We start from the raw sequence: 72,089 nt of genomic DNA on the forward strand, positions 1-72,089 counted from the left end.
TTCATTTTATTCACAGTTATCCTCTAGTGTAAGAAATCCATTTGTCATTTTAAAAGTGCATTCCTGTTTCCATTCTTGCGCCTATCTCGAAAAATGACCTCCACTAAAACGTCCATAACTTCCTCAGTTTTTGTGCTAGAAACAAAATTTCAACTTCTGCTTGTAGCTAACATCCACAGCCTTAAATCCCATTCCAAATCCTTACGGTCACTGCAGTGAAAAGTTTGCCGCAACTTTTCGTTTAGGGAAATTCTCACACGTGTAAAACAGCTTTTGAGTGCTTCCGACTTGAATTTTAAGATTTCAAATAGTTTCTTGGTATTAAATCATTACTTTTGTTTGTGTGCAACTATAGTAATTTCAGCAATTTGACCACATTTATTGGCTGATTCATGGAACAAACGTGCGCCGAAAATCATGGCACAAACAGGCGCAAGCGTGAAAAAACAGGCGCACGCACACCCGTGCGGTTCATGGAAGTCCCTGCGCGTGTTTACCTCAGGATGTGCGCCAAACCCGTGCGTGGCGTACACGGGTGCAAACGTCATTGCAACAGCCCAAACGCGCTCAACGTCCGCACACACACCAAAAAGGGGGCGGGACACGGGGCATAACACGCGGAATGGGGAACAACGTGGAAAAAAGAAGGCGTAACAGGGGAAGTACTGCAGGGAAATACACGGAACGCCCACACGCACGCGAACATCCCTTATTCATGGATTCGAATACAGTAAACCTGCGCATGGCAAAAGACGCGCACAGGCGTTAACACATCCGCCACACGAAGGCAGGAGGAAGCGTCCCCCCACACAGCATAAAAGTGCACGCAAACAACAAACACAAATATACCACTACGATGAATGCCCCATTTGTCGCAGCACTGATCGTGGGACACCACAGGAGGAGGAGAATAGCCAGGGCCCGCATTTTTTTGCCACGGACCAGCCTTTTTGGGATGCCTGACGACCACGTCTATGGCAGGTAAAGGTTTCCACCTCATATCATCCTAGACCTCGTCAGGGAGTGGGAAGATGACCTTACATCACCCACCCTGTGCTCCCAAGCATTGAGCCCCTTGGAGAGGTGCTCAATGTCCTACATTTTCTGGCCACTGGGTCATTTCAGCGGACAACTGCCATAGTGGGGGGGTCTCACAGGCCGCACAGTCACGCTGCCTACACCAGGTGTTGGCAATCATCACTGCACGCCCCTCAGTCTGCAGGCACATATACATGCTCAGAACACCCGCAGAAAGGCAGGCCGTGGTCCAGGACTTTTACAGGGTGACACACTTCCCCAAAGTGCTCGGTGCCATAGATTGCACCCATGTGGCCCTACGTCCACCTAGGGCAACTGAGCACATCTATCGGAAACCGCAAGCACTGGCATTCCATCAACGTGCAGGTTCTATGCGATGCTAAAGGAATCATCACCTCTGTCTATGCAAACTACCCTGACTCCAGCCATGACAGTCTCATATACAGAATGTCCACCTTGAGCCGGGCCCTGGAAGCTGGGCAGCATGGTGACACATGGCTCCAAGGTGAGTACAAATGCCTGTGCACATGCATGCATGTCACACACAGACAAATACCAAAACCCCAATAATCACAACTATTATCTCCTCCCCAGGAGACAGCGCCTACCCTCTGAGCAACCACATGATGATGCCAATCCGGAACCCCACCACACCACCCCAGGTAAGATACAACAATGCCCATATTGCAACCAGGGGCATAGTGGAGCGTACATTCGGAGTGCTCAAGTCATGGTTCCGCTCCCTTGACCGCTCTGGTGGGCAGCTACTATATGCACCCCCAGTAGTGTGCAGGATCATTGTGGCAGCATGTGTCCTGCACAATGTTGCAACACGGCGGGAGGTACCGGTGGACATGGTGGTGCCCCCACATCCCCAACCACAGGCACAGGTGCTGCCCATGGGAGGGGACAGGGCACGTGGCGAGGCAGCCCGGACCCAGCTTGTGGCCACATTCTTCACCTAAACTCCCACCCATGCGGAGTGCACACAGGCCTGGCACATACCAGGTGACAATTGATGATGACAAAGAGACACTCAACTGTCACAACCTTACCACCCTGAGAATGTTGCCATGGAAGTGCTACAATGTGTGCATCCCTAGCTACTTAAACATAACCAATCCTGTGTGACCAAAAAAGGAACACGTGCCCCCCCCACCCAAACAGGCCATAACAATCCCTGGTATGTCACCCAAATCCTCCCAACCCGCATCACCCTTGTCTGCCACACCATGACATGGCATGCAATAGCAAAAGCCCAACACATGACCAATAAGATACGAAGTGACATGTGATAAAAGGGAAGTGTCCCGAGACAATGATGCATGACATGGAATCAGATGAAATGACTAACCAACAGCCTCCCACACATACCAAGCCATACACAAATGCTATCCACCAGTCCTACCATGCACACAACACTGAATGCCTGTTCACATGCACATTGGGCAAGCCAAAATCCATACTCCTGAACCCGTGTGCTGTGTGTGTCCCCTGCAACACACTGCTCAGCACACAGCACTTTGAGCAGCCATTGTGTTGCAGATACACCTTGAGCATCACATGAAAAAGACTAATCACATCCACAACCAAATGACACATGTACAGGATACACAAATGGTAATAGATCATGTGCTGCATGGACACAGCGGGCCTGAGAATGCAATCTGTGTGCACCTGTGGCCATGGAAGGGTGGTTGTACATGTGGTGGATCATTGAGCAACTGTGTGTGTCATTAGGGGCACGCACTCAATATATGCATGTGAAATCAAGTGACCCTCAGTGTCCTGTACACATCACATGTGAACATTGGCCATGTGAACCCCCCAGCATGTCAAACCACACCAATCCCCTGACACCTGAAAAGTAAACACAACACACGGACAGGCATTGACCATCACAACACATCATGTACATAGTACCCCACAATTACAATGTCAGAGTACCCAAAACACTGTAGCCCAAGCCAACTGTCCAACAACAAAAGACCCTCCCTTACACATCACCTTGACCTTCAGAACATCTGTCTCTGGGGCATGTAGCCTTCTTCCCTCAAGTCTACCTGGCTACAGGATCACCCTACCCCTTGCTCTCCATGTTCCAGCTTGTGTGTAAATAGGGTCCAGCCCCCGCATAGGCCACCTTGACTGGTAAAAAAACCAAATCGCAGAGAACTCCAAGGAGCCAAACCCCCAAACCAGGGAAAAAGCCTGTAGGCACCAAATAACCCAGGAAGAGTCTCCAGTAGATGACTAGAAGTAGCAGGAAATGTCAAAGCACAGAACAACCAAGGTAGCACAGTTGAACAATGTTCCAAAAGGATGGGTACCATTTACCGTACATAACATAAAATGATGATGCAACAACTGATGGGTAGTGTCACAGCTCTGGTGTCCAGGCGCTGGAGTTGCACAAACCAAACACCCCCTCCGTGGTCTGTGCGCCTGCAAGGTCAAACTTACACAGGCCTCTGAGACCCCGGCGGGGAAGGAGGGTCAGGGATATGTAGCATGGACAGGCATTGGTAATCATGAGAACCGGAAAGAGGGTCAGGAGAGTGGATGTGGATTTGTAAGGGAAAATAGGCAAAATACAACTATTCACAAAAACACATACTCAATTAGAGAAAGCATGTTCATCATGCACATTGTTATGTTATATTATGTTATTAACATTTGGAAAGCGCAGGTTCGCCCAAAGGCATCATGGCACTGGAAAGGAAGCTACCCAATCGAAGAAGACCAATGGAGTGGTCGGGCTTAGAACAGATTAGTTTTCAACGCTCTTCTGAATCCAAGATGGTTAACAGTGGCCCTAACAGATACAGGGAGGCTGTTCCAAAGTTTGGCCATGGTGACAGAAAAGGCTCTACCTCCGAGCCTTGCCCGGTTAAACCTAGGGACAGTAAGCAGGTTAGAAGTAGCAGAGCGGAGGTCCCTGTCCGGACGGTATCGGGTAAATTTAAGCTGCAAAAATTCAGCTCCCTGACCATGAATTGCCCGATGAACAATGCACAGAGATTTTAAATGAATTCGCTGGTTCACCGGGAGCCAATGCAGTTGGCGAAGCACTGGCGTGATGTGGGCACCATAAGGGGAGCCAGTGGCCAGCCTAGCAGCAAGGTTCTGCATACGCTGAAGGCGGTGTACAAGGCCGATAGGTTGAGACAGATAGAGCGAATTGCAATAGTCCAGTCGTGTGAGTACTAACGCGCCCACCACAGGGGGGTGGAGGGCTTCCGGGATCAAGGGCATGACCCTCTTGAGGATTTGAATCTGGTGGTGGGTGGACTGGCACACGGCCGTGACCTGGTTAGACATCGACAAAGAAGCGGAAAGGATAACTCCTAAATTCTTTACTTTACTAACTGGCTTGGGTACCGGGCCCAAGGCAGAGGGCCAAAAAGCAGGGGTCCACAAGGAGGGGTTAGGGGGGCAGCCTACCAACAGTACCTCCATTTTATCACCATTTAACTTTAGCCAATTCTGATCCATCCAAATCCCGACTGCCTTAAGGCAATCGTGGAGGCAAACAGAGGCCTCGGACTGAGTATCATCCGCATATGAGTAACAATTAAGCCCATAAGAGCGGATGAGACAGATCAGGGCACAGATGTAAATGTTAAACAGAATTGGCGATAAAGAGGATCCCTGAGGGACACCACAAGTGAGAAAACAGGAAGGGGAAAGAAACGGTGGCATAGCGAGGATCTGTGTGCGATCCGAAAGAAACGAAGTAAACCAAGCAAGAACAGCACCAGATATCCCGATCTGTGAGAGGCGAGAGAGAAGGATGGAGTGGTCCACCGTGTCGAATGCGGTGGAGAGATCTAACAGGATGAGGGCCCCAACTCCGCCCGCATCGACAAGTCTGGACATGTCATCTTGTACCGAGACAAGGACACTTTCCCTACCTCTCCCAGGCCTAAAACCCGCCTCGGCATGATAGAACATTTTGGAAGATTCCAAAAAAGAGGACAGGAGGGGTGTGACCAGTGATTCCAGAAGTTTAGACAAAAACGGAAGCAAAGAAATAGGGCGGAAATTAGCAGGGATAGTGCGGTCCAGAGAAGGCTTCTTATGGAGGGCAATAACCCTTGCGGATTTCAGTTCTGGGGGAACAAACCCAGACTGACACGAGTTATTTATTGCCAATGTGATTTCAGTCAGAATGTTAGGTGCAATCACCATTATAATAGAGGCAGGGATGGAGTCCTTAGGAGATGACGATTTGATCTTTAAGATGGCTGCCAGGACTTCTACTTCGGTAAATGGAGGGGAAGAGGACCAACTAGCCAAGGTGTCAGTAGAAGAGGCAGGCACAAATCTGGGGGTTTCAGGAGGCAATATCGCCAGAGATTTAGCAATGTTGGCTCGTATAGCATCAATTTTAGTAGTAAAGAAGGAGGCCAGGTCATTGCACAATTCCTGAGAGGGCTTAACCATAGAGGTAAGAGTCTCCGAAGAGGCTAACGAATGCACAATAGAAAAGAGAGTTTTTGGTTTGCACATAGCATGTTCAATTTTCTGGGCAAAAATGGTGGATGTTGCCAGTTTAACACTCGCCAGATAAGTGAACAAATTGTGTTTATATACATCTCTAAGCTCCGGATTGTAGCCAGTTCGCCATTTCCGTTCTGCTTGTCTGAGTTGGAGACGAGCCATTTTTAGCTGGTCAGTAAACCAGGGTTGGGAGGGAAGTCTACGGCCTTGAGTCAGTTTCAGTGGGGCGAGGAGGTCGGCAACAGTAGTTAAAGAGTGGGAGAGTGAGGATAAAGATAATTGCTTCAAGGGGACACAATTAGAAACAATATGATCAGTGAGTGCCTTTAGGTCAACTGAGTGCCAGGAGCGCAGAGGCATTTTAGGAGGGTGGGATTTACAGGAGGAAATGGTAGGTAAAAAAGAGCATGAGACTAGGTAATGGTCCGACCATGTCACTGGCTCAATCGGACCAGAACATAACAGAAAGTCTTTAGCAAACACTAAATCCAAAGTATTACCATGTACATGAGTAGGTGCTTGGACCAATTGATGCAATTGTAAATCTGAAAGACTGTCGGAGAAAGATGTAATTTCAGCTGAATTAGACATATTAGAGTGCAGATTGAAGTCACCTAGGATTACAAGATTAGAAAAACGCAAATTCAAATTTGCTATAAGGTCAGCCAGCCCTTTGCCAAAGGATCCTAATGGACCCGGGGGGCGATAAAGAAGCAGGAGATGGATAATCCTGGATAGTGGGATGGAGCAGCCGATAAAGAGCACTTCCATACTAAGGGCCTCATTACACGGTAGGCGGTAAAAAACGGGATTTACCGGCATGGCGCTATTAGCGTGTCCGCCCTCACAGGAGACCGCCAATAGCGTACCATTACGAGTAAGCGGACACGCGCATAGGGCCATGCCGGTAAATTACCCTACCGCCATGCCGCAAAAGCACCTTACCGGGGCCGACCAACGTGCTGATAGCACCTCCGCCCTCACTCTACATGCTAATAGCGGCTATTAGCATCGACCGTTAAATTGCGGAACCGGAAATAGCGTCATCGCACCGGAACGGGAAAGAGCACGGCGGCCATCTTTAAAAACACAATCCATTGCCATCCTCTGCCCCCTGGACCATTCTGGAGTTGGGAGCTGTGTTAAATCATCCGTGACACCAGCATCATGCCCAAGGCCTTGAAGAAAACCTGTGATAGGCAGCGGAAGGAAAAATATACTAATGAGGAACTGGTCATGTTGACACAGACCCTTGCAGAGCATGCAGAGGTAGTCTTTGCCAATGACATGCGCCGCGCTACCTTGCTGAAGAAGAAAGCCATCTGGGAGGAGGTGGCCGTCAAAGTCAGTGCCGTAGGCACCAGCACGCGCACACTGTGCACGAATGCAGGAAGAGGTGGGACGACCTCAGGCTGCGGGTGAGGGGCATCCTGGCGGAGAACCACCTCATTGCCAGTGGCGGTGGAGATGGCTCCCCAATACGCCTGCAGGAATGGGAGGAGACATGCGCCAACATGATTGCCACCAAAAGCATCGAGGGAGTGGGCAGCATGGAGGTCGGCGTGGCTACCACTTCCGATGGAGGTGAGTGTACACAAGACAGGATGCGGTGTGAATGTGCAGTCACCCCCATATGTGAGCACAGACCCCACTCATGCATGGACACACATCCACACATGCATCCATCCATCACCATGTCAGTGTCAGACCCAAACACACACACATGCACACATCACCAGAGACAAGTCCCAAACTCAACCATGAATGGATGAGGCACTGAACTGGCACATCACCTGCATCCACAACTGCTAAGTCCCAATGGCCACAACTGCATCATTCCTGTAATTTACATTGAGTATATTGAAACGCAACCAATGCCATCCCCCTTCTCGTCCCTGACAGGCTCACATACAGATGGGGAGGATGCCGCTGATGCATCAAAGGCACCACCTACATCCAAGAGGCCAAGGGCACAGGAGCCGGAGGATACCCCAGCAACATCCAGGGGCAAGGGGGGAAGGCCACACCTGAAGAGTGGTAGCCTACGTCATAGTGCCACTGCCAGGGCAGCAGTAGCTGCACCACCAACTGTGGCCCCACCACCGGAGGCAAACCCACCGGCAACAATGCCAGACACCCAGGGCCCACCATCAGCTGCGGCAAGCTCCGCTGGTGAGGCAGCCGCCACTGGCCCCCTATCCGATCCAGAGGACACCCTAGTCCAGCACATGGAGATGCACACCCCAAGCCCCCCAGGAAGCCCAGAGGCAGTTGCATCCCAGACCCCTGGTTCTGATGGGACTTTCGAGGACACCAAACCTGCAATCATGTCACCCATGCTACCATCACCTGTTGCATTGGAGCCATCTGAGGGCACGGCATCCAGTGCACGGTCACCCGGCACTGACCTCCAAATTTCCACCATCCTGCAGCGCCAACAGGAGCTGACCGTGCTGGTTGGCCAGCATGTCGCTGAGGCTGCCAATCTCAGTGAGAACATTGTCCAGACGGTGAGGCACTCCACTGAGCGCATGGACGCCAACACGGACAGGATATGCAATGAAATTGCAAGTCTTAGGGAGTTGCTTGTCCGCATGGCAGACACAATGGACCGCCACTTTCACCAACAAGGCCAGTCTGCACCATCCTCGTCTTCCGGGTGAACACAAACAAGCCCCCTCAGGCGCTCAATGCGAACCACCATGCGTACGTCTGGCAACCCTCAAGATCCTTCCAAGGACAATGGAAATTAGGGGGTTGATGGGGATACCTCGGTGTGCATTGGCCATGGCAAAAATGGCAGACACATGAGGGACTGTTGGGGGGGGTGGTGGGAAGGGTGTTATGGGTCTGTTGTGGGGGGTGGTGGGAAGGGTGTTATGGGTCTGTTGTGGGGGGTGGTGGGAAGGGTGTTATGGGTCTGTTGGGGGGGTGGGAAGGGTGGTGGGATGTTGTGGGGCTTGCACTTCTTCACCTTTATGTTAGTCAATACACTGGTTTCTGATGAAAACACAGCCTTGGACATCTTCATTGTGTGTGTGTGTACTTCATTGGCGACAGGGTCCATTGCGTGCTCTAAGACATACACCAGTGCATTCCTCCCCATATCCATGTGACAGTACGAAAACATGTTCCGCAGATTGATTGGCTGATCAGATGCTGTCTCACAGCACGTGCCTCCTGGCCATCCCCTCTTGCAACACCTGCATCCCCTTCACCTCCGTCCTCATCAACATCATCATCCTCATCAGGTGCTTTATTCCAACGTCAGGGGGGAGTGGGCCATTCCGTCTGTCACACATATTGTGCAGCATGACACATGCCATGGTGATCTTGGCCACCTTTTCATGTCCATACAGGAGAGCAGCACCAGGCCTGGTAATGCACATTCAACGTGACTTCAAAAGTCCAAAGGCCTGCTCGATCACGATGCGGGTACGGGTATGTGCACGATTGAATACCTCCTCGTGCCTGTTCTGTGGTCTCCGTACAGGTGTGAGGAGCCAGGTTTTCAGGGGATAGGCCGCATCACCTGTATGGGGGGATGAATGGGGTCCTGTTACTGTTCACCTCAAGGGCGGCCTGTTCACATCACACAAATTGACATTGCATTGTGATGCAAGTGCTAAACTGAGAGCATACATGCAGATGGTCTGTGTGACAGCAACGTGCAAGTGTGTGGCCGACCCTGCAAGTAGAAATGCCACAATAATGCCTACAACAGTAATTTTGACATGTCCTGGGTGAGGCCAGTTCTTAGGTGTCCCTGGCCCAGGCAAATTGTGTAGCACACTGCTTGTGTACTGACATTCTGACACCGATGTTGCCATGCTGTGAAGCATCACTTCAGTGGTGTGTGGTTCAGTGCTATGTCTAGGGGTGTTCCCTTTGCATGCATTCAAGGGTACATTGCTGGATTGATGCTGTGATGCGCTGATTCTGTATTACCATCTTGACGCCATGTTGCTGATTTGTGTAATATGTGGCGTGGCATGATGTGCAATGGGGATGGATGTGTAATATTTTGCAGCCTGCATTGTTCTCATAGTCGTGCACCTTCAAATTGCATGTGGGTTCTTCTCAGGTACATCGTGGCCTTCCCTGAAGGACATTGGCGTACATCTGTATGTCCATTTTCTCTACGGACGCCAGTCAACACCCAGTTGGAGTATGTATCTCTCCCCCCCATCCACACCCAGTTGGAGTATGTATCTCTCCCCCCCAAATCACGCTGCCATGTGCTTGCCCTGCTACTCACCAAGTAGCCACGAACGTTGTCCGGTGTGTCCGGTGTGCCGCTCCATGTAGCGTGGGAACCATGGAATCATGTGTTGATCCTGGGAATCTGGCACAGCAATGTGTGATTATCTTGTTGGCGTCACATACCATTTAGACATTGATAGAGTGGAATTACTTCCTGTTTCGGTACACTACTTCATTGTGATGTGGGACCACCAATTCCACATGGGTACAGTCGATGGCCCCGATGCAACTTGGAATGCCTGCCAGTGAATAGAAGCCAACTTTTGTGTTTGCAATCTCCTGGGCAGTCTGTGGCATGGATATGTGTTCAGGTGCATGCTTCAGGAGTGCATCGAGTACCTGGTTCAGCATGCATGAGAATATTGGTTGTGAGATGCCATGCATCTGTCCCACTGTATGCTGATAGGTGCCTGTGGCCAGGAAGTGGAGCACACTCACCACCTTCAGTAGCGGGGGGATGGCAGTTCTGATGTCTATGAGGCTCACAATGTCGTCGTGGATCATGTCCACGATGCTGGTGATGGTAGCCCTGTCCAGACGGTACAGGGTGTTTATCTGCTCAGGGGTCAGGTTGAATGGACTGGCTCTGATCCTGGGTATTGGTGGGTGCCTCTGTGGTATGATTAGGTGCCGTTGTGGTGCCTGCTGTGCCTGTCTTGCCCTCCTCCTCCTCCTCCTCCTCCTGCGTCTCCTTTTCTCCTTTGTGCTGCCTGTTGTTGTAGCAGCTGCGCTGCAATGAGGTCCTCCAGGCCATGTAATGCTGCCAGTATTGGAACCATCTTGGTGTGGGGAGGGGTGTGGGAAGGGGTGTGGTGTGCTCCTTTTCAGCTGCCACAGTCTCCATTGCCTCACCTGTGCTGATTTGGTCGACCTGTGGCAGGTGTGAACACTGCTCATTTCCCTTAACGGGTGGTCCGCGATGCCAGTATTTGCACCATGGCGGTAAGGGGTTTGGGGGGATTTACCATGCCGCTATTAGCATGTTCACTGGCCTTGTGATGCTGTGCTAATAGCGGCATGGCGTAATTAACGGGATGGAGGGTCGCGCGCACGCGGCCTGCCCGCTATTAGTGGCACCATAGCGGTGCTGCTAAGAGCGGTGTGCCGAGTTGTGATCCACATGGGGATTTAACGTTACCGGTAATACATTACCGGTAACGGTAAATCCCTACCGCCATCCATGTAATGAGGCCCTAAGTGTGTGGGGGCAGGGTAGTTCCACCATGGTATATTTCTCATTAAAAATAACAGCGACCCCTCCGCCCCGTTTAGGTGGCGGACAGTCGCGGTGAATAATGAGGTGGGTAGGGGGGATCGCTTGTACTATGGCCGGTGCTGAACACGGCGTGAGCCATGTTTCTGTAAGGCACAGCAGATCCGGTTTCCTGCTAGTAAGCAGGAACCAGATCTCGCCAGTATGAGCTGGGAGGGATCTAGTATTTAGTAGGCATAAAGAAGGGGCATCTATTGTAGGCTCCCCATGAGCAGAATCGATAATAGGGGAATGATCTAAAGTAGGAGTAGAGTGGTTCCAGCCAGCTGGCCAGACTATATCAACAGGTGCCAAGGAGAGCAAGAAACACCTATCAAGGCCATCCTTCCAACCCTTCCCGGCACGGACGGGAACAGACGGGCACAGACGGGCACAGACGGTCTTGCCTTAAGCGCGCCTTCGGCACGCTGGCGGTGCGCCCGCTGTGCCCGCCCGCTGCGCGGGCGAGTGATCCTGCACATAAGTGCACGGATGTGAATGGGAACGAGGTAGGGAGGCTGGGCTCACGGGCGTAGAAAGAGGACTGCTGAGTAGTCCTAGCCCAGTCAGCCCACCTTCAAACTGCCAGAGTAAATTGAAGCGATACCATCACACACTAAAAAGCAAGCATTCGAGTCTCTTCATTCACACATGATACAAATGTAAATTCGAAATAAGAAAAATGTTTCTTCTAATGAAAGTTAAAAATGCAGAGGCAATCAGGTATAAGAGCAGTAAAATTAGCTGTTCACAATAAACAATTCGTCGGCTGTCCTCAGAGGGAGCAGCTTACCTTCACGGCGTGGGCGAGCGGTCCTGCACATAAGTGCACGGATCTGAGTGGGAACGAGGCAGGGAGGCTGGGCTCACGGGCGTAGAAACTTCCACCAGCCAACCTGCCAGACACATGCAGTGGGGTACATCCTCTGCCCTTCATGCAGGGTGTCTCACTTGGACTGTGCAGATGGCAGATGCTCCGCAGGGACATGAGTGCCCATTCATGCTCCATGTGCATGACATGCATGCCCCTATGTGTCCTTGCCTGGATGATCATTGTAGTACGTGTCTTGTATGAGCAACATTTCATGGGATTTCTTCAGCCATCCCATGCCCACTCTGGCCCTGTCCTGCATCCCACACATGTTTAGGGTGTTGCAGTCCACCGGGTATGCCTCCACCGGGCAGCGACACAAGGCCTAGCCACCCTCCCAGGAATTGCCATCATCCAGGAGAGAGGGGACTGGTGCCACGTCTGCCACTACGGCTGTAGCGGAAGGGCCGGGTGTGCCCCCACAGGGGCTTGCAATGGCGGAAGATGGTACAGAGACATCCAGGTTGGTGGACTCCACAGAGGAGGAGCCCACTACTGAGCCGCACTTGGGGCCTGGTGGGGGTAGTACCACTGGTGCAAGTGGTGCAGTCCAGGGCCAGTGGCAGGAGTCAGCACAGGTCACCGCGGAGGGGCCTGTGCATGTCACTGTCCCTGACCCTGTGACTGCACCACCATGCACCAGCAGGGATACCCTGTCCCAGGCCCGTCCGCAGGTAGGGGGGAAGCCCACGTCATCTGCCTCTCCACTACCTGCGGACGAGGGGACCCCTGACCATATGGGGTCCGTCCTGATTGGTGTTGCGGTGTGCACGCGTGACATTCGTGATGACGTGCGTGCTTCCTGGGGGGAGGACGCACGCCATCACGAAGAGCTGCGTGGCAACGTGACACTGTTGGGAGGGGCCATGGTCGGTGGGTTCATACATGTGTTGCGCGCTCTGGCGGACCTCTCCTCCTCTTTGGAGACAATGCGCCAGTCATTCTCCCTGCCATCTTCCGGCCCGGATTCCACCGGGGCCCCCTGTGGACCTGGTCTGACCAACACAGCCAGCTTGGAGATCCCATCCCTGCCACAGTCGGGAGTCGGCGGTCCAGCAGGGGTGGACACCCCAACAACTGGAGACCAGCAGATGGAGGATGTGCAGGCATCATCAGACAAGGCACATGGACAGCAGCAGCAGCAGGCTCTAGGTGGGAGCGATGATGGTTCAGGGCCATCAACATCAGAGGGGCAGGCATCGGCCAGAGGGCAGGAGGATCCTGGAATGGGTGTGTCTTCTGTGTGGCTGCAGTTGGGCCAGCGTATAGTTGCGGAGCGGTGGCGGGCAGAAGAGGCGCGGCTCACCATGGTCAGGGCGGAGTTCTCCATGCGTCGGGCGTTGAGGCGGGCTGAGTGCCTCGAGTCAACTCGCAGGGAGTTGGAGGTGGACATGGCCTTATCCCTGTGAGACCTCGGGGCCAGGACAGAGTCCCACCTCCAGGACATCGACATGGAGTTCGATGATGCCCTGGCCCGCAACATTACAGAGTGAGCTGCAGGACTTGCCCGTCGCCATTGTATATAGTTCATTAGTGTTAAGTTTCCTTTCTGTTTTCATTTGTTTTGGGGCGCTGGGACAATGCCCCACCTTTTTGTATATAGTTCTTCATTAGCTAGGGTTTTTAGTAGGTTTCATTTATATAGTTGGGCTCATGGACCCTGGATTTCTTATTTTTACATAGTTGAACAGTGGATTTGTCATCATTTTTTTTCTTTATTTTTTTCACCATGGAGCAATGGATTTTTCTTATTTCATTCCCTTTGGATTTGCTTTGTTGGACATAGACTTTGCACACATTTTCATTTGGATTCATTTGGATTCTGTATTCATATTTTTTTTTCATTTTGGGACATGCTGCATTGTTTTTCTTATTTCCGTTATTGTGTGTTTTCATTTGATTCACTTAATTTTGTGTTTAATACATTTTTGATTCTTACTTCAATGTGTGGTATTCTCTCATTGGTTCCAGGCATGTCACAATGTGGGTTTTCACATTCACTGGCACCAATTGTATGTGTGTTACGGACATGTGTTGATGTACATACTTGCCATTTTGGTTGTATCATGTGATGGCCATTTCAATGTGGGGTGGATGTAATACTCGGTTGGTATTTTGGGCAGGGGTGGGGTGCTGTGGAATTTGGGTGGCCATAGGGCCGGGATAGTGGATCATGATGACGTGTTGTGGGGGGACATGTGTCGGGGCCTGCTGGCAGGTGCCTGTCAGTGCTGGGGGGTGAGTGGGTGGGGGACATGTGTCGGGGCCTGCTGACAGGTGCCTTTCAGTGCTGGGGGGGTGAGTGGGTGGGGGACATGTGTTGGTGCCTGCTGGCAAGTGCCCCTCACTGCTGGGTGGATGTGGGTGCTGGGGGAGATGAGTCAGTGCTCACTTGTGCGTGGTGACATGTGGGTTGGCTGGGGGGCTTCGCCAGGGTGGATGGGCTGCCTGTGGGACATGGCCAGGGGTGCAGTGTGTACCCCTGTGTTGGGGTCTGCCTGCAGGCCCTGGGGAGGGGGGAGAGGGCACACCTGGGAGGACACACTGCCAATTCGTTGGGGCACACCCGTAATACACGTACTACCCGCTCGCACAGGGCCAATCACGTGTGAAACTTCCCGCGCACCCCCGAAATACATGTACCCCGTTCGCACAGGGCCAATCGCGTGTGAAACTTCCCGTGCACCCCCGAAATACACGTACCTCGCTCACACAGGGCCAATAGCGTGTGAAACTTCCCGCGCACCCCTGAAATACACGTACCCCGCTCGCACAGGGCCAATCGCGTGTGAAACTTCCTGCGCACTCCCGAAAAACACATGCCCCCGCTCGCACAGGGCCAATCGCATTTGTGGAACTTCCTGCGCACCGCCGAAATACACATACCCCACTCGCACAGGGCCAATCACGTGTGAAACTTCCCGCGCACCCCCGAAATACACGTTCGCTGCTCGCACAGGGCCAATCACGTATCAAACTTCCCACGCACCCCCAAAATACACGTACCCCGCTCGCACAGGGCCAATTGCGTGTGAAACTTCCCACACACCCCCGAAAAACACGTACCCCGCTTGCACAGGACCTATTGCGTGTGAGAATTCCCGCGCACCCCCGAAAAACACGTACCCCGCTCACACAGGGCCAATCGCGTGTGGCACTTCCCGCGCACCCCTGAAATACATGTACCCCACTTGCACAGGGCCAATCGCGTGTGAAACTTCCCGCGCACCCCCGAAACACACGTACCCCGCTTGCACAGGGCCAATCGCGTGTGAAACTTCCCATGCACCCCCCAAAAAAACATGTACCCCGCTCGCACAGGGCCAATCGCGTGTGGAACTTCTCGCGCACCCCCGAAATACACGTACCCCGCTTGCACAGAGCCAATCGCGTGTGAAACTTCCCACGCACCCCAGAAATACACGTACCCCACTCGCACAGGGCCAATTGCGTGTGAAACTTCCCGCGCACCCCCAAAAACACGTACCCCGCTTGCACAGGGCCAATCGCGTGTGGAACTTCCCGTGCACCCCCAAAATACACATACCCCACTCGCACAGGGCCAATCGCGTGTGAAACTTCCAGCGCAGTGGGGTACGTGTATTCGGAGGGGTGCACAGGGAGTTTTACAGACGTTTTCATGGTTGGGGGGCTGTATGCTGGTCCACTGGCCTTTGCGCCATATACGGGATTTGTGCGCTGTTCATGCCGCACAGGGAGGGATTGGGGCGTAACTGGCGCTACTGCAGGGTCGCTGCGCTACTCTGCGCCACAGCTGTTTATGGATGTTGAATTCCATGAATACGCTGTGTGCGGAAATGGATTTTGGCGCACGCGGCTGGCGCAGACTGCCGCACGCGCACACTGTGTGCCAGCCGCGTGCACCACTTGTGCACTGAATTCTATGAATTGGCCCCTTAGTGTTTTTACCCAGTCCATTCTAAGATAACTTTAAAAGCCATTCTAACAGCTTGACATTCTATTCCGTTTTCTCTTGTGTTTGCTGGGGGAAAGTAGGATTGATATTCTGTTTGAATTCTGCCATTCCTGAATACCTGCTCTCTCCTATCTCTTTACCTTGCCTATTGGGGGTTGAGGGGCGTGCAAGGGGAACCTATAACCACAGTGCTATCTGATCTGAACACACACACAAAAGTATCATTTCTGTGCTGAATTGTTTTGCTCACTACTACTTCTTGTGTGTTAAAGAGATTATTCAGGGTTACATCACCCCATTGGTGAGTATTGTGCACCCATTAAAACATAGTGTGATTAAATTGTAATACATAAATAAATATTTTAACTTTGCAAACCAGCCTGATTCCTTGTTCAGTGTGACCGGGGGATTCCAGGAGAGGGGCGTGATATGAGTGGTATATCGTTCAGAATAAAGAACTTTTAGACAAAATAAATAAGGATTTCAGTTGTGCACTACACGCTAGGCGTTGACTTGAGTGTGTGCCGGATTGAAATCACTTACAGCTTGGGGGCTCGTCGTGAGATCCTGAATAAACACACCACTTGTGACAGTCTAACACAGCGTGCTAACTGACAGGGTACATACACCCTGTTGGGCTACCATACTGTGCTACACTGTAAAAACACCCTTCAATAGAAATACTCAAAAGAATTGGGCCTGTTTTGCAAAAGTAAAAATAACCCTGAGATAAGTCAGAAAGAAATTAATATTTCCGAAATGGCGACCCCCAATTTGTTTGTCAGGGGTGAATGGGTAGAGCAGGATGAGAATGTCTGGCTGCAGGAAATCAAACAACAAATCACTGCCATAGAATTAGGTACATGGCAGGACCAGGGTCCATTACACCAGGCACTTAGTGAATTGTATATGGCCCCAAAAGTAAAAGAATAGCAATGTAAAACTGCCAAAATAGCGGCTTACCTATACCTCCACCTTGGAGTAATACAGGAAAAATATGCCGAAAACCTAGATCTGGCAAAGAGGCAAGTATAATCCCTAGAAAAAAAAAACAAACTAATTTGGACACTGTAGAGCAAAGGCTACAAAAGTGCCAAGAATCAGTGAAAGAAACCAGACAGTACCTGACAAAATTAAAGGAGGATATGGATCTCCTGCAGCAAGAGAAGGTAGTGCAAGATACCAAATTACTGACACTGCAAAAAGAGTGTCAAGAAAGTTTGGATTTTCTACTACAGAGCCAACAAAAGCTGGAGCAGCAATTAAGTTATAATAGAGTCTGCGCAGGGCGGATAGTTGCACTAGAAAATCAAATTGATTAAATGAAGGAGGAAAATAATAAATTAATTATGAAGGATCTCCACACTCAAAATGTTTTTGATGAGGAGTGCCAGAAATTATGTGCCATTAGAAAACAAAGGGAAGGAAGTCAGCCATTTAAAAACCAAGGTGGAAGAAAATCACCTGGCACTTCAGAGACTGGCTGGGTGAACTCAAAATGGACTTTGAAAAGCTGTTAGAGCATGCCACACTCAGGAAGTGAGTCTCCTGCAGCAAAAATTGGCCCAATACTCCCAAAGCAGGCAGGAGGCACAGAGAGACAATGAGGCTCTCTGTGAAAAAATGACAGGCTCCATAGACAGATAGCCATGCAGGAACAACTAATAGGGACCAGTAAGGTCTTAATAGAAGAATAAAAAGGGTCAGATTCTTGCATGCCATCAGGGAGTAGGGGCTGAGAGAGATGAGGTCAGATGGGAGAGGGAAACCCCCAGCATAACCTCAGGAACCCTGGCACCAGAGACTTTAATCCCTTCAATTCCATGGACTCTGCCACCCCCATGTCCACTGGCTCACATGAACCAAGGGCCACGGGGATGGTAGACTTCAACCCAATGGGAAATATGGGGCTAATAGGTCAGCGTCTTCCAGAAATGGATGGGTGGGCATCTATGTACAGGTTCCCAAGTGCTAGGGCCATCTTCTCTGATCAGGGAGACTCCAGTGAGGGGAGAATCAGAGAAATGGATCCTCAGAAATATAACCTACCAAGAGATCAGGCGGTAAAATTTGGTGGGGAATTCCACGAGATTAGGCCCACTAAGTTCATACTAAAAACCTCTTCTCAGCTAGGACAGTGGGGGGTGTACTCAACAAATCTTGGGAGCAAGGAAGAGTCAGAAGCCACTGGCTTTTCAACCAATAACTGGCAACTCTCGCCCACTGCCTTGCCACTTTCTGCTCACATTTCCAGTGCTACGCTGATGACACCCAACTCATTTTCAGGCTGCCCTCTGCCACCTCTTCTCCCTCTCTCATCTCTGATTGCCTAACTGCCATTCAAGATTGGTGTGCCACCAATGATCTTAGTCTGAATTCCAGCAAGACGGAGATCCTCCTCATCGGCACACCTTCACCATCCTTTCCCCACACTCTCTGGCCAGCCTCCCTTGGCCCTCCTCCTACCCCCACCTGTGAGGCTAAGAACCTCAGGGTCATCTTTGACTCCACCCTTTCCTTCTCCTCCCACATCTCTGAGGTCTCTAAAAAGTTAAATTTCCAACTGCACCTCCTCAGAGGTACTCTGCCTTTCCTCTCCTTCCCCCAGAGGCTCATGGTATCCCAAGCTCTGGTTCTCTCTAGCTTGAACTATTGTAACAGCCTCTTTCTAAATCTACCTGCCTCTACTCTCCGCCCTCTGCAACTAATCCAGAACAGGACTGTGAGACTTGTCCTTGGCCTCAAGCTCTGGGATCGTATCTCTCCAGCTCTGAAATCTCTCCACTGGCTCCCAGTGGATGCAAGGATTAAATTCAAAACCCTCTGCATTGTCCACAAGGCTTTCTGGGGCCTGGGTCCAAGATACCTTCAGCTATCCCTCCGCAAATACCTCCCCTCTCGAGCTGTTCGCTCCTCTACCTCCAACTCCCTCAGGGTCAGTTGTTTTTCAAAGAAACGAGCTGCGGGTAGATCTCTGTCTTCGGCTAGGGCCTCCCTCTGGAACAGCCTCCCTGCCACTCTAAAACTTGAGGAGACCCAACATCCGGTTCTGGAAGCACCTCAAGACCTTCCTCTTTTCTTCTGCCTTCGCTCCCCCCTCTCCCCTACTGATCTGTTCTCTCTTGGCACCGTGCACCTGGCCACCCTCTGTCCTTCGGGCCCAGGTACCTGCTCACCCTGCCACCCTCCCGCACTGTCTCCGGGCCACCCCTTGCACTGGGGTCTGTATATGTACCCATACAGCCCCCCCCTTTTTCTTCCTGCACTTATCAGACCTACCTTGTCTGCTGCCTTAAACCTAGCACTTGCAAATTGCTGGCTGCATTACCACTGTTTGTTGCCTTTATTATTTATTTATTGTTATTTATATGTTTTTCCTCTGCTTTGCACTTTCCACTTCTCCCCCCTTCCATGCACTTTTCCCCTCCCCTCGCTCCCATGCACTTGGCATTCTCAATGTCACTGGGCCTAGTAAGATCGCTGTTTTGTTCTCCCCTGTTCCCATCCCTTGCCTTGTCACGCTCTGAAACCCTTGTGTACAAGCACGATAGAAATAAAATATCAATCAATCAATCAATCAATCAATCACAGGTCCCAAGAGACTAGGCCCCCACATTCTGCCAGCCATTCTCAAGCTAGCAGAATCCGGGAGAGTCTAGAAGACCAGACAGCCATCTCTGGTAGCAGTGCCTCTGAGTCAGAGGATGAGTGGACCAGGGTGACAAGAAGTAAAAAGGCTACCAAAGTTAAGAGAGCTTTACTCAATGATCCCCTGAAGAAAATAAAAGCTATTAGGAGCATAATCATGCCCTACCACAAAAATGTCAAATATTCGGTTTGGGAGCACCTTGAATTATTTGAGCAGATGATGGAGACGTTCCATCTGAAGGACAGCCAAAGCTGTATTCTTTATGTAAAGTGGACGTTTTCTCCTGAGTACTCCAGCTTCTTTGCGGGGCTGGAGGTTCAGAACCATTCCAGATGGTCCACCTATAGGGCGGCCATCCTGAAACATTTATCCATTCATAGGAACCCTCAAGAGGCTCGCAAGGCAACCTACAATTTACAATGTGGGGAAGACCAGGCCCCACAAGAATTTGTTCAGGAATTGAAATGCGCCTTTGTGCAGACCACTAGAAGGGAGCGCACTGACAGTAAGGAATTTGTGAACACCTTCTTTCATGCTCTCCCGAAATACATTATGACCCAGCTAGTGAGGGACCTTCATGAGAAAAGATCACTAGACTGGGTCATTGAAAAAGCAACGTGCATCTATGAAGTACAGAAGCTGTTGGAAAGTAATAATATTAGCAAAAGCCCCAAACCAACCAACACCCCTGCTGCTGCTAAGGTGGCAGAGGTGTAGGTTGCCCCCATTTTAGATCTGGGGATGGGGGGGCTAAAAACCTTCCCATGCAGAATCCGACCAACCCCAAACCCAGAAGGCCCTCGGGCCAATCCCAAATGGGGAGCCAGGGAGGTAACCCCACAAATGGGACCCCTAACTCCCCTGACTACATCAGCCCACGCTACAAGGGGAATATCCCCCATCCTAGGCTATGTGTGGACTCCTCCAGCCAATGGGGGGAGGGGATCCAACCAGACAGCAGGAAACCCAGGAAACATCCCTCCTAACTTTCCCTAGGAGGGCAGTAATCCCCCAAATGCCGGACCAAATTTCTTTCCCCAGTACCCGCCAAACTTCAACCCCCAAAACAACCCTTCTTTCTTTCCCCACTTTCCTGAGCTCATCCAGCCCAATCCGGGAGAGGGGAGGCCAGGGGTGGAGGGGTACCCAAACTTTCCTAACCAGGGGTATTATGCGAGAAGAGACAGTTACCCTTCCCGGGATCAACCCAGGGTAGACCTAAGGACCCCGTACCAGCCTGAGAGGGTTTCCCAACTAGAGCGCCAGGTCCAGAACATGACACAGGATCTGGGTCGCATGCTGAGGGCTCAACAGAACCCTCAGATGAGCATGGCGGCTCACAACTCCTCGAATCCAGGGTCTGGTGCTTCAGAACAATGATGGGGGAAGAACCCCGACATCCCACCGGTTCCCAGGGAAGAGGCACAAAGGGAAGGGGGTGTAAAGCCTTGGAGAAAGCTCCCTTCCCCACTTGTGGAAAGCCCCTGGAAACCCAGGAACCGGAACCAAAATCTCCTGCCCCAGAAAGTCTGCAACCAAAGGAGCAGGGGGTGGGGAGGAGAAATAAAGAGCCTAAAAAGCCCCATTTTGAGGACGAGGTGCAAATGTTCCAGTTTTAAGGAGAAGGGTCCTCAGAGGATTCTGGGAAAAGGATCTTCTACTTCAGGGATGGGGGAAGTCCTCCCAAAGAATAATGGGTCCCAAAGGATCCCAATCCAGACTGGGTAGATGTGGGGACCGAGTTAAAACCCCCCATCATCAAACCCCAGAATGTTCAGCACTAGAATCCCTTTGTTCAAACCCATTTGGGTGACTGCCTCCAAAAAGGGGGTGTGGGGGGCAGCCCAGAATCAGAACCAGGGGAACTCAAAAATCCCCCCCCATATCTAGCTGTCACCTTTTTCTTACAGGTACCCAAGATCCCAAACAGAATCCTGCCCAAATTGCCTCTCTGTCAGTATCCAAAGCAAGGAAATGTACCCACCAGTTGGCCAAAAATGTGCATTTTCTTTTCCCCCTTGAGGAAAAGGAGGGAAGATTTTTATGCTCTGGTCCAAATACAGGGGCAATGTACAATTTTGACACTGGTGGACACTGGATCCCAAGCTACCCTTCTGTCAAAAAGGGCCTTTGATCAACTGAATTCGGGAAGGGGGAGAAATACCAAATCCCTCTCACCCTTCTTCCTTGACAACTTCAGAACTTCGATGGGAAGGAAATTCCTGTCGAGGGGACTACGGATTTAGACATTAAAATTGGGCGACACAAGGTGAAGCACCCTATCATAGTTGTGACTCCAGAGGGCACTCCTTGTTTACTAGGGAATGACATCCTGTGTAGATTGTCACCCCTCATAGATTGTGTAAACAAGGTCCTCTGGACCCAGACTAACTGACCAATAAAATTAAAACAGAGTGTCAACCATGTTAGTTTAAACGGCGCTTGCCACATTGTTGAACAAAAACCTGACCAAATAGAATTTCACTTCCAGAATAATCAAATCCCAGACGTGACAGTAATTGCAGTAGGACAACAAACTGGTGATGGGGAGTCCCCTCTATTTCTATTTGTATTTCTGAAAATCAACCTTCCTTCCAGCCTAAGGTGGCATTCCACACTGGAAGGAAACAACACTCTGAAAATTCTATACAAATTCACAATCAGAAAATCCCATTCCTATAGTCTAAAAAGATGAGAAATCAGCTCAAAGCTTGGCTGATATTCAGAAAATTGGAGAGCAGTTGTTCATCCCTATTCAGTTAAAAGAGGGGAAGGACTCGCCTGAGTATGTGTGAACAACGATAAGAGATTCATCAGCGAGGCCATGTTCCAAAAGATCCAGCCATTCCCACATTCAATCTGGTAGACAAATGGGAAATGGATCTGGAAACACCCAATTCCAAACATCTCCTGCCTAGCAGGTGTATGCTCAAAATGTCCATAGGCAACAAGACCATAGTCCATAATTGTTGTGTCGTGTGAGATGTCCCTGCTGCATTTTACTTAGGCTTTGCGATTAGTTTGTACCTAATAAACTTCAAAGCTTGGTCCCAATTAGCAGGTAATCCCATGGACTTTGATGACCCAGAGAAAGCCTTTCGGTCAGCTCAATTGCTGCCATATGCAGTTGCAATTCAGATTGGAGAGGAAGTCACCATCGCAGAATGGACCCGACAATTCTCACTGGAAGTAAAAATTAAAAGAGGATAGTAACTGAAAAACCCTGATGCCTATGTCCATCTCAAAGCTCATTTTCAACAGCAAGGGCTGGGGGTAAACCCAACACTACTAGTCAACAGAGAACACAACACCATTCCAATAGAGGTGGATAACAGCGACCTAAAGAGTATCACTCTGGGCGCAGGCACCATTATTGGAATGGACCGACATTTTTCCATAGATTTAGGTAACAAACTATTAGGACCAATCCCTGAGGACTGTTTTGACAGTGATAGCAATGATGACACACCAGACAGGATCTTCACCCCGCATGGGGGGAATTTCTTGGTGTACTCTTCCTGCCCTTATGGTAAGGAAGATGTGACCTGTGACTTCAGGAGGGATGAGGTGATCTTTCAAGTCCGCAAGGACTGCCTTCCCGACCTGAAGCCATCAGTCCAAATCAACACTTTGACCAGGGACTTCTCCACCCAGCTGGAGGAGGCCGCTGAGATAGCCAAACCGGAAGTCTTTCCAGGCTTCAGGCAGATGGTTGAAGAGAGAGTCAACCTAGCTGATGCCTGCAAGACTCTGGAGCATAAGCAAAAATGTAAACAAGTTTTCTTCAGTGGACTCATATGACTGTGGGCACACCAACATCCACACAACAACAATTCCCACAGACCCTGGCATGACTTCAGTGTTTGTGAAGCAATATCACTTGCCTCTCGCATCTATGGAGTCCCTTACTGAAATAATTAAGAACCTTGAGTCCCGTGGGATAATTTGTAATTTTGAAACCTAACGGCCAGTGGAGACTCTGTGCTGACCTAAGGGAGCTCAACAAACGGGTCCATGCTTCCCTACATTGACCAAGGGCTGGCCCAGATCCAGGGGTCACAGGTATTCACTGCCATTGATCTGACCAATGGGTATTGGACTGTACCTGTCAGTAGGGAGGACCAGTACAAGCTGGCCGTTACCTTCGGGGGGCAGCAGTACACTTGGACCCGGACTCCCTTCGGATACATCAACTCCAGCAATGAATTTAACATCTTGCTGCACAAGGCCATGCCTGACCTGGGTGAAAGGGGTAACCTGGCTTATGTAGATGATGTTCTAGTCAAAAGCTCAACTGTGGAGGAACACATATCAGAGATCCGTTATGTCCTGACACAGTTGAGGGCTGCCAGAGCAAAACTCTCGTTTCAAAAGACACAGTGGTGCTGGACCTGTGTCATTTTCTTGGGGATGAGAAACCTCAAGGTTTCTGTCCCAGGAAAAGAAAGTAGAAGCCCTCCAGAAAATAAAAGACCCCACAATTCTGCATGAACGAAGGAGCCTCCCGGAACTAACTAATTACAGCAGAAAGTTCATTGAGGATTACACAGAGAATTCACAAGACCCCTGATCCATCTGTTGAAGGGGGGGTCAAGTGGGAGTGGTTCCAGAACAAGCCGAGGCAGCAAGACAACTCAAAATAAGCCTCTCATAAGTACCTTGCCTAGCTTACCCTGTCAAACACAAGGAGTTCTTCTTGGAGACAGGGTTCTCAAATACATGCCAAATACATGCCAATAAGGTCAATAAAGTAATATCCTATGTGAGTAAAACCTTATCCTCTGTGGAGGAAAAATTCAACGATTGTGAGAAGGCACTCCTGGCAACGGTGTGGGCATTGAAGAATGACCGCCCGTTTATCCAGGGGGAACACATCATAGTGGAGACTCCACACCAACCTTTGCAATATCTTCAAAGTGACAGAATCTGGGCCAGAAATGTGAGTAATTCCCGAATTACTTCCTGGATTCTTTCAATGCAAGGCTTTCCTGTGGAGGTCAGATATGGCCAAAACAAGAAGAGACCCCTCGCGCAAGGTCTGGCTGACTTGCATGATTGTGCCAGAGAAAACTGTCTCAAGGACGAAAGTCTTAAAATCAAGGACAACATGGAGGCATACCTTAATTCCCCAAACAAAGTGTATGAAGAAGACAAGTATGAGGGAATGCCCACTGTCTATGTGGATGGGTGCTCCTACCATGTTGACAGCAACGGGATAAAGGAACATGTGTATCGCGTAGGGAATGCATGGGTGAATGATGCCCCAGAACCCTCCACTGGTTACAAAATCGGTCCCCGAAGTAGTCAAGTGGCAGAGCTGATGGCTGTGCATCAAGCTATCCTCACTGCTGTCCAACACCAACTCCACAAACAGGTCATAATCACAGACTCAGATATGTACGGAACAGGTTTGTGGAGCGCCTGGTTAACTGGAAAACCAGAGGCATGCTATGTGCTAATAAAAAACCATTGAAACATGTAAAATGAATACAAAATATTGATGATCTGGTCACCTCAAATGGGATGACCATCTACTGGAAAAAGATCAAGGGTCATTCTAAAGTAGAGGGACCAGACAAAACTGATCAGCTGGCTAAAACCAGAGCCATCCAAGGGGATCTACTTGAGATTGAATCCCTGTTGGGGAAATCCAGGTCACTGCTATCACTAGGTCCCAGACAAATGCTCACAATGAACTCTCAACTGCACAATCGATTAAGGAGACCCCAGATGCTGATTTGATTTTTGCTCAAAAAGGGGATCCAATAATTGGTAAGTTTTATCAACACATTGAGGACCCTGAGAACTTTCCCCTGACGGATACCGATTACATAGGGAAAGAGGACCTCAGAGTGTTGATGAAATGTCCAAAAATGTTCCAAATCCAAGAAAAATTGTTGGTGAGGAGATCCATAGCTGGCCATGACCAGTGGGTGGTCCCTACTTCATTCCGAAACCTGATGCTAAGTCAGGCCCATGATGCGGCCACAGCTGGTCATCGGGGGTTTCATACTACACTAGAAATCTTGAGAGAGGTTGCATACTGGCCACACATGGGGCACGACCTCGACCAATACGTGAAGGGGTGACTTGTGTGTGTAAAATTTCAGCCAACATCACTCACACACTGTGCTCCCCTCCGGAAGAGAGGGATGACACTGCCTTGGTCAGATTTACAAGTTGATTTTATCGGGCCCATGATTCGCTCCTCTAGGGGGAACAAATACATGTTGACCGTAATATGCTTGTTTACTAAATGGGTGGAATGTCTCCCGGCACCAAATTGCAAGGCAGAAACAGCAGCTGACTGATGATCAAGCACATCTTCTCGCATTTTGGACTACCCCAAAGGATTGAGTCAGACCGAGGTAGTCACTTCACTAGCAAGGTGATGACAAAAATGTGGGAGATACTTGGGGTCAAAAGGAAACTACACATTGCCTACTGGCGAGCCTCTAGTGGTGGAGTTGAGAGATACAACAAGACTATTGTGAGCATTACCTCTTGTCCTGATGGCCATCAGATCTACCCCTTCTTCTGCAACAAAAATGTCTCCATTTGAGCTGATGACTGGATGAAGGATGGTGCTTCCCCAGCATCTGCTCTACAGAACCCAAGAGCAGACGTTGATAAATACCTCCACAACTCATGTGTATGTTGAGAATCTGAGAAAATACCTTCAACATGCGTTTGCCTATGGTCAGTGGAATCTAGAAAGATCTGCAGACAGTATGAAGACCCACTATGACCTTAAGACAACTAAAAAAGAATACCAAGTAGGAGACATGGTCTATTTGTACAATTGCCAAAGAAACCAAGCCAACCAGCACAAATTCCTCCCAACTTGGTGGGGTCCTTTTGTAATTGTAGACAGAATCTCACCAGTCACCTACAAAATCTGCATCCCCAAGGGCAGTTTGGCAGAAGGGGAAGATAAGTGGGTCCACATAAACCAGCTGAAGAGTTGCCATCCCAGGCATACTTTGCTGCAAATAGAGGAGCCAATCGGAAACCCAGAAGGGGACATTCCGGCAACCTAAAAGAGTCCAACTGCTAAAACTGTTAGTAAATACAGACATGGAATATTGTAAATTGCATTTCAATGTATGCATCTACCCCACTACATGAGTAGTAGTGGGGACATTTCCATAACCATGCTCTGTCCTGTCTCATAGGATTTGAACCAAGAATTTCCAATTACTAAGGAGGACAACCTGGGGAATGGGAGGAAAGACCCAAGGAGCCCGGAGTATCGCTCCATACTCCCATCTAGAACCGGCAAGGAGAGCATGTCCATCCAGCATTGATGGGAGAAGCAGACAACTTTCTCCACCTGGACCAGAGAAAGAAAGAATATCCCAATCTCCCGACTTCCCATTGATAGGTGGTCAAACTCTCAAGTCGTGAGTGGGGCTCTGTGGGATGTTTTAACCCACTTCTGCTCTGCTATGCTGCAGCGCTGTGTTTTGATGGTGTCGGAAATAGCAAAAGGGCCGCAAAACCCTTGTGCTTGCCAAAACCAGTGAAAATCGCTCTTTGCTAAGCACAAAAAGATGGCTGCCCAATCTGCCATGCATGTTGTCAGTGGTGGAACAGAGATCTCACTCCTGGAATATGTCACTGGGCTCCGCAACAAGTGAAAATGGAGTACAGAAGGAAACATCAGTATTTGGCTAAATGAAACCCCAACATCTTGCTTTAAATCCCTTTTGCTTTGTTGCTGAAACTGCAAAATGCGGGTACAAAACACCCTCAAACATCCAAAATTCTTGCTGGGTGCTACAATTCACTTAGTTAAGAAATCATTGTGAATTTGCAAGGTCCTGAAAAGCTGAAATCATAAAGGGATTTCCACAGCAAAAGTGGCCTGTCTTTGGATGTCAAAAAAATCTCTGTGCAGCTGAGGACTGCAGGGATGACAGCTGTCAGGAGGCTGCCTGATTAAACTTTAAACATGTATAAACTGAAATCAAATGTTTGTAATCTATGAGGCCTGTTACTGAGAGTAAACTATGTTGTAATTGTTTTGATCCCATGGTTTAAAATGTTGAATAAGTATTCTAGCTGCTATTTGAAACCACCATTTTTCTTTAGCTAAGGACAAATGCAGCAGAATTAACAATTAAATCAAGCCTGGCTAAAGCTACCCAAACTGGAATATCAGGTTTCCTCACAGAAGGAAGGCCTTTCCTTCCAGCAGGAAATCACACCAAAGTGATAATTATAGATTTTGGAAAGAACCTGGTCTGCAGAGGCAAAAGCGAACAATGAACAGCTGCTGCTAAGGAAATGCAAGGTGTGAGGACAGTCATAAATGGTTTTTGCCAAGAGCAAACAGGAAGGAGACTGCTTCTGGACTGCAAGGAGATAAAAGGAGGCGGACCCAAACAACCATCTGTGGGTGAACAGTAACAAAGAACACTTTTTTTAAAGACTTATAACTCACCAGTTAAAATTGTGAAAAATACAAAAGTAACAGATTTGTGAATCTAAATTTTGGCTTCACGTTTCAAGAGGCGGCACAATTGTGTGACATGTTCTGGAAAGAAATGGCAGAAAATGTGATTTTACACAAAATGTAATTCTGCTAGAAGTATGACACTTTATACACATATGCCCATGTTAAACGCGCACACTTGTAGACATTTGCTAACAAATTGGACATTGTGTTCCTGATGAAAAGGGCAAAATTCTGTGAAAAGCCGAGACAAGATCCCACAGCTACAGGGTTTTGAAGGATAGCTGCTATATAAAATATGTAATCTGTATATGTGATTCTTATAGAGGTTGCACATTTGTAAATATGTATGGTGCCAAGAGTAGATTTTGTGTTCAAGGGGCTAGGGGTGGATTCTCAACCTCATAAAATCACACCATAAAGGTGGCACGCTGTTTCTCTCTTCCTATCAAGGCAGACAGTAGACTCTGGCCCAATCACCTGTCAAAGGGGCGAGCTTAGGCTAAACCAGTTCACACATCCCCTTTATCATAGCATTAATAGAGAAAGCTCACCACTCAAAGGGACAGACCGATTCACTCACTATCCTGAAACTGGCGGAGCATCCTGCTGCTGAACTCTACATCTTCCTTGGTCCAGACTCCAGAAACTTGGCAAAGCAGAAGCCCATTGCATTGCTGAACCATTTTCAGCTAGTACTCAAATTCCAGAACCAGAACCCCACAAACCTAAGGGGAAGCATCAAAATACAGCCGGGCTGAGCTGTACTGCCTGTCTGCTGAAATAATTATCATCAGTACCAAGAAGGGCAGAGCCAATCCAGTCCTGTGCCGTGCTGTGACCAGAGTGAATTGCAGATCCAGTCCAGTCATGTACCATGCTGTAACCAGAGCGCCTTGCTGATTGCAGATCCAATCCAATGTGCTCAGCCGTCTGTCATAAGACCAGATCCAATTCCCTGACCAGCATCTTGATGGACCAGAATCCTGACGGTTAAAAACATATCTAGTGGGTATCTATAGATAGAACTGTGTCACTAACATATGTACACTGCTTAGTTAATCCCTATCTTAAACCCATCCTATCTTGTGTTCAGAACCTGTGTTGTTAGGAGTATTTTTGAATTGTCTGAACTCTCTATCCAAACCATCCTATCTTCCTCCTATACTAGTATTGCTAAAACTATCTTTGCGCTGATCTTTTCTCATCTGAAGAAGGTGAGTTTCCTCTGCAGGCAGTCATTCCGATCAAGTGGCTGTGTTCCTGTGTGGTATTCATGTTATTCATAGTTATCCTCTAGTGTAAGAAATCCATTTGTCATTTTAAAAGTACATTCCTGTTTCCATTCTTGCACCTATCTCGAAAAACGACCTCCACTAAAACATCCATAACCTCCTCAGTATTTGTGCTAGAAACAAATTTCAACTTCTGCTTGTAGCTAACATCCACAGCTTTATATTTCATCCGAAACATTCCAAATCCATACGGTTCTCCCGCGATTATCGTGCAGTCAAAAGTTTTGCGCACATTTTTGTTTAGGGAAATTCTCACATGTATAAAACAGCTTTTGAGTGCTTCTGACTTGAATTTTAACATTTCAAATAGTTTCTTGGTATGAAATCATTACTTGTGTTTGTGTGCAACTATCCAAAGTGGCTCCCATAAGAATTTATAGTAATTTCATCAATTCTGACCATATTTATAGGGTAATTCATAGAATTTCGCACGAAAGTGGCGCACGCGGCTGGTACACAGTCGAAAATCGATTTCCGCGCACAGCGTATTCATGGATTTTAGCCTCCAAAACCAGCCGTGGCGCAGAGTGGTGCAGCGACCCTGCAGCAGCGACAGTTACACCCCCAAGAACGCCCTCGCGCAAGGAAAAGCCATCAAAAATCCTAATTCAGCGCAAAGGGCTGCGTTAACCCTGGACCAGTTTACAGGGCTGCCAAACAGCAAACGCCAAGCGGGGAACGTGTATTACTGGGGTGCACGTGAAGTTTCACACGCGAAAGGGCCTGTACGAGTGGGATACGTGTATTACGGGGGTGCGCGGGAAGTTTCACATGCGATTGAGCTGGACACGTATATTTCAGGGGTTGCGCGGGAAGTTTCACACGCGATTGGGCTTGGTACGTGTATTTCAGGGGTACACGGGAAGTTTCACACACGATTGGCCTGGGTACGTGTATTTCTGGGGTGCGTGGGAAGTTTCAGACGCGATTGGGCTTGGTACGTGTATTTCAGGGGTGCGCGGGAAGTTTCACACGCGATTGGCCTGGGTACGTGTATTTCAGGGGTGCGCGGGAAGTTTCACACGCGATTGGCATGGGTACGTGTATTTCAGGGGTGCGTGGGAAGTTTCACACTTGATTGGCCTGGGTACGTGTATTTCAGGGGTGCGCGGGAAGTTTCACACGCGATTGGAGTAGGGTACATGTATTACCGGGCTGCGCATGAAGTTTCACACGCGATTTTGATGTCAGAGCGGGGAACACGTATTTCAGGGGTGCGCAGGGAGTCCTACACATGAATTGGCAGTGTGGGTCCTCCCATGTGTCCCCTCTACCCCCTCCATGGCCCCTGCAGGCAGTCCACACCACAGGGGACTACCCGCACCCCTGGTCATGTCCCGCAGGCAGCACATCCACCATGGGCATGCCCCCCAGCCAAGCCACATGTCACATTGCAATATGATCACCAACTCATGTCTCTCAGCACCCCCACCCCCCAGCAGTGCAGGGCACCTGCCAGCAGCAGGCCCCCACTCATGTCCCACTCATGTCCCCTTGCACCCCCACCCCCGAGCAGTGCAGGGCACCTGCCAGCAGTCCCCCACTCATGTCCCACTCATGTCCCCTTGCACCCCCACCCCCCCAGCAGTGCAGGGCACCTGCCAGCAGGCCCCAGCTCATGTCCACCTGCCCCCAAGTCGTGACGATCCTCAATCAAGGCCCTTATGGCCAGCCTCTTCAGCCCAAAGACCCAACCAAGTATTGCATCCACCCACATAGAAAAGGCAATTACATGATACAACCCCAATGGCAAGTATGTAAATGAACACATGTCCGTCACACACACACAATGGTTGCAAGTGAATGTGAAAACCCATATCATGACATGCATGAAACCAATGAGATGATACCACACATTGAAGTATGAAGAAAAAAATGTATTAAAAGCAACATGAATGGAATTAAAATCAAACAAACAGCAATGGGAATGAAAAAAGAAAAGCTGCATGTCCGTAAAATAATGAAAAACAAGAAATCATAATCCAAAGGAAAGGTGTCCAAAGTCACAGTCCAACAAAGCAAATCCAAGGGAAAAACAAAAGTGAAAACCATTGCTCCATGGGGAAATCCAAAAAAAAGAGATGAATCCAATAGTGAACTATATACAGATGAACAATCCAGGGTCCATGATCCCAACTGAAGAAATGAAACCTATCAAAAATACTACCTAATGAAAAACTATATACAGAAACGTGGTGCATTGTCCAAGCGCAACCAAAATAAAGAAAAAACCAAAGGAAACCTAACACTATCTAACTATTTACAAGGGCAGCGGGCTAGTCCGATGGCTCACTTTTGGATGTCCTGGGCCAGGGCATCATCGAACTCCTGCTGAATGTCCTGGAGGCGGTCCTCTTCCATGGCCCCGAGGGTTCGCAGGGACGATAACATGTTCTCCTCCAACTCCCTGCGAATTGCCTCGAGGCACTCGGCCCGCCTCAGGGCCCTCCGCATGGAGTTCCCCGCCCTGACCATCATGAGCCGTGCCTCTTCTGCCCGCTGCCGCTCCGCATCTATGGCATGGCCTAACTGTGCCACAAGGAAGACACTTCCCGTCCTGGGTCATCCGGTCCTCTGGCCGATGCCTGACCCTCCGGCTGGGGTGCAGTTGTTGAGGTGGCCACTCCTGCTGGACGTCCGACTCCCGACTGTGGCAGGGATGTGTCCTCCACCAGCCTGGCCGCAGGGTCAGAGGCAGCTCCAGAGGGCACCCAGGTGACACATGGGTGGGAAGATGGCACGGAGTACGACTGGCGCATAGGGGGTTCAGTTGAGGAGGGGGTCGGAACAAGGCCCAGCAAACGGAGGAATCCGGCCTTGGTGACCTGTCCCAGAAGGTCGACGTGGTCAATGTGCCATTCGAGACGACATGCAGTCTCCCCATGAAAAGACTGCATTTCGCCTTGCATGGCCCGTTGACGCAACGTCACACCACCCAGGACAGACTCAACCCGGTCCCGGATAGCCACGTCCGCAGCCAGAGGAAGGCCAGTTGTCGTAAACTCATCCCCTGCCTGTAAACGGGTCTGGAGGTAGGTATCCCTGCTGGTGCAAGATGATGCAGTCACAGGATCGGGGACAGGATTACACACAGGCAACTCCGTGGCGTCCTGTGCTGCCTCCTGTCCCTGCCCCTGCACTGCACCACTAGCACCAGTGGAATCCCCACCTCCAGACCCCGTCTCTGTCCCTTGCACGGCCTCCTCCTCCACCAAACCCCCCTCCAACCTGGATGACTCCGTTCCATCTTCCTCGGTCGGGCCCTGTGGGGTCTCAGCTGCCCCTTCTGGTGCCGAGGAGTCCAACTCCGACCTCTGCCTCTTGGACCTCCCCTCGGCAGCTGCGACATGGGACAGGGCACCGGACTCCTCACTCCCCGACGAGATGACAACCTGGGAGGGAAGCCGGGCCTTGCGTCTCCTGCTGGCGGTGCGATCCCTGCCGCTGTGCTCCACAGCACCCTCTCCGCCCTCTTCATCAGTCGACGCTGCAGACAGGGAGAGATAGGACACAGGAATCAGGGCACTGTACAATGGACTCATACACACATGACAGTTGCACACGAGTGTCATTGTCAAATTTCAGACATGGCATCACAATCCCCAACACACATGTCATTTCAAATCACACACATGAGCTATTCCACAGCCATATCGCAACAGCCAGCACCATCCATACACATACAACAGCATGAGAAGGTAAAGGTGAGCCAGACATCACATGAGACACAGGGAGTGCACTAGACATGCACACATTCCACCACACTTACATGCATGTGTACACCTCCACCAAGTGTCGCAGTGATGAGATCGGCATCCATGTCACATCTGGCAATCAGTCTTCTACATATCAGTCTCACATGAATCCATGTTGCATGACAGTTGCACACTTGTCAGATACACATACATGCACATATACACAGTGCAGATACATGCAGCTGGAACCAACATCCATGTGTGACACCACAACCTTGACAACTGACATACACAGTCATTCAAACATGTGTGCTCACACATCTGCATTTGGCCTGCATGCTTAGCCACAAATACACCATCCATGTGTCTCACACATGAAAGGACTCGCATGTGTCAGCCTCACGGTCCTGTACATACACATCCATACATGGCCCTACAAAACCACATGTGCAACCTGCACACTTCTGGCACACCACCACATGCACAGCTTCCAATCAGTATGCATGTACACTTACCGCTCGACTCCAGACGGGTGTGCCTCTCAAGGACCTGGACATGGAGCGCACGGCATACGCGTTCCAGGACCCTCATTTGGTCTTCCGACAGGTGGCCCCAGCGCCCCGTAGCATCCGCTGCCTTCAAGAGGTGCCGGGCATTGTTGAGGGTCCTGGACCTGAAGTCCTCCCAGCGCTTCTTGACATGATGGAATTTGCGGACTGCCACCCCCTCCGCTTTGATGGCAGTCACGATGTCCGTCCAGATCCTGGTCCATCCTTCCTTGGCGGCGCGCAACCTTCCGAAGAGGGCATCATACTGCCCCAGGAATTGCTCCACCAGGCCACCAACTTCGGTGGCAGTGAAGCTGGTGGCCCTCTGCCTCTCTGGCTGGGGGTTGCCAGTGCCGCCAGATGGTGAAGTGCTGGACATGGCAACCCCAGAGGCAGGAGTGGGTGGGCAACTGGGTCCTGGGGCTGGGCTGTGGAGCGATGGAATCCCAGTCGGGAGTCTTCGGTTCCAGCAGGGGTGGTCACAGCAACAGCACCCCTGGCTGACGTGCAGGCAGCAAATGGCAGGGCACGTGGGCAGCAGGCAATCAGGCAGCAGCAGATGGCAGGTGGGAGCGTGCTCGGGGCTCTGGAGGGCAGTAACTCGGCCTTCTGGGCAGGAGCGTGGTCTTCCATGTGTGAACGCGTGGCCAGCTTGATACAGAGTGATTTGGCACGTGAAAATCTTGCACGTCAGCGTGTAATTCGAGGAAAGGCCCTTAGTGCGTAAGCGCGTCAGCCCACGTACGCGATTTCATTGGACCAAAGGCCCCTAGCGCGTAAGCGCGTCTGTGACGTGACGCGCGCAGGTGTTTCCCTCATAGCACGTGATGACAGAGCAAACGTCCGAGTGTCAGCGTGTGTAATTGGCGTACACGCGTAAGTGACGTGTACGTGTGGGCCGGTTTAAAAGGTACGTGTAGGACGCCATTTCCTTGTACGTGCTTTTTGTGGAGAGCGAGTGGGTGGATTATGTACTTCTTGTCGGTTCACGTGCGATTACTTCACAGCGTTTCAAGTTCGTACTCCCTGTTACCTCTGACAGCTTTCATTTTTCTGCTTTTTTTGGGCCTGTTTCCTCAAACAGTGTTCACTTCTCCTTTTGTCCTGTCTCCTCAGACAGCGTACAATTCTTCTTTTGGCCAGGGTGTTGCCAACGCACACACGCACGTATTTTTCACGTTCTTATTCCAGGCAGACGGTGAGTTCCGCACGTACTTAGCAACTGTGCTTGCCCCGTGTGTCGCGTACCCCTTCAGAGGTCATTGTAGGCTGCGTGTATCACGCGTACGCTTATTTTTGTGTTTCTGGGTGCCACAGCGTAGTGCGGGTTAATTTTTCCACGCACGTGGTCTACGAGGGGTTGCGTGCACGTTTATTTTTGTTTTTGGGCTGCCTGTGCGTTGAGTGACCCGTCATCTTCCCCCAGGGGTCACAGACAGCCTTGTTAGAGCACTAGGGTACGAATTCCATCTAGTACCCTACCCCTTTGACCCCCAATTGCCCAGGACAATAGTTTACTGCTCCTCCCATACGCACAACAACATCAGTGCCATGGTTGGGAGGCGACCAAGCGGTAAGGGAGGCAAAGGTGGCCGACCTTCAAAAGGTGGACGTGGTGGGTGCGGTAGGGGACGTGGCCAGGATTTGCAGGGTGCCCCTATACCCCCATGTGTGGAGGACCAATCAGGGACACCCATGACCCCCCCATGGTTGAGGGAAACATGGCTGAGACCATCCCAGCACAGCCCTTGTTGGACCAGCCCATTGTGGCACCTGACCTGGTACAGGATGACTCCCTGGCTGACTTCCAGGTTAGCAAGTCTAAGCCACGTGTGGCAGTGCAAGTTGTCACCAAGCCACATGGATCTGGGGCAGCTATGTCATCTGCTGCCCCAAGTATGCAGGGTGGTGAGGCTGCAGGGGCAGCTGCAGCTCCATCCGCCCCAGCTCTGACTCTCGCAGCCAGGACAGTGTCAGTCCTGGTCAGTCCTGGTCCATCATACAGACGTTCCCCCTGCCAACATCACACTTCAGACAATGCCTGCACCAAGTCCTATGGTCAATGTGCATTCACACACTCCAACAACCCAGTCCACCAGTGATTCTGTCCCTACTGACCAGAGCGACGTTAGCCACTCTGGTTCCGCTCCACCTTCTAAAAAGAGGAAGAAGGGTGCACTGGCACGACAGGCTGAGACCCCAGGCATGGCTACACACTCCGGTACCTCAAGGAAGCCTTGCTTTAATGATTCAGAACGTAATGAACTTGTGAGCTATGTGTTGCAACATAGCCACGAAATGGTGGTGACTGCAGGGTCCAAGACCACACCTGGTCAACGTAAGGTACACTGGCAGACCAGCACCAACCACATAAGTGCCCTTGGATTTATGAGGCGCTCAGCTGATGATAGCTACAAGCGGTGGAATGACCTGAAACGCAGAGCAAAGAACAAGCTGGCCTCAAGTCATGCCGCTACTCTGGTGACTGGCGGTGGGTCTCCACAAGAGGACAACAAACTCACTGAACATGAGTCTGTTGCTGGGACCTTCGTCACAGAGGAACAGATCCGAGGTGCGAGAGAACTACCCGATTATGACACATTGTCCGGTGTGCGCCCATGCGTGTGTGTGTAATGCATGTGTATGTTGTTTGGGTGACGGGTTCTGATTGAGTGCCAGGTGAGGGTGTGTGTGACTGAGTAGTATGGGTCACCCATGTGCTTCATCCAAAACATTCTGCGGCCTTGAATTTGGGTCTGACAATATCCCTTCTGCCCACAGTACAAATTTAGCGCAACATTACGGCAGTTGCCCTTGAGGTGGCATCATGCAACAACATTGTTTGTATTTTTCAGTGTTCTTTCAGGCTGATTGTTTCAATTCTCCCACTTTTGCAACACATTCCTCAGCCCTATTGTGACATATGTGACATGCTTCTGTCATTGAACAACCCCACATTGGCCCACATGTGTCACCTTGGTAGTTGAATGATTTGACCATTCAGGCTGAATGAGTATTGTCCTGATCACATGATGTTTTTGGGCCTGTTTGAATGTGGAACATGCTAGTTGTTTCCTGTCATGTTGAAATGCACAACCATTGATGTGTACATGGCCCTGCAATCACTGTATTTTTGTACACTGGATGTGTTGCAGTGTGTGGCACATGGCGTATCTTTTCACACTATGTGGCATTTTTCATCTCTTCATGTCCATCTCACATGGATGGGTGACAGTACTCATTCACTGACATATGGATGTACTTGTGGAATGTACCATGGCTATGGTACATGCCATCTGTGTGATGGCATGTGTCATTTATTTGTGTAGGACATGCCACTCACAGGCCAATGTGTGATGTCAGTGCTAACCAGCATGCACCAAATGTGTTGCTCTTCCATCTTGGTGTCATGAGTGTCAGACTTTTGCCTCCCCTTCCAACTCTGTGACAGTGCATGCATGGGAGGGTTATAGTCATGTGGGACATGTGTAAATCATGTGCTGGTTCTGTAGCTTGTCAGGCCTATTTGTGTGCTATGGTGCTAATGCCTGTTTCCATTTTTTGTCTTTCATGTTTTTGCAGGGGATGATGCACTTGATGCTGTTGAGGTTGAAGAGATAGTGCAGACCCAGGAGGAACCTGAGGCACAACCGGCCACCAGTGGGGGACGTGGTGTGGTGGTGGGTGAGAACCCACTCTTGCTGCAGACGATTCTGTCCAGGGGTGTCTCTGGGTGCACCTCCCCAGACCTCTATTCAGGTGTTGATTCGGATGATGAGACCTATGTGGCGTCGCAGGTAAGTGTTTCTGGAATGGGTTCTGTTCTGTCCAACCCACCTGCACCAGAGGTAGAACCCTCTATGGGGATGTCAGTGTTGGTTAGTCAGCCTTTGGCGGTTACGGGTGCAGGGTCACACTCCACAACATCTGATCCTGTTCCTGGGTCAGCAGATCAGAGGGGGAATGCAGTCCTGCAGCCTCAGGCAGTGCCGGCACAGCAAGGCGCAGATCGCATTGCCCCAAACAGGTGTGGAGCCCGCCGATGCGGTGGCCGTACGCCAACAGGCAATACCGCATGGGAACAATCCATTTACGGTATGGCAACCCAACAGGCAGCATCAGTTGAGATGATGGCTCAAGCAATGGAGAGGGTGGCCACTTCCATTGTCCCCCCTGAAAGGCAGATGGAGCTAATACAGCAGGCAACAGACTCCATTTGCCAATCACACATGGAGGATATGTTGGCGTCCAACAGGGACAGACAGGCGGCACTGGAGACTCTACACCAATCGATATCAATAGAGTCCCAGGGCCACAGGGAAGCCCTGAGGGTAGAACTCCATCACCTCAGGGAGACCCTTGTTGACCTTGAGACTTCCACTAACTTGAGGACAGAACAGCAGCTGGAGCGGCTCAAACGTTCGCTCTCAACTGAGATACAGGCAACTCAGGAGGAGATCCGGGCATCACGTCAGGTGCTGCATAGGGATCTCTGCACTATAATTCTCCAGAACGAGACCTTCCACACCCGCATGCTTGCTGCCATGGAGGACCATACCAGGGTTTTGCGTGGGCTGCCTCCCATAGCACCACCACCTCCTGTGGCAGCAGCAGAGGGTAATGAGAGCGACAGCAGCAGTTCTCCCACATTGGCATAGCCGTGCAGGCCATGAGCCAATGGAGGTGTTTTTTTTCCCAACATCCACACAGGCGGCTGTTGGTGCGCACCCTGTCCTCAGACCTCCTGGGTGGCCTCCCCCTTCCCCCAGCCCCCACATGGCCATTTTTTATTTTTTATTTTTATTTTTTATTTTTTATTATTTTTTAACAGTGTGTTGCCTTGTGTGGCTCCCGTGGGCATCCACTGTATTCCGGCTGGGCACATGCAGGCTTGTCCTGAGTTTGGGTTCGATGCTTGGGTTCGTGAGACACACACCCCTCCTGCTTCCCGTTTCCATGGGCTTGCAATGGGTGTGACCAAGTGACAGTGATGTACACAGTGATGTTGGGCTCCCATGAGCTGTGTGGGCAGTATGTAGTCAATACTGTGTAGACATTCCTTGTGTATATTGTTGTTGTATTGTACACTGCATGTTGGAATTATGTATGCTTCTGCTTCCATGTCTCCCTCTGAATTTGCAGGTTCATTCCTCATGTCTTCACAAGGCCGTCTACTTTGGAGATGGAGTTCATGTTGTATGCAGTACACAGACAAGTTTTGAAGCCTGCAAGACTACAGTTGGAAGGGGGCGATGTGGTGGCATATTCAGGTTGTAAGACTATGACTACTTTAACTTAGTACTGTCATGTTTTAGTTATGTTTGAGCTCGTGCAGCTGCATTGTATTGTTGGTAAGTATTTGGTCATGTGTGTTATTAGTTCAACATTACTGGGAGCATATTGTGTGTGGACAGTTTCCATTAGGGACACTGTACTTTGTGACACTTGTGTCAGGTTTTCGGGATTGCTTTGTTTGCTCTCACATAGCATGACATGCCATGGTGTGTTGGGTGGTGGTGCTGGGGAGGGGTTGGGTGAAATGGCACTGTTCTCATTTTGCAAAGGGGTAATGCATTTAGCAGCATATGTGTCTTTTGATGACACAGCATTGGTGGTGTTTCTGTAGGTAGGGATGCACACATTGTGACACTTCCAGGTGACCAATCTCAGGCTGGTATGGTTGTGACAGTTCACTGTCCCTTGTGTCATCATCGATTGTCAGCTGGTATATGGCAGGGCTGTGTGCACTCCACAGGGGTGTGATTCTATGTGAAGTAATTAGCCACCAGCTGCGTTCGCGCAGCCACACCCCGTGCCCTTTCCCCTCCCATGCGCAGCGAGCGTGCATGTGGTTGGGGATGTGGGGCCACCACCATGTCCAACGGCAGGCCCCGGCGTGTTGCAACGTTGTGCAGGACACATGCTGCCACTATGATCCTGCACACTACTGGGGGAGCATATAACAGCTGTCCGCCAGAACGGTCAAGGGAGCGAAAGCCTGACTTGAGCACTCCGAATGTGCGCTCCACTATGCCTCGGGTTGCAATATGGGCTGTGTTGTATCTTACCTCGGGTGGCATGGTGGGGTTCCGAATTGGCGTCATCATGTGGGTGCTCAGAGGGTAGGCACTGTCCCCTGGGGAGGTGGTGATGGGTATCATTAGTAGGGTTGTGACATTAATCAGTATCTGGCATGCATGCATGTGCTGTGGCATTTATACTCACCGAGCAGCCATGTATCACCATGCCGCCCAGCTTCTAGGTCCCGGTTTAGGGTTTACATTCTGTAAATGAAACTGTCGTGGGTGGACCCTGGATAGTTGGCATATACTGAGGTGATGATTCCCTTGGCAACACATACTACCTGGACGTCGATGGAATGCCAGTGCTTGCGGTTTCTATAGATGTGCACTGATGCCCTGGGGGGACGAAGAGCCACATGGGTGCAATCAATGGCACCTAGGACTTTGGGGAATTGAGCCACCCCGTAGAAATCCTGGACGGCAGCCTGCCTTTCTGCAGGTGTTCTGGGCAGGTATATGTTCCTGCGGACTGATGGGCGTGCAGTCATGATGGCCAAGACCTGGTGTAGAGCAGAGGATGGGTGATGTGAGATCATCCTCCCACTCACTGACCAGGTTGAGTATTATGTGAGGTGGAAACCTGTACCTCCCATACACCTGGTCATCAGGCATGCCAAAAAGGCTGGTTCTGGGTGTGAAAATTCTGGGCCTGACTATCCTCCTCCTCCTCCTGCAGTATCCCACGACCACTGCTGCTAGGAACGGTATGTTCATCCTGGCGTCTGAGCTTGCTTGTTGTTTGCGCGCACTTTTATGCTGCGCGTGTCCACGTACGCCTGCTTCCTGCTGGCGTATGTGTTTCTAGATTAGCGCGTCTTTTTTGGCGCGTGCGTGTGGGCGTTCCGCACATTTGCCTCCTGTACTTCCCCGCCCTCCCCAGTAATACACGTACCCCGCTCGCCCAGGCCCAATCGCGTGTAAAACTTTCCGCGAGCCCCTGAAGTACACATACCCCGCTCGCCCAGGCACAATCGCGTGTGAAACTTCCCGCGAGCCCTTGAAGTACACGTACCCCGCTCACCCAGGCACAATCGCGTGTAAAACTTCCCACGAGCCCCTGAAGTACACGTACCCCGCTCACCCAGGCACAATTGCGTGTAAAACTTCCCGCGAGCCCCTGAAGTACACGTACCCCGCTCGCCCAGGCACAATCGCGTGTGAAACCTCCCGCGCACCCCCAAAATACACGCTATTTTTGACACAGCGGGTGTCTGTGTTTGTTGCGTACCCCTTTGCACATCATTTGTCCTATAGGGCCACAGTATGGGACATTCATCAGAGCTGTATATATGGGCTTTTTGTTAGCGCACATTTTTTTAATGCGCAGGGACGCTACCGCCTGCCTTCGTGTGTTGATGTACATAGTTGACTTTTGGTTTGTGTCATGAGATCGCCATTTCACTGCTGGGGGGTGGGGGTGCAAGGGGACATGAGTGGGGGCCTGCTGGCAGGTACCCCTCAGTGCTGGGGGGTGGGTGTGCAAGGAGACATGAGTGGGGGCCTGCTGGCAGGTGCCCCTCAGTGCTGGGGGGGTGCAAGGGGACATGAGTGGGACATGAATGGGGGCCTGCTGGCAGGTGCCCCTCAGTGCTGGGGGGTGGGTGAGCAAGGGGACATGAGTGGGGGCCTGCTGGCAGGTGCCCTGCACTGCTGGGGGGTGGGGGTGCAAGGGGACATGAGTGGGGGCCTGCTGGCAGGTGCCCTGCACTGCTGGGGGCGGGGGTGCAAGGGGACATGAGTGGGACATGAGTGGGGGCCTGCTGGCAGGTGCCCCTCAGTGCTGGGGCGTGGGTGTGTAAGAGGACATGAGTGGGGGCCTGCTGTCAGGTGCCCTGCACTGCTGGGGGTGGGGGTGCAAGGTGACATGAGTGGGGGCCTGCTGGCAGGTGCCCTGCACTGGTGGGGGTGGGGGTGCAAGGGGACATGTGTGGGGGCTTGCTGGCAGGTGCCCCTCAGTGCTGGGGGTTGGGTGTGCAAGGGGACATGATTGGGGGCCTGCTGGCAGGTGCCCTGCACTGCTGGGGGGTGGGGGTGCAAGGGGACATGAGTGGGACATGAGTGGGGGCCTGCTGGCATTTGCCCCTCAGTGCTGGGGGGTGGGTGTGCAAGGGGACATGATTGGGGGCCTGCTGGCAGGTGCCCCTCAGTGCTGGGGGGTGGGTGTGCAAGGGGACATGAGTGGGACATGAGTGGGGGCCTGCTGGCAGGTGCCCTGCACTGCTGGGGGGTGGAGGTGCAAGGGGACATGAGTGGGACATGAGTGGGGGCCTGCTGGCAGGTGCCCCTCAGTGCTGGGGGGTGGGTGTGCAAGGGGACATGAGTGGGGGTCTGCTGGCAGGTGCCTCTCAGTGCTGGGGGGTGGGTGTGCAAGGGGACATGAGTAGGGGCCTGCTGGCAGGTGCCCTGCACTGCTAGAGGGTGGGGGTGCAAGGGGACATGAGTGGGTGCCTGCTGGCAGGTGCCCCTCAGTGCTGGAGGGTGGGTGTGCAAGGGGACATGAGTGGGACATGAGTGGGGGCCTGCTGGCAGGTGCCCTGCACTGCTGGGGGGTGGGGGTGCAAGGGGACATGAGTGGGACATGAGTGGGGGCCTGCTGGCAGGCGCCCCTCAGTGCTGGGGGGTGGGTGTGCAAGGGGATATGAGGGGCGACTGCTGGCAGGTGCCCCTCAATGCTGGGGGGTGGGTGTGGAAGGGGACATGTGTGGGGGCCTGCTGGCAGGTGCCCCTCAGTGTTGGGGGGTGGGTGTGCAAGGGGACATGAGTGGGGGCCTGCTGGCAGGTGCCCTGCACTGCTGGGGGGTGGGGGTGCAAGGGGACATGAGTGGGGGCCTGCTGGCAGGTGCCCCTCAGTGCTGGGGGGTGGGTGTGCAAGGGGACATGAGTGGGGGCCTGCTGGCAGGTGCCCTGCTCTGCTGGGGGGTGGGGGTGCAAGGGGACATGAGTGGGGGCCTGCTGGCAGGTGCCCTGCACTGCTGGGGAGTAGGGGTGCAAGGGGACATGAGTGGGACATGAGTGGGGGACTGCTGGCAGGTGCCCCTCAGTGCTGGCGGGTGGGGGGCAAGGGGACATGAGTGGGGGCCTGCTGGCAGGTGCCCTGCACTGCTGGGGGGTGGGTGTGCAAGGGGACATGAGTGGGGGCCTGCTGGCAGGTGCCCTGCACTGCTGGGGGGTGCAAGGGGACATGAGTGGGACATGAGTGGGGCCCTGCTGGCAGGTTCCCTGCACTGCTGGGGGCGGGGGTGGAGGGGGTCATGCATTGGTGAACAGTAGTGCAAGCTGGCATGTGGCTTGGCTGGGGGGCATGCCCATGGTGGATGGGCTGCCTGCGGGTCATGACCAGGAGTGCAGGGTAGTCCCCTGTGGTGTGGGCTGCCTGCAGGGGCCGTGGAGAGTGTAGAGGGAACACCTGGGAGGACCCACACTGCCAATTCACATGTAGGACTCCCCTGCACCCCAGATATACACGTACCCCACTCGCACAGGGCCTGTCGCGTGTGAAACTTCCCGCGCTCCCCCGAAATACACGTACCCCGCTCGCCCAAGGCCAATCACGTGTGAAACTTCACGCGCACATCAGATTTACACGTACCCAGGCCAATCACGTGTGAAACTTCACGCGAACCCCAGGAATACACGCTGCACAGGGCCTATCGTATGGGACAATCATCAGAGCTGTATATACGTGCTTTTTGTTAGCGCCCATTTTGGTGCACATTTCTTTCATGCGCAGGGACGCTACCGCCTGCCTTCGTGTGGCGGACGTGTTTAGGCCTGTGCACGTCTTCGCCCGTGCGCTGATTTGCCCTATTCGATTCCATGAATACGTGTTGTAGGCGAGCGTGTGGGCGTTCCGCGCACTGCCTCTTGTACTTCCCCCGTGACGCCCACATTTTCACGTGTTGTTCCCCATTCCGCGTGTCACGCCCCATGTTACGCCTACTTTTGTTATGTGCGCCGCGTTATGTGCGCTTTCGCTGTGGCCGTAGCGCATGCCGTTAGATGACCTGTGAGCCGGCGTGCGCCACGCAGATTTTCAGCGCACATCCCAGATTTTACTTGCGCACGGACTTCCATGAATCGATGTGCGCAGGTTTTGCTGCGATTTTCGCACTTGCACTGCGATTTTCGCACTTGCACTGCGACTTGCACGGTTTCGCACGCTTGCGCAGGAATTTTCAGTGCACATTAATTCCATGAATCGTGGCCTTAGTGTTCTTATCCAGTCCATTCTAAGATAACTTTAAAAGCCATTCTGACAGCTTGACAGTCAATTCTGTTTTATCTTGTGTTTGCTGGGGGAAAGTGGGATTGATATTCTGTTTGAATGCTGCCATTCCTGAATACCTGCTCTCTCTTCCTATCTCTTTACATTGCCTATTGGGGGTTGAGGGGCGTGCAGTGGGAACCTATAACCACAGTGCTATTTGATCTGAACACACACACAAAAGTATCATTTCTGTGCTGAATTGTTTTGCTCACTACTACTCCTTGTGTGTTAAAGAGATTATTCAGTGTTACATCACCCCATTGGTGAGTATTGTGTACCCATTAAAACATAGTGTGGTTAAATTGTAATACATAAATAAATATTTTAACTTTGCAAACCAGCCTGATTCCTGGTTCAGTGTGACCGGGGGGGGGGGTTCCAGGAGAGGGGTGTGATATGAGTGGTAAATCGTTCTGAATAGAGAACTTTTAGACAAAATAAATAAGGATTTCAGTTGTACACTACACGCTAGGTGTTGACTTGAGTGTGTGCCGGATTGAAATCACTTACACTTGCTAGATGTGAATCACACACTAAGTGCCACCCTAAAGCTTCAGAACAAACCATCTTTTGACAGTCTACTTATGTACAATAACCATATGGTGACAAGATATCAACTGAAGGAGATAGAACTGCCAAGATGCCGCCAAATTTCAAAACGTTTTGATTAAGGATTAGCTGAAAATTTTCAGCCAAGAACCCTTCTACACACAACAGTATTTTGAACTTTTAGATAAAGTTTCTGTTCAACTTAAGCAGCGTTTTGACCAGGAAAGCATCCAAATGTATAAACAAATTGAACAGCTGCTTCTAACAGGCAGAAGCACTGAAAACTTTATAAGTACCCAGAAAATGAACATATCCTCCTCTCGACACAATTAACAACATTATCAAGCGTCCATAAATATTCTTCCATCTCAGAATTGGTAGAGATCTTTCGACGGATTTCTCCCACAGAAAGAGCTTTCTTTTCACAGGTGGAGAAGCTACTACGATCCTCCAATCTGTTCCAGTATCTTCGTGTGAGCCTGAGAGGAGCTTTAGTTCATTACGACGACTGAAAATGTGGCTGCGCACAATTGTGACTCAGAAAGGACTCAATCATGTTTGTCAGAGCCTTTTGAAGGGAGACAACAAATTGAAGGATTTTATACTCTGAACTGCTTTTCTTTTTCTTAGTTTTCTTCTGTTTTCTTTTCTTCTTTTCTCTTGTTTTATATAGTGATGGTATATGTACTTTAATACGTACTGCTATTTTAATTTTAAGTTGGTGAAAAATCGAGCGCCTTGACTAAAACACAATAAATAAATAAAAAAAGCAAAGTCCCCAAGGTGTAACCTGTCCCTTCCTATGTGTCTCCTATGCCCCTGCCAAAGGTCCACCCCGCAATCCCAAGATCCATTTAAATCACATGCTCCCCCTTGCCAATGCACTATCCAGCACTTCTTACACCACCATGGCCAGGTCCTGAAATCAGACGATGTCACAATGATAGAACAGTTTTTCATGGTTAGAATAGTTTGAACAACAGAGTCATGTTTGCCTACAACTACATTACTACAAGCCAATACAAATATACAAATCAGCCAGCCAGCAGTAAATACCCTATAGGGGTTACTGCCCATTTGCAGTGACTCACTTGTACCCAGGTTGGGTGCCCTGAACTTTTACAGCTGAGTTAGAGGACAGTGGGACGATGTATGGTCCTTTCCACCCGTGGGGCAGTCTTTCTTTGGTGGACCTTTATTAGGACACCGGGCTGTAAGGAATGAACTAGAGAATCTATTTCCCATGGCAGAATAGCTTGAATCTTTTTATTTTTTATTTTATCCATGTATATATTGGAGGAACAATGCTCTTTTCATCACAAAAGAACATTCAATAGGTAAGAAATCCGTAAGAAGGTAATAGATCAAATTTGGCAGAAATCAGTGAGATTCGTACAATGCAGTGTATTTGAGAGACAGTCTGACCATGTTGTGAAGGGGAACACATGGATCAGTCACCAGGGACAATACATAAGTGTACATACATATTTTAAGGACAACAGACATTTGACATGTTAAAGTGCAGGTAGGTGGTACGGCCTGCTGTGCTTGGGATGTGACCACGATGGGTGAAGTGGAGGCAGAGGAAGTGAGGGAAAGAGGCAGTTTAGAGGTGAGGGAAACATGTTAGCTAGCAGGCAGATGAGAAGCAGGTTAAGAGGGCAACTCAGAGGCAAGGAGTTAGGCTTATAGTTTGGTTTTGAACAAATTGAATATGGGGACCTAAACATAACCCTTGTTGCACCAATCCCGCTCTCAGCACTTTGACAGAGAAATGAGAGATGTACATCACTTGTGCCCCACCCCTCTGATTCATCCTTGATGTATCGCAGGTGTGAGAGACGTTACTCACTGAGACAGCCATTCAGGCCATAGCCAGATGATGCCAAAGAAGAGACAAGCCTGCAATCGATAGAGCAAGTCGACTGACTGCAGCCGCAGAGAGCAGATGACATCATGACTGACACCATGATATATATACATTAGACATGAAGCACATACGCATCCCTGCATGAAGCTACACAGATATTGTAGTTTATTGCCCATAGACATGAAGGAAATGCTTATAACTCACATAGCTAGAGGACTGACACACATATACCTTTTTGCTGAGCACAAAACCGCAAGACGCATAAAAATACAAATGAACTGCTTGCTGATGCTTTACCCAACTGACAGGGACATCTATGTGAATAAAGATGGATGCCACAGGTACACTGGAGTGGATGGAAGAAGCTTTGAGAGTTTGAGACACAGAGAAAGCCGACAGGCTGATCCGGTCAGATCTGGCAGAACAGGCGGCCCATACAGTTACCGTGCATAGATAGCCAAGGACACAGAGAGATGGAAAGTTTACAGATAAGCGGAAGAGACAGGGCACCTGCAAGGCGCCCAGCTGAAAATCCTTTTAATTACTGGCAAGAGAGATCCATTTCATGGTCCCTACACACATGACCTGCACCTGCCAGACAGTGCCTATTCATTTTAGCCTGATAGAGATGGCATTTCCCATTGAAATGAAGTTAGGGGGGTAGAAATGAAACACAGGTTCAAGGGTAAATGTATTGTTTCATGGCCTAGGAGATCAGAGAAGGTAACTTATTAGGAACGTGCAGCACCTTCAGAGTCATTCCCACTACCTTGAGTTGTTGCACTTGGCCTGGTGTTTTTCCAAGGCTCCAAGTCTGACAAGACCCTTTGTGTCTAATCATGGTTCCCCATCCACACTAAGCTTGCACTATGTTGCATTGGCCAACCACCTTTCACTAACCTGTAACTTTGCATTTGATATATTTGGAGGTGGTATCAGGAGGAGCCACCAGATATGGTTTACCTGATGAATATACTAATTCCTTATAGAAAATATATGTAGTTCGCCTCACTAACCAATCCCTTCTCCTGGTAGGTTTTGAGGATGTAACCACATTTTGGAATTCACGCGCTAACAAAACCGCCCGACAATCGCCTAAACACTGATAGAAAGCATGGAGAATGTTACGTTGTTCATGCTGCAATCCCCGTGATTTTAATGTGCAATAAAGACAGTTGAACTTTGTCCTACGGCTCGGTCTTCAATTCTTGGTGCAGGGGATTTCCAGGGCTCAGTTCCTCTTGCATGTAGATTGGGAGGTTGTTAAAGGTCCCCTGGCCGCTATTACAAAATACATGTGGACTGTTTGTCAGATGTCCAGGGGAAGAGAATTCCATGCAAGTGGAGCAAGAAGAGAGAAAGATCGCAATCGAGAGGAAGCACATGGAAGACAATAAGCCACAAGGGTAGTTGAGGAGGCAGAGCGGAGATTACGAGAAGGCGTGTAGAGTTGGATAGTCAGGGATAGATACAGTGGTGCCTTACCGTGGATAGATTTGTGATCCAGGAAAATAAATTAAATTCTGGCCCTGTTTTGCATTGTCAGCTATCCAGCTTGATACTGGTATGAGGAAGTAGGTGAGATGTAAGGGAGTTCAAAGAGAGTCCTGGCAGTGAAGTTAATGATCTTGTTGTGAGAACAGAAATCATAGTTGTGGAAACAAAAGAGAATGCTGGCAACAGTAGTCCAGTTTAGAGAAGGCAAGAGTGGTGTAGAGATGCTTGGAAGTGTTGAATGGAAGGAGGTGCCCGATGTTCCTAATATCTATGAGGTTGAGGCAAGCTGCTGTCCAGTTTTGGAGATGAAAGTAGAGAAGGCATGAGAAGGGTTATAGATGACTTTGAGGTTTCTAGCTGAAGAAAAGTAGGGGAGATTGTCATGTGGGAACTGGACAGGCAAAGAGAGAGATGAGAGAGAGCATTAGTCAGGGAAGAAGTGCACCACTGTTTTGGTAGAGTTTAACACCAGAGAGTACAAAGCCATCTAATATTTAATGGCAGAGAGATAGTTGGACATTTTGATACAGAGATCAGAGGGGAGTTCAGGAAAACAGAATAAAATATGGGTGTATTCCACAAAGAGTTGGTACAAGAAGTTAACGGATGAGAATAGTGCCCCAAGAATAGAGGTGTAGACTTTAAAGAGGAGTGGAGCTAAGCCAGAGCCTTGTGGAATACCAACTGGTAGAGGATGAGATGAGAGGTGTTGTGACTCCAGGAGACAGAGAATTGGTAAAGTGCAAGGTAGGATTCAATCCAGACAAGGGCTTGATCGCCAATTCCAAAATTGAGTATTAAGAAGATCAGAGTGATCAACAGTTTTAAAGGCACCAGATAGGTCAATGAGAATTAGGATAGAGGATAGGTTGGAGTGCTTAGCAGAGGAAATGAAGTTGGGCACATTCATGAGAGCACTTTCTGTGGATTGATAGGAGCGGAAACCTGCTTGCAGTGGGTCTCAAAAGTTGTGGATGTCTAAGAAATTGGTAAGACGGTTAAACACAACCCTTTTGAGCGCTTTAGGGTAGTGCAGAAGGAGAAACACAGGGCCATAGTTAGCCGGTAGGTTCGGGTCAGCCCGTCTTTTTTTTCACAACCTGATTGTGAATCATACTGAGAGAAGACATTAATGTCTGGACATATTCCAACTGTCGATCATCGGTTAATAGTAATTTATCTGGTACAGTTTGCACCAATGGTGCTACAGGCAATCTCATAGGTCGTCCATAAAGCATTTCATACAGACGTAGCCCAGTTTTGGCCAATTTGTTTTTTAAAACCCTGTTTTGTCTCTCTAATGCTCTGCTGACTGTTGGTGGGGAGGACAATGCAAATGATGCTGAACCTTCAAAGTGGACAACAGTGTTTTAACAATGTTATTGACAAAGTGAGTTCCCTAATTGATGTTAATGCATACAGGTATCCCAAACCTGGGCACAAATTCCAGAATGTAACTTTACAGCAGTGACTGCATCTGCCTTTCTACAAGCGTAAGCTTCCACCCATCCTGGAAACAACATCCACTATTACTAACAGGTATTGCCACTGATCATATTTAGGCAGTTGTACAAAAGAATCTGTAACCCCACAAATGGGCTATACGGTGGAGGCAAACTTTCCCTCACGTTATTCTGTAAGCATATGACAGTATTCTTGTGCTATAGTGGTTAGTTTTAGTTCAACCCAGGTTTTGTTTGTTTGTTTGATTGTTTTATTTGCTTATATAGCACACCGAACCCAGAGGTATCTGGGTGCTTTTCTTAAGGTACATGGTTACAGTAAATTATACACAATACATTACAAGGTACAATAAAGTATACAGTGGTGGGTACAACTCTTTGCGAGTATATACATGGTGGGGAGATATACAAAATGTACATGTACATGTACAGGTCCCACTAGCATTGTCATGCCATTAATTTCAACATGTCTGTCCATGATACATCCTGATTAGGTGTGACACTAGTTTTTTTGGAGCCAATAACCGGTCTTGTTCATCTCATCACAGATGGTCCTCATGTAACCTGCATTCTTTCGGATCCATTTATTTTCTGCTTCTTTTGCTCCAATTCCCAGTTTTCTCTGCTCCGCTATCATCCCAATCTCTGTCCTCTATCTACCCAGGACCAGTATACAGTGGTGGGTACAACTCTTTGCAAGTATATACATGGTGGGGAGATATACAAAATGTACATGTACATGTACAGGTCCCACTAGCATTGTCATGCCATTAATTTCAACATGTCTGTCCATGATACATCCTGATTAGGTGTGACACTAGTTTTTTTGGAGCCAATAACCGGTCTTGTTCATCTCATCACAGATGGTCCTCATGTAACCTGCATTCTTTCGGATCCATTTATCTTCTGCTTCTTTTGCTCCAATTCCCAGTTTTCTCTGCTCCGCTATCATCCCAATCTCTGTCCTCTATCTACCCAGGACCAGATATGGCTGCGGGTAAGTGCATGTTTCGCTCTTTCTGAATTGTTGTGATTTTGTCTATGTTGGATGTGAAATGGTTGTGGTCACGCCACCACCAGGATTTCACATTCAGGCCACTTTTGAAAGTCACAGCTCTGCAGTTTTCCTCAGCTCCACCTCTCACAGATGTCATGCCGTAAGGGGCTTCCCCTGCTTACGCTTTCTGTTCTCTCTCTGGACTTCACCTCTACTCGGTGTGTGATGATACTTATTCACTCTACTCGTCACAGTTACTTGAAGGTCTCTCATTAAAGAGACAGATGATCTTCCTTGTTCACAAATGTATATTTTAGTATCGTCGTCTGCCGTATGCCTGGCTTCTATAGTGTTCTTTGTATCCAACAGTCCCATATATGCCACTATGGGAAATGGCTTAGGGAGTTCTTCATCGGAACGAGAGTCTTTGTCCCTAAGATTCTCTTTGTGAGAGAATCTCTCACAGTGTGGTTCCACTTGCCCAGACCCCTATGGAGGTTCTTGCAAGGCAGGCTTGCCTCCCTAGTCTCAAAGGGGGAAGCTCCACAAAGGGGAGAAGGGACACATTTCCATGATTCGTCACATACCCTTTCCCTTACGCTTGTGGCTTCTCCATGTCAATTGATAGGGAACCGGCTTAGAAAGTCGACCTTTCCTGCTCTTTCCTTTTTCAGTGTTCTATGGTGAAACAGAAAGGTTGTAAGTCCAAGAACCACCTCATCACTCCTGCATTAGTTTCTCAAGCTCATCCTGAATTATCTTCCAGTCAAATAATATTTCAGATACATGATAGATCATTTTATGGCCAAGACCTCAAGTTCCACTGTAGCATAGTATTACTCCCTGCTGGTATATAACACTTGATGCTCAATTCCATCATATTCTTAAGAGGGTGCTGCCCTCAAGCTCACTGGCGATGCATCCATTTGTAAAAGGAACTCCTTGTTGAAGTCTGGCATTTTTAGGACGGGTTCATGACATAGTATACTTTTCAGTCTATTAAAATTCACTTGACACTTTTTATCCTATAGTAATTTCTGGGACTGGGAGTTCTTCAGCTTTAGGATAGCGACTAAGGTGGAATAATTCACGATAAATATCATATAATAGCTGGTTAACCCAAGACAGGCACAAAGATGACTTTTGGTCTTTGGGGTAGGAGTTTGTTGGACCGCCTTAACTTTCTCTGCCAGTGGTGGTATTAGGGTATTTCTGACGATAGGTCCCAGGCAGTACACTGTGGATTGGGCCAGATGACATTTCCAAGGATTTGCTCTTAACCCTGCTCTCTTAAGGTCATGGGTAATGGAGTACAGGCATTGAACGTGCTTGGTTCCACTGTCGCTATGAGCCACTATGTCATCCAAGTAATCCCCACAAAATTCTGAGTATGTTATTAGCACTTTGTCCTATAGTCTCTGAAGAGTGGCTGGGGCTCTCATGCATAGCAAAGGATAAGACTTTGAACTGGAATACGCCAAGTGGTGTTGAAATGGCAGTTTTCTCCCTGTCAGCTGGATTAAAAGAGACTTGATAGTAAGCCTTTGTTAAGACTTGTTTAGATATAAACTTGGCAGAACCCAACTTTTGATCAGGCCGTCAATACTTGGCATATGATAGTTATCAAATATTGAAAGCGACTTTAATTTTCGGAAGTCTATATGGAAAGACCAGGACTAGTCAGGCTTTGTGACTAAAACAATAAGGGAGGATGGGGGCAGGGGGTAAGTGCCCAGGAGAGGGAAGGGGAAGTGCACAGGCAACATTGTATTGTGTGAGTGCATCCAGGGAAGCGCAACTCTGGATAAGTGCAGGGCAGCAGGGGGCTGTACAGCGTTACAGCACGTCAGACCCGGAGTCATTGCAGGGGAGAAGGATCATAGAGGAGTATGGCACCCAGTGAGACTCTGGAGGAAGTTGTGGGGTGCAATATAGCCCTTAATGCTAGATATATAGAGGCCAGAGTCATTTGTAAATGTCCACAGAGGAATAAGGCCAGCACAGAAATGGTGATGTCAGACATGAGGCCTATTGAACCAAAAACAGGCCCAAATTACCAAGGCAAGAAAGTGGGCTGTAAGTTTAAAAGTGCGAAGATATGCGCAATGTATTTCAGCAAGGAAAAGAAAGACATGTGACTGACAATGCCATTTCACTCAATCCATGGAGAGCTGCACTGGTACTTAAAGAGACAGCCGTGCGCACCTTATCTTCAATGTAATACAAGATTGTGCTCCAGGCAGCTAAAGTGAAACCGAGCTCATTGCATTGCCAAGAAATAAAAGAATTTCCTTTTCATTTTTCCCTCATCCAAATGACAGTATGCTAAGAGAAATGCTCATTGGTTTTTCAAAGTTTGAACATGGTTTCTTCATGTAGCTACCCTATACATATGGACAATCCAGAAGTGATGCTCATGCATTTTGAAACTGTGAAATTAAAAAGAAACTTAGTACATATGGATAAGGCCCAGGTGCCTTACAAGATGTCATGTATAATGCATTTGTGTGGGAGTTTAAAAGCCATTTGCTTGCAGGGTACATGAACCGGTCATTTCTTAACCTGCAAGACCTTTGCTCTACTGCCCTAAAGACAGGGGTCTGGCTTTCAAATATCAATCAAAGCTATTACTTAACTATATAGAAGCAAATACATTGCTTAGATCGAAACCACAGCGAAAAACAGAAAGTCCATGCCTGTTCTAGCAGCAGAAGTGACCTTGAGGTCACAATTCCCATTATAGGTGCATTAGTGTTGCTATCAGGGCCTCACCGGCCTTGAAGAGGGATAGGCTAACATAAACATGAGCGAGGCTCTGCCTGGTCACATCTTTAAGGATACATAAAACTTAGAGGAACAAGGGCGGAGGCTAGATTGAGGCCTGTGAAGCTGGAGTTTTAGTGAATGTAAAAATACCTTTTATAGCATAAAAGGGACAGCGTAGATGTCACAACAGTAATTCCAGACTTTTATTAAAAGTGACAGTCACCCCCATTGAACCATGTTAAAACGATTCTTGTGTGATAAACATAACTGAAGTTATTCATGAAAATTTGATTTGGGCCTTCCCTTGATTCCGAGAGATGTGAAAGTTGGTGTGAGGGTGAAAGGAAATAATTAACATGAAAATTATAAAGTGACATATTTTTCACTGATAAGGTCCTGAGTAAATGAAGAAAAAATGTATCTCTGCTTCGGAAGGCCATGCCGACTTCAGACTAGCCCCATCTGATTTGCCTTAAAATGTAGTCCTTAAACATATATTCATACATGTAAGTATTTGAAAATGTAGGGCTCTTGCCATGTTGATAGATATTTGTGAGTTTTAAAACATGCCAAGCCCACTGTCATATTGGGATGACAAAGCTTTCTCTTCCCACAGCTGCCGTGACTCACTCCCCCCATCTCCTTGTCCTATTAGCACACAGGTGGGAGGTGGGTAGAGAAAAGCAACAAGTCTCTTTCGCGGGAATCATGACACGTTTGTGATGTCATTTTCTCTATAATTAGATCAGTTTGCATAAGAACTAGGCTTTTTGTCACTTATTCCGGGAAGCAACCTGCCGCTGAACTCTTGCAAGAAACATCCCAGCAGAGAGGCCTAAATCTTGTAGTGGCGACAGGAACAGGAGACATATAAGGTGACTGGGAACGCTTGAAGGATTTAGAGGAGCCTCTCCTTCACTGACACCATAGCTGTTGTTAGGGAGAATTCTCTGTTTAGGCTGAATTTCCTAACCTAGTGAGTCCCCCAGCAGCTTTGCTGGATTTCTGGAGTTTGTTTTTTTCCATCCTGCCAAGAGTGAGACTCTTTTTCTCCCACTCTTGGACATGAATGTGGTTAATTCCGTTGAATGTCAATGTGTTCTATGGGCTATGGGGTCTTTTACTCCATAGGGTCTCATATGTTTTACTATGTGTGTTACACCGCACCCTTCGTGCCGTAACACTGGGGCGTCCTAGAGGACCCCCACCACAGACTCCATACCCTGGGGCTGACTACTGTCTCCCAGGGCATGTAAAGTCACCATTGGCTTTACTAGATCTAAATTTACTAACAGAACTAGTACAAACCATCCTATTGTGGACGTACTAGTAGGGGTAATTCGATTACCCCTGGGTCTGTTATTCGAGGAGGCACTGTCCCGTCCCCCTCGTCGAGTTTTGGCTGGTGGCAGTGGAAACTACTTGTTATATTCGACCCCGAATATAACTCTATGGGATTCTTCCCATTGTTGGAGGTTAATACTTTTTCTCGTTAGTCTCTAACATACCACCGGTTTATTTATCTTAAATAAATCTATCAGTTGGTATTTTCTGCCAGAACTTGGTTTTTAAAATGGCGTCTGTGTTCGTCTCTGTGACTCCTAAACCAAAGGTTGAGCCCTTTATTCCACTTTTGGCGGGCTTCTGCACAGAGGCCCTCCAGAGTGGTGCCATTCTGTCTGGGTACCACAGGGGGTGTGGGAGGGGGTTTAGGCACCCTGGACTGAGTTGCCTTGCCAATTCAAGTCGCACTCTGGTGTGATTGGCCAAGTGGTGAGCCACCCCGCTCACCACTTAGCGTGTTTTGATTGACAGCTAGGCTGAATGAATGGGGGTTTTCTGCATAAAAGCAGGGCTTTTGGGACTGGATCTTCAGAAGTCGCCACAGGACCTAAGAATCCGAGGAGGGTAAAGCTGAGCCGACCTGCAACGACGACACCTCCGGTGGAGCCCTGCTGAACCAACTCACCACTTCCCAACGACAGAGGAGATCTCCCGGCTGGAGAGTCTTCTTCCCCTGACTGGTGGGAACAACCAGTCCCCTTTGCTTTTTCTTCACTTCCAGGGCGTAGTGGTCGAATTGCCCGTGCTGAGCACCCCGGCAACCGGATAGCCACTAACCCGTACCGCGATCAAAAGGTGGTGCCTTGTGACGGAGCACTCCGCGGCTGGTATCTTCCCTGGTGGTGCAACGATCTTCAACTTTCCTTCGACGATGAGAGCATCTCTTCTCTTGGCAAAGCCCCGACTTGCATCCACCACCAGGAACAACTGCCCCCGCCGGAGCTGTCTCTCCAGATACAAGGTACTGTGTGCGCCTGGCTTCCCTTGTGACAGTTAGCATGAGGTGTCTTAATCCTCGCCTCTCCATTGGGTCGCCTCCAAGCCTTCTTAACTTTCTGTTCTGAAATGGTCCAATCTGTCTGTGACAATTTGCGACAAAGACTCGAAGTGCATTTCCACTGTGATACTTTTTGGGGCATATAGCCTTGCCTCTCTTCGAGTGGGCCTGGCCTCTGAACTTTGCGATCTACAGTAGACCCTGCCTTACTTGCCTTGCATTTGTTCATAAAAGTGTTGGTACCAAGTTGATTTCATACCCTGCCTTTTCTCTCCCGTCCTAACGAATACTAGAGTGCCATCTAGGTTAAAGCATTCACCTCTGTCTGCAAATAAGTGGTGCCGTTGAACCTAGACTTGTCGAACTATTGTTAGGGGGATTGATTTACTTATAGTAATTGTAATTGAAGTTGTTTGCCGTATTAGTGCCAGTGTGTTTTTCATAGATGTATTTTTATAAATAAATAACTATATATCTTTACACCCAAGCTCTGTTCCGTGTTTGCTTGTTCTACTGTGTAAATTGCCCTATTTTGTATACTCCACATACTGCCTAACTCTTCTTGAGAGAAGTCTGACTGCTCAGCCACAGCTACCAAGTGAATCTGTGTGGTACAGACTGCTACCAAGTGGGTTTACTGCCAAACACCTATAGTCCTAAATCTTTTGCAGTGGTCCCAGAGGGAACTGCACAGGTTTCCGCCTAACAGCTGTCCCAGCGGTACCATGCTGTTCCCTGATGCCCATTCCAATGCCTCTCCTGTAAGTAAAACTATCCCCAAAGCCATAGATTGTGTAGGCCCTGCATTTTTCAAGCATTGTTGTAGTTATTTCCCCATAGCAAAATATCCAGTTTAGCTGTGTAGAGCCTAAGCATATTTAATTAAAGTACATCAATTAATTCGCCTATTGAGATCACAGGATGTGTTTGTTGGCATTCAAAACCAACAAACTCTTCCCAGTGTGCTGTGAGCCTCTATAGACAGAAAGATCTTCCAAAGAATGAATCCCAAAACCCTGTTTCCGCATGAGTGCGCAGGGTGCAAAACTAAATTCCCCATTGATCCCCTTCATTTTAAATCGAAATCCTGGTCGTTCCTTTGCATGTGCAGGTTGCAAAATTAAATTACCCCCTTGTTCCCATTATGCTCTGACCAAAATCACAAATCCCTGCCTGTTTGTTTGTTTATTTATTTCTAATGTGCACCAAACCCAGGGGTAACAGGGCGCAACAATAAGGAAATGCAAAGCTTACATAGGTACTACTTAGGTGACGACAAAAATAGTTGAAAGTATGGTTACAGAATAGATATATATACACATGTACAAGTTATAAACAGGTTATGATAAATAGACACAAGGCAGATATTGCAATGTTACAGTATAATGGAGACAAGGGCTAGGGCAGCCTAAGTGAAGATAATACAGTGGTACAAACTAGTGGTCAGTCAAGTTAAGCAGGTTGATATAATTGTTTCTGAAGTGTAAGTATGGTTGTTCTGCTCTGAGGCCATGTGGCAGGGAGTTACAAAGTTTGGAAGCCTTCACGGGAAAGCTATTACCGCCAATCTTGGTAAGTCTGAATCTCGGTACCACGAGGCAATTTGCGTTGCCGGCTCTTGTAGGTCTGATAGACTTTCTTCTATTTAGTCTGTGTATGAGGTAGCTAGGAGCAGCATTGTTTAGTGCTTTGTGGGTCAGGGAGACCATTTTTAGAAGAATTTTGTTGTGGGTAGAGCCACTTGTATTGGTGTCTGATAGTAGAGATGTGTTCTATTTTGTTCACCCCTAGTGCAGCTCTTAAGGTGTTATTTTGAAGTGTTTGTAGCCTCTGGGTAATAGCTTTGTTAGCGTCACTGTATAGAGCATTGCAGTAATCTAGCCTACAGAGTATTCATTCTCTGGACAGGATCATACAGCTGTTATTAGAGAGGAATGGCTTGCCTTCCCTAATAATCTTACAAGTGTAGGCGGTGGTGGAGGCCAGAGATTTCACCTGTCTGTCAAAGGACATGGTAGAATCAGGGTAAAAGCCAAGGGTTTTCACCTCCTTGGCTACCCTAATGATGTTACCGTCGATAGTGAATGAAGAATATTCATGGCCTAGTTTATTAAGGTTAGGGTGGGTGCCATGGATTATCAACTCTGTCTTTTCATCATTCAGGCATAAACCGTGAGCGGCCATCCATGCCTGGATGATGAGATAAACTCTATTCACCAACGCTAAGTCCTTGCCGGGAGAGCGGAGGAGGAGTTTCAAAAGGGTCTCCATACGCGGAGCGCTCGGAGTCCACGCTGAGTCCTTCCTGTCGTTCACTTCCCCCTTGCTGGTGCTGAAGGGGTTAACCTGACTGAGCCGGGAGAGCGGAGGAGGAGTTGCCCTTTAAAAAGAGTCTCCATACGCGGAGCGCGCGGAGTCCGCGCTGAGTCCTACCTGTCCTTCGTGCTCTGGTGTGCACCGTGAGCACTAGGAGCATTGTTTACCATCCTATGCTCCGTGTCTCGTGCCTCGTGGAAAGTCTATGGCTGCATAAAGGACTGAAAGTGGAGCAGACCGAACCGAATTGAATTGTGACAGGTACGGCCATTAGGGCTCACTCTGCACCCGTAACGCAGATTTATATTTACGTACAGCAAAAGGGTGTGGGGGGACGTCAGACTCAGGCAGCTCCTTAAGCTGTCGGTCGATCCCCACCCTTTGCATTTTTTTTTTTACGGCCAATGTTTGTATATTGCCTCATTACTCTGCATACATCTGGAACATTGAAAATGTGAAAGCTGGAAAAGTGACGCCTTGGCTATTAACGGCCACACGGAAAATACCTTTTTCTTTGCCAAGCAGTGCCTAAGACTGGGATTTTGCGGCCATGATCTTTGCAGTCCGTAACTGTTTGTAATAGTACTGTCATTTGGGGGGGTTGCAAAGCCTGTGAATTAGCTTCTCCCCCCTTTGGGAGAAAGCTGTTTTGGGGGCTGCGAGTTATACTCTCCCCCTTCTCCTCTTTCCGTTTACGTGCCCACACTGATTTTTCCAACTGCTTCCAGAACTGGCTTAGAGCATATGAACTTTTGTGACTTTTTTTTACCCTGCTCATTTTAGCACCTTAGCACTTTAGTATTACAGTGCATGTTCACTGTGTTAGGCAAGTGTGGTATATATTATTGCTCTGCGAAGGGTTTTATGGTAGTCCATAAGGCTTGTCTTAGGTTGGGTGATTACCAGCTATTGACCAGGCGCGGAAGCATTTATCTATTGATCTTTAGATCTTTATTCTATTTTTTCTTTTATGTTCCACTGTTCCAATTTTATTTGTTTTATCTGTTGGATGGCTTTTGAGTGAATAGTAGCTCTTTTCGTGAGCCAACAGGTTGATTTTCACTCTGAAGTCCATGTCCAAGTGCAATTTAGACAAACAAGACTTGAAGTATGGGGAAAAGAAAATCTGGGGATGAAGGGAGATCGGGGGTGTGAGGCATGGGGAGGGGGGCAAAAAACAAAAAAAAAAATGTCAAAACTGTAAAAGCAAGTAAAACAGGGAAAACCTCAGTGATGACCACATCCTCACAAAAATCCCTTGATTGTTATATGGACGTGATGGACGTGATGGCCAATAAAATTGTCAGCTGTATGAATGCTGCTGAGCGTGTCTCAAGAGAGGCCGCTCCGCTTTTTGAAGACCCCAAACTCCTGCTGTCAGAGAAGAGGTTGCGGGTTGGGGAGGATGGGAGGGCTACCGGGGGATGGGGGTAGGTCAGGAGCACGATCAGGAAACACCGTTGATGGGCATTCCAAGTGTGAGTAGCCCAATACACGAGGTGCATGATAGTCGGCCTCTGGACTCCTCGACAGCATGCAAGGAGCTAAGGAGTGGTTGGAAGCCCTTCTGGATGAAAAATGTAAACCCCTACAGGTGATACTGCAATTCCTACGTGGCTTGAAGCAGGGGGTCTTGAATACATTAGCTATTATGGATGATACCATTAGAACCATATCACTGAAGCTTGATGATTTGGCTAAAGGAGGGTCGAAAGAGGTGGTGGATGGTAGGCCTTGTGCCGTGTGTGAGCAATCTAAGGGAGGCCGCCCATTGAGTTTTGATAGGGCGGTAGAAAAGCAGAATCAGCAGCAAACATCGGCAGCAGTGATAGTAGATTTGGAAGAAGGGCCAATAGCCACAAAGGTGGGGATGGGACTCAATTGTAATGCCGAGTCAGGTATAACCCTGAAAGCCACAGTGCAACCACAAGGGACAGGGGATCATACAATTTTAAATCTTCTGCCGGAGGCGATTCCATTCTTGGGGATAATTACTGGTTTGCCCGCTCTACCAAAGGGCGGATGTGAAACAACCCTCTCCCTAAATAATAAGGCTTCACATTGGCTTAATACTAATCTGATGGGGCCCAAGATAGATCCTGCCTATATTCGTATGGCCAGAAGAGTGGTCTGGGTTGGTAGTAGACCTAAAATAAAAATCTGCCAGGTGATTGTGTAGTGGTGACCTTTTCTGATGCAATGGTGACTAATCACCTTTTAAACTCTAACCTAGCTAGAGGACTTAAGCCTAATGGAAGCCAATTATATAGTAAGCTTCTTCCCCTGGACTATTTTTATATGATGGTAGGGGGGCAGGGGACGGGGGCCATTCCCTTGGGAGTTGGGTTAGGGAGGAGGACAAGGGGAAAGGAAATCCTGTTGCCCACCCGGAACCAGATTGTCAGTTGGTGGGTGGGTGGAGTAGGATTCCATACAAGACATGGAACCCCACTGACAGGGCAAGGGGCACTTCAGGCGCATTGGAACTGGCAAATCAGTTTGAGATTCTAACTTCTTGTGAGGATCTGGACTGACAGACGGTTGCACCAGTTGGGCCCCAAGTCTTGGAAAGTGGTGTGTTAGAGAAACAGAATGTCTGAACAAGATCTGGTGGAGATCTGGCAGACAAACTAGTTGAGTTCAGTCTAATCTCATGAAACACTGCAGGTTCATTGGGAAAATTGAGCAATGGCCCCATTGCTGATCTACTCCAAGGGAATGAGGTAGTACTCTTACAGGAAACCTGGGCGTTGGATACCCCATATCAGGATGGGTTTATTTCCTTTGGGATCCCAGCTAAAAAGAAGATGAGAGGTAGATGCTATCGGGGTTTGTGCAATATGATTAAGACCTCCCTAGACTGTGGAATTAGGGTGATCAATACTGGGATGGATTTCCTGGAGGTAGTGGTTTTATTTACAGCAAAGGGGAACTCGATCTGTATCATTAATTTTTACAATAGTCCTCATATTTCGGAGGTGGATAGACTGACTAAAGCAAAGGGGTATATGGAGGACTTACTGTCTGCGCGTATGAATAAAAATGAATATTACATTTGGGGAGGTGATTTTAATATTAAAATGGTGATGGGAGTGGATAAGGATGCTTTGGATCCCCTAGAGGTCATGTCTGTGAATATCCCGGCCCCATGTATGATAGATGAGAGAGTGTGCCCTAAGGGATTGCAGATTTATTCATGGCTGTTGGAATGGGGGATGTGCACAGTTAATGGCCGCTTAGCCCCGGATATTCTGGGTAAATTGACCTTTAATAACCATATGGGCTCCTCGAAAATAGATTATTTTTGCATCTCAGTGAGTTTATGGGAACGTGCCACAAGATTTGAGGTGATCCCTAATGTGAATAGTGATCATCATCCTATTCGTCTGGCTTTTGTGGTCTGTTGGGGGCAAGGGTCTCACAGGATGTGGCACCCTGCCCAATAAAAGGGGTGATCAATGGATCCAGAAGAATCAAATGGGGGACTATTGTAGAGGAGAAACTGCACTATGAATCGATCAAGGAGAATGCAAACATTATGGTGGATATTTTGATAGATATCTGCAAAGTTGGTTGTAGACAGATTCGTAGAACTAGAGGGGGTTCTAACAACCAAGTTTACAAAAGCAATTAAGGCTAAGGGGAGATCTTCTTAGAAGGGTTGGTTTGACGAGGCATGCAAAGAAGCTAAGCGAGTGTTATTATTGACCCTTAAGGACCCGGCTTCCAGTAGAAGAGCATTAACTCAGGCGAGAGCTCAGTATAAGAGTGAGCTCAGTCGGAGGAAAAAGGAAATTGAAGGGTTGGCCTGGGAAGGCTTTCTGGATGCCGCTAAAAGAAGGGATCAGAAGGCATTCTGGGAGTTTGTGAAGGGTGGACCAAACGGGTGGGGAACCCTTGTGGGTAGTGGGACATATGTGGAGGAAGGAGCCTGGATAAAGCATTTTGGGAGTCTCTTTGGGGTTACTCCAACTAAGGGGCTTGTAGAAATTGCAACATTCCACCTAAATTTTGTAGTGGAGGAAGTTAGGAAGTCCATACTTCAACAGGCCCATAACCGGGCACCAGGCACGGATATGATTCCCGCGGATATGTTTCAGGACCCCGTGGATCTCTGGGCACCGCTTCTAACGTTAGTGTTTAATACCTGCATGAAATCCGGTAATTACCCCAGTTCATGGAAAAGGGTCATAATTTTTCCCATTTTTAAAAAGGGGGTTATGGCATACCCCGGATCCTATAGGCCAATTTCACTGTTGGAATCTTTCTTTAAAATATTTGCAAAAGTGTTGTCGGCCCGTATTGAATCCTGGCTGACAGAACAATCTATCCTTTCTGATATTCAGTTTGGGTTTCGGCCAGGAGTAGGGACCATGGAACAGAGTTTAAATGTGTACCTGGTAGTGGCCAACTCGGTCTTTTGCAAGGGTGAGCCGGTGTATTTGGCATTTATGGACCTGAGCACGGCCTTTGACAAGGTAGACAGGGCAAAGCTATGGGCCGTGCTCGGGTCGCTGAGTTGTCCGGGGGATATCTTGAGGGTGTTGGTCGACATCCACACGGATAATGAGGCATGCGTGCGCAGTGGACCAGGTGGTCACTGCACGGCCTGCTTCAGTGTCGGATGTGGTGTGCGGCAGGGCTGCGTGCTGGCCCCCATATGTTTTTGTTTGTATATAAATGGTCTTTCTGTATTCCTCATCAACATTTTTGCCCACTTTTTGGCTTTGGGGGGAAGGGCATTCCCTGTTCTTGCATACGCAGATGACACAGTATTGATTGCTAGAACACCAAGAGCTCTTCAGACCCCGATTAATGCATACACAACATTTATGTGCGAATAAAGTCTAAAAATGAATACCAATAAATCTGCTGTGATGGCGTGGGTGGGCAGGAAACGGCCTGCAGCTATGAGAGCAATGTCATGTGCGGGAGAGGTGATACCCAGGTTAAAGGTATTTGATTACCTTGGGTTAAGCTTCTCGGAAGCCATATCTGGAAAGGCACATCTGGCTAAAATATCTATGAAAATGAGACAGCAAACTGGGGGCATTTTCCGCTTTATGTCACGGTGTGAGGGAGAACCATTAGAAGCAATACCTAAGATCTACAGTCCCCAAGCAATGGCAGTTACTATGCATGGTGCCCCAATATGGGGCTTCCAGAGGGCTGTCGAAATGCAAATAAAAGAGAAGAAATTCATCAGGAGACTGTTGGGCCTCCCAAACTTGGCTGCAAGTAATGCAATTCATCGTGAATTGGGAATTGAGTTTTGGGAAGACCTATGTGTGTTTGCCACGATTCTGTTCTGGATCTGGCTTTGGGCAAACAAATTTGTCTACCTCTGCCATTTTATTATTCGATCTGTATTGGGAAAGAGGAATTGGCAAAAAAATTCCCTGGCTGGACTATATTTCTAAAGCCCTTGTGGAGGCCAACCTAGGTACTCTCTTTCTGCCTGAGGTGCTAATAACAGAGGCAGAGGGGAAAAGCCATAAAAGCCAGGGAGGCTGTCACAAGGAAGAGAATTTTATTGGAGTATGGGATTAAATCAGGTCAACTACATTCTGCGATCAGTAGGCCCTCAGTGATTCAGCCATACTTAGTTTGGGGTCCCGGAAAAAGACTGGTGGCTAATCACAAGGGCAAGGTTTGATTGTCTCCTACTGCAAGGAAATACAGCAGAATGGAAAGGGTTCCCAGACTCTACTTGTTGTCCGGTGTGTGGTTACCGGTATGAAGATCTACCACACGTACCATTGTTTTATGCTGGCTATGCTGGGATAGGTAGAGCAACATTGTTACCGGCTCTAAAGAAGACAGATATCCGCAATTATAAGGCAGCACTCATCTTTCTTCTGAGTGCAGACACTATTCTAACTGCCTGGGCATTGCTCACCTTCTTGAAAAGAGCGATGTATTTTAGAAAGGGGCTGATGAGGTTACAGGGAGGTGGAATGTCTTAATGTAATGATGGATCAAAGGGTTATTAGAACAGTGGCTTTTATGGATATTAGGTTTTATTGTGAATAGATATACTATTGTATCTTTATGGATTTTTAGTATATGTTTTTAAGGAGAATATCTTAAAATCTGATATGGAATACTGTGAAATTGTGATGTGTTCTGCATTTGTATGTGTATGTTTAATGGATCTTTGCATCGAATAAACTTTTTTGACTGACTGACTGATAATCCCCAGAAAGTGGGAGGAGAATCTAAGTATCATCAGCATAGTTAGTGTAGGTGATACCCAGAAGGTCCAGATCATCGAACAAGGGTTTGGTGAAAATATTGTATAAAGTGGGGGTGACACAGGAGCCCTGGGGTACACCACACGTGATAGGGACAGGGTCTGCCGCTGCCGATGAGGAGAAGACCTTCATAGTTCTATCCCTCAGGAATGATTCTATCCATCTGATGGCCTCTGTCGAAAAGTGAGCTGCTGAGTCCAAGTGACTACATAGGACCTTATTATCCACTAGGCTGAATGCAGCTGAGAGATCTAGCAGTAGTAGGAGGGCTGTTTTGCCTTTATATCTCAGCTCATCAACCTGTGTCTTTAGGTCGATAAGGGCAGTTGCTGTCCCATGTAATGGGTGAAAGCCAGATTGTTTAGCTCCCAGGAGCTTGTGCAATTCCAGGTATTTTTTAATCTAGGTATATGCGACCTTGTCAAGTATTTTAAGTAGGAATGGTACCGTCATGATGGGGCGGTAGTTAGTAGGAATAAGCGGCTCTAAGGTTTGCTTCTTTAGGAGTGGGAGTACCCATGATTGTTTTAGGTTAGAGGGAATAGAACCAGAAGAGATCAGTTTAGATATGAAAGGTGCAAGATCTCTAGCAGCATTTTTTATAATCTCAGCTGGGCAAAGGTCGCCTTTACAATTAGAAGGTTTGAGAGATTTTTGTTGAAGCGGAATCAAGCAGTCTGATCAGTGGGTATTTCACTAGACGGAGGGAGGTTATTTGATTGAGGTGGTAAATTCAAGGTATCTTTTTTTTGGTTTATTTTATTTTGGAGAGTAGTTATTTTATTGGATAGTGCATGTTGAATATCTGAGCACCATGTCTTACTTTTGATGCAGGTGTCGGGTGTAGGAATTGGGGACTCTAGTATAGTATGGTGAATAATTCCTTCATACTAGAATTGGCTTTGGCAATACGTTCGTCATAGGAATTTCGTTTTGCCAAGCAGATTTCCTTTTTGTATTGTGAGGAAATTGTAATTAGCTTATATTTATTATCATTAGAGGGGTATAATCTCCAGGAGGTTTCACATTTCCTTTTTAGGAGGCGTAGGTCCTTTAACTGGGGATTGAACCACTTATTTAGGTGGGAGTGGAGCAATTTTGTCCAATGTGGTAAGCATCATTTTGCTATATTCGTGAACCAATGTACCAGGGTATAAATTGTAAGGCAGAGAATTTAAGGTAGGGAGAATGGCTGGGATCACTTTGTCCGCTGTGATATTCTTTTTGTTTCTTGTTAGGCAGGGTGGGGATGTTTAGGGGGCCATTGGGGGTGGTCTGGTGGTTAATAATGTGAAAGATACAAGGGAATGGTCAGTCCACAGTTGCGGCGTGATGGAAGTGATAGCGGCAGTACAATTATAATCAGCTACCCAGTCTAGGGTTCTCCCTTTATTGTGGGTAGATTTGTTAATTTTTTGTGACAGTCCTAGTCTGTTAGGATGTTGCCTATTTTAAGAGGATGCTTATCCGCTGGATCGTTGAATCCTAGATTGAAGTCACCTAGTAGTAGTAGTTGGGTGGTCATTTTAAGGTTGTTAGATAGTAGGCTGTGGATGTCTTCCTCAAATGTCCCAAATGGACCAGGCGGTCTGTAAATTAAGTGGCTAGTAAGTGACTGAATATTCATTAGAGGGAGTTTAGCAGTGGAGGAGCTAGTCTCACTGAGAGGCTCGCTCTAGATATGATAGCGATACCTCCACCTCTGGTTCCATTTCTGTCTTGTCTAGATATCGTGTAGCCATCTGGGATAGCCAGCATAACCGAAGGTCCTGCAGCGTTGTGTAGCCAGGATTCCGTTATGGCAAGGAAGTCCAAGTTACCTTCCAATATTAAGTCAGTGATATCCTTAGCATGGGCAACGAGAGATCTTGCGTTTAAGAGTACTCATTTAAGTAAGTGTGCCTCTGTTTTAGCTATGACATGGATGGGGGTGAGTGAGTTGGGGTCCACTAGCTTCAGTTTGCGTGCCTTATGCTGAGTGGCAGTGGCACGTTGAGGGGGGCAAAGAAGTGGGCCGGTTGGAGTTATTGAACTTCTCACCAGTGGGGCAGTTCGTTTTTTTATTTATCGAGGGTAGTGATCTCGTAAGCGGTTTATGCAATTTAGTGAGTCTGGCACAGAGTTTGAGGTTTCTGTCATTTCTTGTGCACGGGTAAGGTGCATAGGATCCTGAACCTGTAGCAAAGAGGTAATTAGGTTGGGCGGTGCTAGGGATATTAACTGCCATTTTAGTCAGGATGGGTGAGACTTGTGTAGCCTCAAATGGTGGGAGCAGCCAGGCACAGTATTCTTAGAGGCTAGTTGAGAGCAGTATAGTGGCAATAGCTACACTGTAAATACTGAGTTGGTTGAACATGTTTAGCAAGTAGTACACTGGGATTTGGTGAGCCTATGTGGCAAATTGGGCATTAAGCAGAATCAAAGATGGCAAACGATACAGTGAGCAAATTTAAATGTCACGGGGCAATATGCATACAGTCAGAATCAAAAATGGCAAATGCCTAGTGGCCTATGTGGCAAATACAAGCACTAAGCAGGATCAAAGATGGAAAACAAGCACAGTGAGCAAGTTTGAAAGTTAAAGGCAGTATGCGCACAGTCAGAATCAAAAATGGCAAATGCCTAGTGGCCTATGTGGCAGATACATGCACTAAGCAGGATCAAAGATGGCAAACGAACACAGCAAGTTTGAAAGTTACAGGCAACATGCACACAGATGTAAAATTAGAACAATGAGCCAATTCAAATAGCACGGACAATATGTACACAAGCAGAGATCAAATAAGAGCAATGAGACTAATCAGATAGCACGGGCAGGCAGTATGAGCACAATCAAGGCGCGAGCAGTAAACAGGGAACAGATTCACACGGGCAATATGTGCACAATCGGGAGGCAGGTAGGAACAATGAACCAGTTCAAATGCCAAATAAGAGCAGTGAACCGAAGTGAGAAGCGAGTGGGCACAGACACAGAATGCAGGATAAATTTACATGAAGCACTGTGGGCAAGTCATGAGGCATGGGGAAATTAAACATTCTGCTAACTGACGTGAATTATACCGGCTATGATCAGACGGATGAGGCGGCATTTTTATTAACGTGGAGAGGTTATGCGAGGACCATTGAAGAGGGGACAAAAGGCGTAACGGTATGCTACCATCAAAGCAAGCAGAGGTACAGGGTATATGTTTGCAGACTAGCGCAATCGGACTTGTAAGGTACACATTTAGCTTTGCAGTGGAAAAGCAGCATATAGCATTCATAACAGTGTGACGTGGAGTTCATGAGTCAATAGGAGACGTAGCAGCGGACATTGGTTGCTGTAGAGGTTGTTAGAGTCTTAAGCTTACTGTTCGACCCAGAATAGATAGGCGTGGGCTTCAGTGAGTTGTTGGAAGTATGGCGTGGTGTTAGCACGTATCGACTTTCATGGCAAAGGGTGGGACAATAGTACTGGGGTATAAGAGTTACCTTAATTACAGGAGATGAGATAGCAGGGCCGACCTGGGCAAGGGGTCTGGCTGACGGCGTGTACAGCTGGGGACAGGCTCGGGACAGGTCTCAGCCTTGTTTCCCTGGTCCTTGCTGAAGTGGGTCGGCTTCCGCCTGCTGGTTCACGGGATAGGGAGATAAGAATAGCCTAGAGGCCAATCGGTGCCCAGCAATGCAGACTGGGCCTGGTTAGGCAAATAGAGCCAGGGCCATACAGCGGGCGGCCCTCTTGGAAGGTGGTACCTTCCTCATGGCAGACAATGGAGGACAAAGAGAAAAATACCACGTGCACTCCGACACAAGCCACCAGAGCCTGGTCAGTGGTATCAAAGTGCTTTTTAGCATGGCGAGGCACAAAGAAAGCTCTTTGTTGGGTAAACGAAGAAAATAGAAGCAATATCTGAAGTTTCGGATTTTTCACGCGCATTCATCACTGCACTTACCGCACTCAAGGCTTATGTAGGGAAACTCTCTGGAGTTATCCACTGCTCCTGCAGTGGTCGGGGGAGATCCTGCTACATGAGGGGCTGTTCTTTTTAGGTGTGGCAAAACGAATTTTCCATTGCTTTTCTTTTCTTCATATTGCATCTGTGATCAAATCCCCAAAACGATTTTCCCATTGTGTTCCCACTCTCTGCCACTGGCTTTCAATTCAGAGGAGTCAAGTCTAATTGATGTTTGGAGGTGGGGGTTGCTGGGAAAAAGGTATCATAACCAAATTAGCAATGGCTGTGTGTCATGAATTGTTCTTTTGCTGTATTGGTGGGTGATTTAAAAATAAATAAATGTGACTCCATATCTCAGTGTTATCTCTGTGTTGGTGCTTATATGGAAGTAATTTTTGTTCTTGTGGTGCCACAGCACTGGTGGCTGATGTTATATATGATGTTAATATATTTGTCAAATTTGGTGTAAATAAATTAATAAATATATATATATTTTGAATACACACCAGCCTGGTTGCTAGTCCATTGAGGCACTGGGTACTTTTTGGGGGTTGGGAGTGAGATGGGTTGGCCTTACCAAATTATACCTTAACAAAACTAATAGGGCCTCATTACGAGAATGGAGGTAGCCATGGAGCTATTAGCTCCATGGCTGCCTCCGTTCCAGGCTCCATTACTGGGTTCCTGCAATGGGGACTTACCGGGTTACTCCGACATAGGAGGACCCGGTAATTCCTCCTTGCAGGAACCCATCCCCATTCCCATTTGAGCCCCCATAGGGCTCAATGGGAATGGGGAGGGAGGTAATAACGGGCAGATTACATCTGGCTCGTTACTGCCTCCCTCTTCCCCTCGCGGGACCCGGAAAGCACGCTTGGTTTTACCAGGCGTGCGATCCGTGTCCCGCGATGGGAAGCTCGTAATCATCGCTCCCGGAATGAAGGGGACCGGTCCCGTACCGGCCCCCTTCATTACGGCAGTGACAGCCTTATGAGGCACATAGTGTTTTAATGTGCCCCACATTCATTGGGGGAAACTCTCTGTGTTGAGTGTGACCGCGTAATAAACCGCATCAAAGTCAACCAACCAGTTGACCACCAGACAGGAAGGTCAGCAGAGTAGAGAGAGAGAAAGTAGAGGAGAAAAGGAACGTCTTGAGCAGCTTCCTGAACTTCAGATGGTCTTGCTCAAGTTTGAGAGGGGCAGGAGGCTATTCCAGAGGGAGGCACCTGCAGATGAGAGAGATCTTCCCCCCCACTTTCTGGCTGGAGAAGCATCTGACCCTCAGGGTGTTGAAGGTAGCTGAGGGAAGGGCTCGAGAAGGAAGGTACTTAGGAGAGAGTTGGATGTAGTGCGGACACTGGCCAGAGTATGCCTGGTGGATGATGCAGGGGTTTTGAACTTGATTTTTGCAGCCCCTGGGAGCCAGTGAAGGTATTTCAGGCCTGGAGAGATACAGTCCCTGGGCTTGAGGCCAAGAATAAGTCTTGTGGTCCTGTTCTGGATTACTTGCAGGGGCGGAGAGTAGAGGAAGGTGGATTGAGAAAGAGGTTGTTGCAGTAGTCCAGCCTAGAGAGAACCATGGCTCTGGAGACAGTGAGCTTCTGGGGGAGAGTAAGAAAAGGACAAATACCTCTGAGGAGGTGTAGCTGGTAGTGGGCCTTCTTGAAAAGTTCTGTGATGTGAGGAGAGAAGGAAAGAGTGGAATTGAAGGTGAAATCGAGGTTTTTAGACTCAAAGCAAGGCGAAGGAGGAGGGCCCAAGGAGGGCAGCCAAAGTGAGAGAGGGAAAGCGGAAGCAGGGCTCCCAATGAGAAGGATCTCCATCTTACTGGCATTAAGGCAGAAGCAGTTGGAGGCGCACCGATCCTGAATTGCAGATAGACAGTCAGGAATGAGCGAGAGAGAAGAGGAGGCTGGGCGGTGCCTGAAAGAGAGCTGATTTTCATCCATGTAACAATAAAAGTTACAGTAGAAAGTAGAGATCAGGTGGGCCAAATGGCACAAGTAGACATTGAAGTAGCCAGGGTGAGAAGATAGAGTGCTTGGGAACACCACATGTGGAGAGAAAGGTGGTGGAGAGAAAGGGCCCAAGTTCGACCTGGGAGGGTTGGTCCTTGAGGAAGGAGGTGAACCATTCCAGGGCCTGATCCGTGATACCCAGGTTCTCACAAAGTCACTTGATCAGGATGGCATGATTGACCATGTCAAAAGCAGAGGAAAGGTCAAGGATGATGAGGACAGAACGAAGGCTGGAATCAAGATTCGAGAACAGATCTTCACGCTTGTTCAGGATAGCAGTTACCATGCCTTTGGCTGCTCCGAAGCCAGACTGATGGTCATGGTGAAAACCAACAGATTCAGTTTGGAGAGTAAGCCAGCTTTTCCAGCAGTTTGCCCAGGAAAGGAGTGATACAGATTGTTCAATAGTTTGCCAGACAGGTAGGGTGTACAGAAGGATTTTAAGGGAGGGGGTTCCAAAGGGAGTGCTTGAGTAGAGAGGGGAAGGATTCAGTGGTGAAGGAGTGATTGAAGAAATCAGCCAAGTCTGGAGTGAGGCTGTCAATGTGGTCCTTGATGGTTCTGGAGGAGCAGGGGAGCACCTGTTTGGATGACACTGTCATGCACTTTCGCGCTCTGAAACACTTGTGTACGATCTCGATTGAAATAAAATATCAATATCAATTTCATACATCTGACTTGTCTCTAAACATCATCAGGTGTTGTCAGAGAGTACAAAGGTGAAAAGGAGGAGGCGAGAGAGAGGTGACCAGAGAGGGTCCAAGAGAGGTAGAGTAAGATGAGAGAGAGTACAGGATGTCCTGAGTTTTAGCGGTGAAGTTGATGGATTCTCATGACAGGGGCAAGGATGACCAGAGTGTTGGACATGCGAGAGAGGTTCGTGCCACTGTGGAAGTCAGCTGCAGGAGTAGGAGGAGCAGAGAAGGTAGAGGCAAAGGCATCCACTAACACACGCTTCATATGCAGATTGACTAAAAAGGTAGGTGGCAGTGCTGGATTGAGCTTTGCTTGAGGAACAGAGAGTTTTAGGTGTGAGGAAAGCAGAAAGGGGTCAGTCCGCGAGAGAGGAGTGGTGAGAGGGTTAGACAGTGGGATGTCTGAGGCAATGAGAATATCCCAGGTATGTCCAGCAGAGTGTGTCGGAACAGAGGGTAGAAAGGAAAGCGAGAGAGTGACACAGAGGTTGCAGAAGGACCCAGAGTAGGGATTAGAAACATCCAGGTGGATGTTCAGGTCTCAGAGTAGGAGGAGTTGAGAAGTAGAGACAAGGAGAGAGGAAGAGTGGTCAGCCCACTCCGAGAGGAAGAGGGCATCCTGGCCAGGAAGCCTGTAGATAGTGGCTACAATCAGAGAGAGGCAGGGAGAGATAGAGAGACTGCAAACCAGGTATTCAATGGAGGAGTATGCTTGAATAGGAATGACAAAGGTGGGGACACACTCCGGAAATGTCAGAGCTACTCCACCTCTGGGTCAGTTGGTTCTGGGCTGAGAGAGGATCTTTTAGCCATCAGGGAGGAGAGTGTCAAAACTTGTGACACAGCTGGCCGTGAACCATGTCTTTAATGAGAGCAAGGACATCCAGTTCAAGTTCTTTGAGGAGGTGGCAGAAGTCAAATGAGTGTTTGACAGCAGATTGAGAGTTCAGAGTAGGAACGTGAAGCACATTGCCACATAGGAAAGTCATCCCGGGGTGGGGTGTAGACTTGAGGAACACCCAGCTGAAGTGTTGTGGTGGCCCGATGGTGGGGAGAGGTGGAAGCGGAAGGTGGGATAGTAACCAGAGAGTAGTAGTAGCAGAAGTGAGAAGGAAGTGTATTAGATGCAGGAGATGGCATAATGCAGGAAGCACAGAGGGGGATGGGGTGGGCGGGGCATCACAGAAGGGAAGCACAGGAGGGACAGACAGGAGACACCCAGAGGGAAGGGGATCTAGAGCATGGGAAAGGGCCTAAAGGGACACAGGTCACAGTACAACAATAACCACAGTGCCAGAACCACCCAGATTCAATTTCCTAGAGTGAGGGACAAAACACCTAGTTATAAACACACCAGCAATGTAAAAAACACTCCTAGCTGTGCACAGATATCAGCACAAGTGCTTAACTCACTGTGCTATCTGAACATCTCCTTTGTTGAAACAGAAATGCAGAGAGGATGTCAGGATACGATATGTTGCATATTGATCTGGGCTTGAGAGGAGCACTGTACAAAGGTAATT

The sequence above is a fragment of the Ambystoma mexicanum genome, chromosome 6q (assembly GCF_040938575.1).
Source record: "Ambystoma mexicanum isolate Mex_15411 chromosome 6q, UKY_AmexF1_1, whole genome shotgun sequence".
NCBI lineage: Eukaryota > Metazoa > Chordata > Amphibia > Caudata > Ambystomatidae > Ambystoma > Ambystoma mexicanum.